This window comes from Manacus candei, unplaced genomic scaffold, assembly GCF_025592945.1.
Source record: "Manacus candei isolate 608988 ecotype Guabito, Panama unplaced genomic scaffold, ASM2559294v1 h1tg000088l, whole genome shotgun sequence".
In the NCBI taxonomy this organism is placed as follows: domain Eukaryota; kingdom Metazoa; phylum Chordata; class Aves; order Passeriformes; family Pipridae; genus Manacus; species Manacus candei.
In genome coordinates, this window is record NW_026138136.1 from 5,665,255 (window position 1) to 5,737,343 (window position 72,089).

General features: G+C 36.4%; 1 long non-coding RNA gene across 2 annotated transcripts; it reads left to right on the plus strand.

The window, feature by feature from the left end:
• The first annotated feature begins 7,007 nt into the window (after nt 1-7,007).
• LOC127482492 (uncharacterized) lies at nt 7,008-19,218 on the plus strand. 2 transcript variants are annotated; one of them, XR_007908633.1, is made up of 3 exons: nt 7,008-7,069; nt 13,766-13,863; nt 19,074-19,218. It is a non-coding gene; the product is annotated as an uncharacterized LOC127482492 (long non-coding RNA). The 2 variants fall into 2 exon arrangements; XR_007908632.1 differs by lacking the exon at nt 19,074-19,218 and adding an exon at nt 15,136-15,187.
• Nucleotides 19,219-72,089: the final 52,871 nt, after the last annotated feature.

The window sequence follows — 72,089 nt, forward strand, 5'->3', positions numbered from 1 at the left end:
CTTTCATTCCATCTCAGATAGAGAGAAATGTGGAAAGTTTAATGTCGAACTGTGAAAAGATTCAGTAAGTCACCACAAATCACTTCTACTAAGCCAAAACTGGGTAATTTACACAGCACTTTGTGATCTTCAAACAATTTGCAGTGTGCAATTATTCATGCCACAACATGGGGCCACAGCATCCAAGCTGCCTGTTTGTTCTACGGCTGAAGCAGAGGTGTTTGAAAACTGCAAGAGCCTACCAAAGGCCCAGAGATCATGGCTAATGTGACACCCCCAGGCCTAATCTTCTTAGAGCACCGGGATAAAATAAGTATCCATTACAAAATCAGCCTTCATCCTGCCCCCTTCTGTGCTCTGCCACTCTGATAGCCAACACGGAGACAATTGCATGATTCTGGGCTTAATCAGGTATTAGGAGCTAATGCAGTACGAGAAGAGGCTAATCTCCATATTTACTCCATCTGTACTTACGGACCTGACTTGCCTGCCCCTGATAGATCAAAAGGAATTGGCAAAAACCAGATTAGAGATGAAGAAAAGAGAGAGAGGTCCAAGAAGTGTAAGAGGCAAAATTCTCTGTTTTCCTCAGTTGTTTATATATGTATTAAAGCCATGTGGTCTAATCCCATGGAAACACTTTCCATTGTGTTTCTTTTTCTTGTCCTCCCTACCCCCACCCTCTGACTCCATCTTTAAAAATGGAAATTGCCATTGCAGTTAAAATTATTGGATAAGTGTACCATGCCATTTCTAAGGATCAACACTGACAAAATTAATTTTTTTTTTTTAATTTGGATTTCATAGAGTTCAGTTTATTATGGCCTTTTTTTATGACTGACACGTGTAGAACTCTATTCTGGGTCCATTTTGAAATCCAACGAAAAACCCATAGCTAGGCAGAACTCATTAATTCCAGGTCTTTGTAAGTTCTACATAGACAATGTACCCTTCTGTGACCTTAAGTTAAAATGAGTGTGAGAAAAGAAAAGAGAAGAAAAAAGTCTCTGTAGAATTACCTATTTTTCTTTTAGTTACTCAGAAATAACCGGTTATTATCTTTCTGTATCACCTACAATATCTTGGCATTCTCTTCTGAGGCTTTTGCTACATGCAGATACTTGTGATTCCAGAAACGTGGACAGATGGGTAAGGAAAAGAGAGCAAAGGAAATTCACACACTCACCACTGTTGGCAGTCACCTGCTGTTTGTAAACAGTGACATGTGGCCACCAATAATGACCTTCAAGCTAGGAAATGCATGTACTAAACTAATTCAAAGGCTCTGGTCACCTTGGGTTGGTGATGAAGAAGTTTTAGGAGGGTGGAATGCATTCCTTAACAAGGATGGAAGAAGCCTGTACTCAAAAGAGTGCTCAGAAAAGCTGAGGGTATTTCAAAGGGTGCAATGTCGTCGCTTTTGGAAAGCTGACAGACCTACTATTTTTTTGACTCCTTACAAACCCCAAGTGGTGCCAGAAGAGAGCTGTGTTGCTGCCGATTTTTGGCAATAGAGCTTACCTCATTAGAGTGGATTAAGTCATGATGCTGAGAAGGATAAAAGGTGAAAAGCAAAAACAGTGGATGGCGAACACAGAAAGCTCAGAGTGTCATTTGTATGCTGACGCTATTATTGACTAGAGCCCATGTGGTTCACACTTTTCAATTACCGTCTGCTAGAAAGGTGGCCCATAATTGCAAAGGCTGATGCCAGTGCACCAAATGTCAAGGGAGCCTCCCTAACCCTCATCACCTTTTCTTGATGCTTGACTTGAGGATGTTCAAAGGCAAAAAGCCACAGCCTGCAGATCTCCCTGAGGAAGAAAAAGATGCCATTTAAAAAAAAAAAAAAAAAGATAAAACCTGAACAACTCAATCTCCCTCATTTAAAAACCTAGAGTTAAATTCATTATCCTGTGACCTTATCCTTTACCCTCTGTACAGCTAGGACATCCACCGGCATTAGTGGGAATTTTACAGTGAAGATCCAGGGCAGGACTGTGTTTTTTAGTGTTGCTGAAGTTGCCCAGGTGCTGAACAGCACCGAACTAATGTTGGTGCTGACAGTGATTGCCAGAGATGCTCTTTTTTAAAAGATTTTTAAAAGGTGGAAAATGGACAAACTTAGTTTTTGCTCTAAACTCCAATAGATGTTCTCACTAACAACACAGTGTCACACCTACTGAGATGCATTACTTTAGCTGGTATTGTGCCATCCCTGCAGGTCCTAGAATAGCCTGTGTGCTTTTGCCCCCATTTATTTAAAAGCTCAAATGCACTTTTTTGTACATCTTTATTTCATTATACATGATTTTTTTTATAGTTACAACTAAAGTAGCTATTGAATAAAAAAAAGAACAGTAACTAAAATATTTGATTCAAACATTTTCAGCAAATTCAGAGCAGATCCAAAAATTTAAGGGTTTCTTTTGCTATCGTTAACAATCCAGTGAATTTTACTGATGAGTATCACATTTTTTTGGTTATTTGAAACACTATTTTGATAATTAAATTTATCAGCAATAAATGCCAGAAAATTTTGTTTACTCTATTAGGAAATTTATATAACACTTGTAAGGTCAATTTTTAGCAAAAGTTAGCTTCTCTGTTTATAAAAAAATGCTTTTCCTGTGCTTGAGAAATACTATGCTTCTGTTTCAAATTCTTCAAAATACAATTTTAATATATGTATCTTTTATATTGAGACTTTTTATCATAGGCACCTTTTTTTTAAAACAATCACTGCAGTAATTGGGCCAAATCCCTGAATCAGAAGAGAATTTAAGAGTTTAACTTGTGAGTACTAACACCTGATTTTTGAAAAATGAGGATACATTGCCTTTGTCATGAAAGAAAACACATCTTTGCCCTCTTTATGAGAATGCCACATTGGTAATTATTAGGTTGATTCAGTCCTGAGTCATTAATCCTAAATTATCTTCCCATTTTTTTTCCAAATTCGTCAGTAAAAATCTGCTGGAAGAATACTTCTATTGACTTAGTGTCATACTGAGTTTTCTTAGATCCAGATTTCAAATCCCAAGTCATTCTTCATTTCCAGTGAGAGAGAAAAAAACTTGATCCAGATCTTACCTGATGAAGTTTTAAGTAGCTAAAATTACAGAGATTTGTTGAATTGAAATTAAGGCTAAATTGCATGAAAATTGTACGACCAGCTAGAATTTTAATGTATTTGCTGTTTGTAAATTAAAGATAGTTTATGATACTCTTTAAGAGCATAATTTTATCACTATCAGAAAAGAAAGTAGACAAAATTTTCCCACCGAACTTTGTGTAACCTATGTGACTGTCCCCTTTTGTCATGTGACTTTTTTTTAGCTTTAAAACAAATTTAGGTTTGTTCAAATGAAGAGGATTTACTTAAGCACAGTATTGGTATTGCTTTTTACTTTGCAATACCAGCTGTAACTTCTATGCAAATTCACAAATTATTTTTATCATCAGAAAAATCTAAATCTTTTCATCCAGCCTTGAAGACTTTCATTTTACAGTGAGTTTACTTGACAATACTTTGCTTTAATTTCCTTTAAAAAGGGAAAAATAATTTTAAACATAAAACTTCACTGAAGAACTTTCTATAAGTCAGGAAATCAGAGTATCCTAGAGTCAAACTACTTGCCTGACTTTCTCAGACTTTGATCCCTACTATCAAGTCAGTTCATGTCAAAGTTAACAACTACTTTTTTCTCTCTGAATAAAAATTTTGATCCTCCAGTCTCCTCTCCTTGCTTCTTTAAAATAAGATCTTTGCAAATATGATAGAAATATGAAATGGTTCAACTTCTCTTATTTATGAGGAAGTTATGAACCAATGTCTTATAATATGCATCATACTGGTACTTTAAATTCACCAGTGGAGATGCTGTGATCAAACAGTAGGCTGAGTCACTTTTCAGAGAAGAAAAGTTCTAGGTAAGACAAGGGAAAAAAACCATGAGAAATTTTGTGTTCTCCCTTGGATATTTAGTGGAAGATACTAAAAAATACATACAAGTTAAATGTACGCTGTGAAGTGGAACTCAGACGCAAGGTAGAAGCTGAGAAGTGTCTTACTCTACTCTTACGTCTCACAGAATAGCAGATGCAGCAGCTCCATGTGCTAGGAAGTTTCCATAAGAAACAGTCCAGGGGGGACACTTAAAACTCAGGCAAGTATTCAAAATTGGGAAAGCATTCAAAACTATGAGCCTTGTCATCAACATTTTACCTGTCTTCCCTAGGAAGGAAAATAATTTGGATACCAGCTCAGAATCTGGGTGTTCAGCTAATGGTAAAACATTATTTTGATTTATATTTTATGTTTTCAGTCTACATATTAAAATCCTATAACTGTTGTCTCATTTCCATCTTTGAAGTCTATCCCACCTCAAATAAATACATATCTACTTTAATAATAGATATTTTTCTTGATAAGGAAACAAATGGAAAACATTCCAAGAAAGAATAAAAAACAAATGGGTTTTATTTATTTATTTTTCCAACAAGAATATTTATTGTTTAAAATTTGTCTTAGAACATTTTTAGTGATTAACTCTTGTCCTGCCTGTGACAAATGAAACCAAATGTCACTCTGAAGTTATGCTTTGTTGGACATTTATATTATATTTATATGATCATTCTTAAATGGATGAGTATAGTCCCTGGGCACCATATTGGTTTTTTCATATGCAGATTAAAAAAATATTCCTAATCTAGGGTTGAAAACTGTCATTGCTCGGAGTACAAATACCAGTGAATGACTGTCAAGACACATAAGACCAACAGTGAAAGTTCAACTTAGCTTAAAAGAACTCATCAAATGTGAGTTCAGTTGCTTTTTTTTCAAGCAAACTTTCCTAGACTTTTTTTAACCACTTTTTTTTTCCAGCTTTACACAACCAACTAACCTAATACTTTGCTCTTTCACTCCTCTGTAAAGTCTAGATTTTAGGTGCCATGACATTTGATACTGAATCCAAGTTACCAAACGGTTTTGACTGTAGGAGATGCTGGCTGCATTAAATGGCTACTGAATACCAAGAGACAAATATGAATTCAGAATTTGTAAGAGTCTGGCAGTGTTCAGATGTTGCATGGAGTTGTGTCCCCCTGTAGTCTCGAAAGATGCGTATGCCTTTATGCTTCAAAGAAGTAACCTCTGGTCTGCATAACTTTGTGAATAAACAGTGATGACAAAATTTTACAGAAAAATTCCAGTGAACAGGAAAGGACTCTAGATTTTCTTGAAAATCTGAAACATTTTCATTTGATTGCCCCAAAAGTGAAAAGGGAGTAAAATTTGTGCTGTAAGTGTTTTTATTTAAAATTCACTGGTGGAAGAGATATTCTAAATTTCTTATTCGGGCCAATAGTATGGTTCTGAGAGTCTTAAAAAAGTTTTTTTATATGCAGTTTTTAATGAGGAAGTCATTAGAACTGAAAAATAACCAAATTTCACTTTCCTTTTTCCCAAGTCTCAGTGTATCTGTTTTGAATAATTACAGCTTCTTTTACTTTGAGATAGCTGCACTGATACTATGTGGATATGGAAAGGACATTTTCAAAGGCAGGTCACTGACAGTAAAAAGGTTTACTATTCCTTGTATTTCCCCCTAATATTTTCCCTTTTAGTTACTAGCAGCAGTGTCATATTAAATGACTTCCCCCTTTAAACTGTTAAGTGGTGCTAGTTCAGTTTTAGCGGTAAGTCGCCAGCAGACTCCGGGGAGAAGTGCTATCTCCTATGGCCCTGAAAATTGATATTGAACATGGAAGGAAAAATCTCACAAGCTGATAGCAATTAGCTAAAAAGGATTTGCGACTCCATGATTCATCACACTAGGGGATCAAAGTCATTTACAGAAAGTGTTTCTACAGTCCCTGCCTGCCGCTCTAAAGATATACCTCTGTTTATCTCTCACACTGCGGTGTGACATTTCCTTTTTTAAGAGCCCATTTTCTTAGAAACGTAGCACTGGGCTGCTGCAGCACAGGCAGTCTTTGATTCTCCACTGACAGCCTAAATGACACGATGGCTCTAATGGCACAGCTTTAGCAGGAGCTTGCAAAGGGAATTGGACTTATTATTTACATAAGTGGACTAACAGGTCAGGTCTGGTACTTGCTTGTAAAAATGAGGACAAGGTCTTCTTGTGGCAAACAATGTAAGGCAGGTCTCTGGTTCTGGAGCTCTGTGGAGCTTTTATGATTTTTTTTTTTACACCGGGAACACTAACTTTCACAATTAAACATCACTTTCTATACAAGTTTTTAGAACTATCTTATAACAGAATCCTATATAATTTTGTCAGAGGATTAAAAGAGACCTACCTCAACAGCAAAGACTGGTTTTTGAAAAATTTTAATTTTTTTTGAGAAGATCTATATTCCTCTATGCTTCCAAAACTCACTCTAACACTTTGAAAACAGCCTCATTTTTCAAAATGTAATTTTACTTTTATAATAGTATGATATGAAAGGAAAAAAAAGAAAAAAAAAAACCCACTACATTTTGCCACTTCCAGGACCAAAGTTTCCCTGTTATCTCAATAGTAGGAATTAGATTTGTTTCTCAGAGGCACAACCTGAAATCATGGAAATCTTATAATTTCTAAAGATATTTTGTTCACTAAGGTTGGAAACTCTGAACTCCATAGTGGAAGGCAAAATGGAGTTTGTTCAGTGATAATTTTGTTATAGGGTTCCTCAGGTTTATTTTGGTCAGAGTTTTACAAAAGGGTGACATTTTCAGTAGCCTGATCCTAACTGCTGGTTGTATCACTCCTTTGATAGTGAGTACTAATTATGTATGAAAAGTTCACAGTGATGTGGCTGTATTTACTCTTAAGTGGTAGCTTCTAATTAGTACCAATTACTTTGCTGTGAATCCAGCCCTAGAAACAACAAAGCACGCAAGACTTGACGGGGGAGGGGGATAACATCAGGCTTGTCTGTGACAAAATGTGGGATGACACACCAAGGTTCCAGGGATGGTGTGCTAGCGAAGGATCTCAGCCTGTTGCTCTGAGACATGCTGTGTACACTGCAGAACACTTGAAGTCTTACAGAGGTGAGTCAGGGGCTCCTGAGGCAATAGGAGACAGCAGAGAAACACCAATGAAATACCTTAAAGATGTGCTTCTTTAAGAAGGTGACAGAAAATGCAGATGACAGGAAGATAGATCTTGCAGTTGGCTTGCCCTGAAGGATGAGATGTCATCTAGAAGTCAAACTCAAAAAGTAGGCCCAAAGACCAATTGCCAGGTGCTACTCCTGGATCAGGGCAATCTCAGCATCAATGCAGGCTGGGGGATGGACAGATCAAGAGTAGCCCTGCCAAGAAGGACTTTGGGGTGCTGATGGATGAAAGGCTGGACATGAGCCGACAATGTGGACTCACAGTCCAGAAAACCAGTTGTGTCCTGGGCTGCATCAAAAACAACGTGGCCAGCAGGTCGAGGGAGGTGATTCTGCTGTCTTGGTGATTCTGCTATCCTGCTTTCTTGAGACCCCACCAGGAGTGCTGTGTCCAGCTCTGGGGTCCTCAGCATTGAAAGGACATGGACCTGTGGAAGGGAGTCCAGAGGAGGGCCCAAAAATACTTCTCCTACAAAGACAGGCTGAGAGGGCTGGGGTTATTCAGCCTGGAGAAGAGAAGTGTCCAGGGAGACTTCATTGCAGCCTTTCAGTGCTTAAAGGGGGCTTATAAGAAAGATGAGAAAAAACTTTTTAGGAGGACCTATTACAATGGGACAAGAGGATATGATTTGAGACTGAAAGTGGATAGATTTAGATTGGACATAATAAGGAATTCTTGACAATGAGTGTGGTGAAACACTGGAACAGACTGGCCAGAGAGGTGGCAGATGCCCCATCCCTGGAAATATTCAGAACCAGATTGGACAGGGCTCTGAGTAACTTGATCTAGTGGAACATCTAGTACAGGGGGAGTTGGACTAGCTGACCTTTAAAGGTCCGTTCCAAGAGAAACCCTTCTATGGTTCTATGATAGAATCATAGAATCAGACAGGTTAGAAAAGACCTCTGAGATCATCAAGTCCAACCCTTGATTCACTACCACCACTAGACCATGGTGCTAAGTGCCACATCCAGTTTCATCTTAAAAACCTCCAGGGATGGAGGATCCACCACTTCCCTGGGTAGCCCATTCCAGTGTCTGATTACCCTCTCTGTAAAGAATTTCTTCCTAATATCTAACTTAAACCTCCCTTGGCAGAGCTTAAGACCATGCCCTCTTGTCTTACTGATAATTGCCTAGGAGAATATGATAATATGACCTACAAAATACAGAAAACCTAGAAAGACCTTTCTTGGGTTGTTGAACTATTTTTATTTTATGTAGTCATCTGCAGCTCCTAGAAGTGGGTGGGATTTATATACAAGGGTGTAAATTTATTTACTCAGTTTTCTATTAATTCGGTAATTTAAACTATGCCTATCCCAATGTTTACCAGAATGTTTTGGTATTTTGGAATTAATTCTTATTAATTCTTCACATACTTTCATATGACATGAACAAGACTACTACAGTTCTTCTAGTTATCTTTGTTTTATTTTTTTTTCCCATTAACACTCTTCTGCCCCCCTTTCCAGAAGGTAGCTTTATAAGTCCATCCAAATATCTGTAGGAACATTACATAATGCTTGCACATGAAGGATCATGAATATGTAGCTGGTAGGACAAAGACTGCAAGCAGAACATAATTTCAGAGCTTGAGATTTGTATTTAAGTTTCAGTGCCAATATCTGTTCCTGTGATTATTCTTTGTGTAGGGTGCCTCTGGTAGCTTCCTGCTTTGACTTATTGTCCAAGTAACACCTGGGAAGTGGTTTATTACAGCATCTTGTGTGCTAAAAAAAATCTGCCTCAGGAGTTATCTCTTCTTATAGGAAATAAATGTTCCTTTGGATTCAGTGCTGTAGCTTGCAGGTATATCTTACACAGTGTAACCTGAAAACCCCAAAAGTTTTTGGTACATACCTTGGAACCCAGTAGATTTGGAAAATAAACATTCAGGACACTGATTTGTGTGCTCAAACAAGGCACAAGGCCAATAAACTCCTAACGCCTATTTCTTGTAGTACAAAGACAGAAACGGATCCCTCATCAGCAAGGGAAATGCGGTCCTATAAGAAGTGGTCATGTCCAGTCTCAGTCTGTTATCACATATGCTAAAACCAGTAGCAAGATGTTAATGTTGCTCCTCTTTAGAGCAGCAGCAGAGTGCTCTTGACAGTGCTCCCCCAGAGTCACCCTACCCTGCAACTGCCAGATGGTGCTCACATCAAGTGCACAGCTGGCACTAACCTGCTCTTCCCCAACCTATGCGAATCCCTTGAAATGGGAGGCAGAGGTTTTCCTTTGTGTCCTGCACAGAGGAAAGGAAGAGAATTTCTCTTCTTGGTGGCTTCCAAGTAATTCCTGCCGCAGAAATGGTTGTTCAAAGAGAGTGAAAACTGTTACTTAAAACCTGTTTATCCTGACAAGTTAAATTAGGAGGGAGCAGTGATTTTGGGGAATATTGAGCACCATTCTTGTACACCAAGTATGTACAGCCTTAGAGAGTCTAATGGACTAACGAGGTGGTGAAATCACATATTAAAAAGATCCAAGGCCTGAAAGAGGTTAAAATACATAAAATAGAATTAAAATTCTCTGCTTCTGATGCACAGTGAAGGGTATAACTATACAAGGGGTGTGAGTTGTGGTGAACTCTTATTTCTAGAAAGAAATAAGTATTCAGAAGTAATTTTTTCAAAAATTGATGGATTTCAAAAGATATGAAGAGAAATCTCAGTAAAGCTCAAAATACTGACCTGATGCATTTCTGTTAAAAAATAATTACTGATTTCACTTTTGCAGAAGGAAGAATTAATTTCCATTTTTTTAGGATAATTTTTGCCACGTAGAAGCAGTTTTAGAAAAAGGTATTTCAAACTTTTAATATTCCCAAATATTATTTAACATAATCTGGTGTTCATGAGTTTTACCATTGGACTGGACCCTAGTAGACTGTAACATGTTTTACCTGACTTTACGCAAATATTTACTACTGCAATAAGCTAACGGTAAATTAAAATAATTTATTTCTAATGGATTAACAGTCTTGAGTGTACTGTAATGAAAACAAACAAACAAACAAACAAATAAAAACAAACTAGAAAGTCTTCTGTGTCAGTACTACTGCCTGGGAGAAATAAGTTAATTCTCTTGAGCATCTAAACACCTAGAATCACAGAATTTTTATTTTGAATCTATCTATATGAGGCAGAAACGTCAAAATAATGGAGAGCAAAGCATCATATAACTATCAAACTGCACTTATTTACCTCAACTAAAAACCTGGCCTAGTAGTGTATATGAATGACTGTATGAACTACTGAATGATGTTACCTATATTGACAGTTCTGGTCCTGTCCACAATGTTTTCCATTCATTCACAAAATAAAGTGCATTTCTGCATGTAACCAAAGCTCATAACATGTTTATAAACATGTCATTTTTGGCTCCAGTCTTTTCAAATGAACATTTAGTAGACCAAAAAGTTCCTCAAATAAAAAAGCAGGAAAGCAAATAAGAAAGAGACCAAATGCACTTAATGTAAATGTTTGTCATTACTTACCCACATATGCCTAAAGCACCTCTTTTTGCTTAGACTGCACATATGCAAAGTGAAAATGTACATATTTCCCACTCTTTATTTCTGGGCTTTTTGCACGTTAGAAATGTTTTAACTCTGAGACAAATTTAAAAATTTGTTTGTAAATTATTTCTAGTTGCTCCTTCAATTATAATTAATTTTTATCTGTAAAATGCATTCCTCCAACTATCTGCTGTTTTTTCCTCTCCCTCCAGCATAAGGAGGTCCTATTTCCTTTAACATTTTGTCATTTTTTCGCATCCTTGTACTACTGGTTTTCCTTCTCCTGCTGGATCAGTAGTGCCAACATGACTGCTTATGGGACTGCTACATAAATCAGGAAATAGCCAGCTTTGTCACCTAAGGAAATGTAGCATCTAATTGCATCCAATCTGTTTTCCTTTCATGCATGCACATGCATGAATCTACTGAAGTAACAGAGAGATAGGAATCCTATGAAATTATTTTTCATCACTGCCCTCATGTTTCCTCTGTAAGTAGTACAATGGTTGCAATTCTTCAGTCTTCTTTTGCATTAGATTTGTTTTTTCAATATTGTACTGTGACACAATGTCAAGGAAAGAAAATTAATAAAGTTAGTGATGTTTAAATCAAAATCCCTATTGAGAAAGAAAGTTTCTACATGAAACTTGTGCTTTATTCTGCCTTTTCCTAATTTTGACATAGATTTCACAATATTTTTATTCAGAAATTTTTAAATAATAAAAATCAAGTTCAAAATGTTATATATTCAAATTATCTCAATTGTTTTTGAAAGAAAATTGGGTTCTGTGTTTGGTATGTGGCAGGTATTATTTTTTTGTATAAAAATCTTTCCTGTCTTTCCTGCTGGTTGATGTTCCAATGTCCAGGTATAGCATATTATTTGACCACGTTTTAAACGCACAGTTAGTATGAGTCACTTCAGAGCATGTTATTAGAGCTATTTCTTGCCTCTGGCTGATGTCCCAGAAGAAGATGATAAATCATTTGCTCATGCTAGAGAAGGGAAAAAAATAAAAATCAATGTTTAAAACTTCCATGGTCAGCTTTACTCAGGACAACTAAACTCTACAGTGACAAAATACTGATGATGTCATCAATAAAGTAAATTAATGCTGCGAACAACTAAGAATTGTGAACTGCCTTGCAGCATGTTGTAGAATATGAAGAAAAGTTTTTGAGAATTAAAGTTGCAAACTCTAGTGGTTTTTGAACTCTGAGAGCACGGTGAGATTCATCTTTAAAAGCCAGTGTCTGGCTCAGAACATCTGAGTAGGCAGCAACAGGATCAAGTCCTGGAATTTTGACTCTTCTACAGCCTACCGGTAAAGAGAAAAGGTTACTGCACTCAGCCACTACAAAAGCAATAATTAGACATAGTTATGTGTATGTGTTAGTTTGAATTCATAGAGCATTTCACATACTTATTAATTTCTAGAACTGGATTTCAGCAAACAAACAAAGACAGACAGATATTTAATTACCACAGCTGTGCTAGTTTCACATTCACATATAGTATGTAGGGTCTTTAGAAGAAAACAAGATCACATACTACCCATTAGAGTGACCCATTTTGTAAGTAGCTCCCATGTCAATGGGCAGGGAATGATGCCCTGGACTGATTTCATCTAAATATCCCATCTGCTTTAATACTTGTACCAGGAGTCTGGTCAGCTGTTACTGAAAGCGAAAGGATCTCATATCTTGACATGTCTACAAAACTTCTACAGTCCAAGTTAGTCCTGGAGCTGGCTGGGAAGTGTACTAGTTTTGAGGGAATCCCAGTTCTAGCAGCACACGAGCAAGGCAGTCGCAGCCAGTGAACATTACTTATTGAAGTGCACTTCATCAGCTGCAAAATTGCAGTGTCAGCAACTAATCAGATCAATTTCTTGTCCTTAATTATGTTTGCAGATTCAATGTAGAGGAAAAAAGTATTGTTTTTAATAAAAACTCCAAACTGTAATATCATTACTTGGGGAAATAAAGACAAGGTATAAACTCCAAGGTGAGATTGTTATTTAAAGTAAGATGAACAACCATTATCTGACATACAGCTGGGAACAACTGTATCCTGCTAGGGGAGAGTAACTCAGTGGCATCTTTCTTAACTCTAGATTTTACAGTGACATTAGCACTCAGCCCACTAATCAAAATTAAATATCCCTGGTAAGTTATTAATATCGAATAGAGCAATTAATCACATATATGTTTATTTCACACAGTAACTGAAAAGCTTTGAATTACTTACTCTATAGAAAAACACATAAAAATTGCGTTGAACAAGCAGCTGATGTGTTAAGTATCAAGCATGAGGAAAGTTACCCCCCAAAGCAGTTTTTAACCCGTGAGGAACATGTGTCTTTGACTCAGGTGAAGGGCTGAAAGTACATCAGGAAATGACAAAGCCAAGATCAAAATCTACTATGGATAAAGTGAAAACACAGACAGAGGTTAGAGGAGAGAGAATGTGATTTTTGTAATCTGCTGCTTAGTTTTAAATGAGAGATATTTTTTTGTTCAGAGTACAGAGTGCATCAGCAGAAGAGGATCACCGTTACATCCTATCCTGGCATTAATCTGACGGATATTGGGAATTTGAGTAGCAAGAGAAGCATGGGTTGCTCTGGCAAAATTCTGACTGCACATGAAAGGAGGGGAGTAAAATGTCTGAAATCAGGAAGCTAAGGGTCTTGATAAAGCTGTGCTAAACTGCTAGTTGTCAGGTTGTGAGCTTTCCAGGTAAAATAGACATCAGAATGATATTCTTGATGTTAAAAAAATTTTACTTCTGAACTAATTTAATTTATTGGAAAGGACGTGAACTATTCAATTCTTTCAAGATTTAATACGAACAGAGGGAAAAAGAGAACTTTTGCGCCTAGTTGTTAGACTCTGTCCCAGTCCAACACCAGATTTGAGGTGATAGGACATATATCAATAAATTAATAAATACAGTCTCTAGAATTTAATTATTGTTCCTCCCTAGATGTCAGGCATATCCTTACAATGGCCCTCACATTTTGGATGCTGAAACATAACCTTCCAATAACTTCCAGAGACATCTCTGAAAAATTTTTCCTTTCCTTGCATGTTTGCAGCCCTTGAGTTTCTCATAGAATATCCTGATGATCTTTTGGAAGGAGCAAGAGTTCACAAATGGAACTATGATGAGAAGATAAAATATTATTTTTCAAAGGTGAGCTGAATAGGAATCAAAAGAACTGAAAAAGATTATTATAGTTAGGACATTTACCAGAATATAGGTAAATGTATAATATCGATATCTGGGGGTATGTGTGTCTAAATTCTGGATATGGCAAAGACATAATTTTTGTCAAGGCTAGATTAGGAGAATTGCTGTTCAAAAGAGTGGGAAAAATCTGGTTTAGTTTCAGTACTGAAGAAGTTTTTAGCAAATTCTTTTAGGAGTTTAAATCTGTGTTTTCCTCTTCCTTTTTCTCAGTATATTAGACACCAAAATAGGCCTTTCTGCTCTACTGTAACTAGGGTCAGTTCTTATGAAGGTAGTTGAGTAATTTGCAAACTCATTTTCTCTGTTTTTAATAGAAATTACATTATTTTGTCAGTTTTACAGTTGTTTAAATGTTATTTGAACTCCAGAGTGGATGATGTCCTGTCCCACTGAATTATTCTGATTTGGTTTGTTCTTCTACATCTCCTTGTTGAGAGTGCTTCAGTTTTGGTTTGGGCAGGTATTTGCCCGGTATGCTCCATAAGAAAGCTTCTTCCAAATGAGTAGTTATAGTCTAAACTGCCCTGTTCAGGTTAGAGGACTTATTTATTTTCTTGCTTATGTATTTCTATGGGCTCAGAAAGCTTCACATGGTAAAGTTTTTTTGTTTGCAAGATAGTAAACACATATCTCACCCTTGGTTTACATCTAGACTCTGTAGGTAAACTTTCATTGTTAAGTACCTGGTTTTCTTGGGGTATTCTGTAGTCAAGCATGGGATTTCTGGTTGTATGACAGCACTACCAAAAGCACTCATTTTGTTCAACCTAGTAGAGATCTGGAAATCCTGCACCAATACACAAAAATTGCAGACAGTATTTCTTTGCTGGAAAAGTGAAAGATATGTGAGCCCTATTGAATGAGCTATTCATAATCCCTCATAAGAGGAAGTGAACGCTTCTCTGCTCCCCCAAATTAATCTCAATCCCCAAGTATTCCAAAGACCCACTCTTCAGAACTGAGACCAAGAAAAGAGACATAACCCTCCAAAGCAGATGCGGTAGAGCTCTTTGAGCTGCTACTGATTTCAGCATTGGGGAAATATTGAAAGCCTCATCTGCATAGATTGCATTATATGCTGACACTAAAAATATTGCAAAGACTGTTTGGCTTTACCTGACTGAAAGAGTTTTAATATGGTAGCAAGAGGCAGAGAAATGAAGACAGAGTTTTTCTTTTTTGGAGACTCCCTCTTCTTCCTTGTCTTTTTTTCAGGATGCTGAGGAATTCTGGGAATGAGACTCCCACTCCTTGGTGTTTGGTGTCCTGCCACTGGGGTGGGTTTCCTGTGATGTGCTACAGTGATTTTTTCCCTAGAAAGGGACAGGGGAAAATTGGGAACCAGTCATGCGCATACTGAATATCAGAGAAGCCTGGTAATTGAGGGAGAGCTATTTCTGGGGCGAGGGGGAAGTCCACTGTATTCTACAGGTGAAGTTTTTTCCCCACTCCCTTAGTTTTTCCCAGTAGCCTTGACTCTTCATCACTTGCACTAAACCTTTTTAATTCACCCCTCTGTGAACAAACACATCTAGTATTAAATCTGGGCATAGAGCTCACATGAACGAGAGAAGGAGTTGAGTAGAAAAAGATGCAGAGTGATTACAAGTGTGTTTAAAATCTAGCTAAATCTGGGGGTCTTTTTCCCCTTAACTTTATAATCCATATCATGATGTTTTTGAAAGAAAGATGTTGCAGGAGGAAGGGGTGGTGTAGCTTCCTTTATGGTATACTGGGACCCAAGCTGTGCTGAGAAGCACTTCTTTTCAACACACTAGCACAGAAGAAAGTAATTTGATGGCTTTGCAAATATATGAACTTTAATTGTTTCTTACTAGTCAGTTGAATCCCAATTTGCAGTTGCTGAGATGTACCTGTATAGTGACTACGTAAATTCACTTTGTCAACAGTAAGAAAGATGGCGCATAGATAAATAATTATATATCAACAAAAGAGATTCTGACTGAATTGAAAAAAAAAAATAAATCCGGGTTGGGGTTCTGTATTTGAGGGATTACCTTTTTCCCCTTACTAAATAAAATACTTAATGTCTTTCTATTTTTTTGTGTGCTTTGTTTTGTTGTAAATTCAATAATTGATTCATAGGTGATGCTGGTATGAGGCTTTCTTTTTGATGGGTTCTTTCACTGGAAGATTTTTAGTTGTCTGAAGATTTTACAAAAGTTATTACATTATGTAATGAATAAGTGGAATGAGAAAATCTTGGCTTTATGTAATTTACAGAATGAAGTTTGAGTACTGAAGACAACATCTATCAAATTTAAGTCTCCTATATGAAGACAACTCCAGTCTAGCCACATTTATCCTTTTGGTTCATGACTTAAATATAGTTTCAGGAAAAAGAATTAGAATAAATTGAAGTCATAATATTTATTCTTCATTGCAGGGCAAACAAAAAATAAACCAAATAAAACAACTATTTTAGTAAGTTACCTTGCTGTTATGAACAAAGTATGTAGCCATGGCTCCAAGACAAAAATAACGAAATATTTTCTGTTAAGGATGTGATTTTTCTCAACAACCGTTTGAAAGAGAATTGCAAAATGAAAGCAACTGAACTTTCCACTTGTGTGGATTATATGGTATGCTAAAATGCATATTTTCATTGGTGTTAATGGCAAATTAGAAGATCTGGGTTATATCAAAAGTAGTTAATTGAAATAATTAGTTAACATGAGGTCTTACCAGGTGGTAAGCCCTCAAGCATATTGTAGTAGATCGCATTGCTTGAAACTGTTGGGAGAAATAGAAAGAGACTGGAAGCCCATTTTGTTGTAAATGATGCATGAGATCATATAATAACACCCCTGAGAAACAGTAATAATATTGATAAGAGATTTTATCTTTTTGCAAAGAATGTGTAAAAATTAACGAAGTGGGGACTGGGCCATCAGGAATAGGTGCTGCGCTGTTCTGTTCTGTTCCTGCTTTGTTGGATGTCATTCATAACCAGACTTCCAGAAAATTCAGAGTAACTTTTTATGAAGTAATGGTAGTGCTGTGTAACCTGGACTGGTGCTGAGTATTTGTCTTGCCCAATCTGTTTTGTCCTTTCTTAAGTGGTGTGATTTGGTTAATGTTTGAGTAACGGGGGAGAAGGGAGAAGAATCTACTTTGGTGCTAATGGCCTTCAAAACAGATATAAAGCAGAAAAATATCCTGAATTCCCATAATTTTAATTTCATAGATCCATACTTGAGCTACTTAAGACTACCAGAACATGTCCTGGCAAAACCCTTGTATTTTTCTACTATAAACTAAGCATAAATTCAGTGGTAGATGACAGATTACTTCATATACCATGCAAGCAAGCCTAGACAATAGCTTTAGCCATGACTGATTGCCTTGCTGTAACCCACTTTATGTTAAATGTATTCTTGCTGTTCAATTCCACGACTGTAATTTTGTTCTTCTGCACCGCTCAGCCCTCTGTGGACTAACCAGGTTCCTTCAGTAATGATTTCTTTTCTATTGTATTGTTTTCTGCATAATCAAGTTGGTAGGTAGGGGTTTAGGTGACACAGCCATCTGTCAAGTTCATTTGCTCTGAAAATGCAAGAAATAATGGCCTCTACAACTTGGGGCTATCTGTTATAAAGGAAGAATATCAGCTTTTACTCTGCACCATCTTCTCATCTCTTCAAATTATCATTTTTTCTACTTTTTATATAAAATACATAAGGTTCTCTTGACATGACTGATTGGTGAAAAAGAAAGCTATCACATGTCCACCTTGTATTGCAATTTATGCAAGCAATCCAATTAAGGAGAAGCAGCTAACATCCAAACTAATGTGCCTGTCGTGAAACTAAAGAGACTGCTGCAGACTGCTCTGCTCAAGTGTTATCATTGCTGGTTCTCTGACATACTAACTGCTTTCTCCTTGAAGTTTGCATAATGTGTAAATGTAAGGAAGTTTGCATGCCACAAAGGAAAGGGAAAACAGTTATTCATTTTCCCTCCTCTAAAATAAAATTCTCATAATAATTCTTATAAGGAGCCTTTATCAAATTGTATCTGTTTGCTGAAATGACATACACTTGGTAGGAAAAGACATAAAAAGCTGCCTTTGCATTTTTAACCTTTTTCAGGCATAGTGGAAGCCAGCTGGAATAATCCAGGAATGATCCCAGTTTTCTATGTATATGTGTGAGGAGGATAGAGTTGCTTATACAGCAGAAAAACCTTTATCCATCATGATACCAGTAGGGCTAGGACCACCCTGGTTGCTCTAGGTCAGAGGCATCTTTACATTAGACCCATCCGCTATTGCCCCTACTAAAATGCAGAATGACAATTGCTTATACTCAGCACAGATCTCAAATGGCCTGGTTAGAAAGAAAACCACTTCCAGATGCCATTATATGGTACAAGTGAAACATGAAATTTTCTACTTCAATGAAAACATAATTATTAAGTGGAATGTCAGACTTTTATCGCACTTTTACTAAACCAATTCCCCTATCATCTGCCTCTTAGGGCCATTGACGTGTGATAAGACTCTCTGTTGGATGAGAGATTCCCTGACAAGGGAACAACTGCTGTTGTTCACAACAAGTCAAATAATGAACCTGAACAGCAGGTGTAAAAATTGATAAACCCATTAATGAAATAAGTTAGCATTTTTAGCCACCTACTGAGTATTTCCAAAATATCAAATCAAAAAAATTGCAAAGGAACTATTCAACATTATATTTCTGCCCCATGGTGCTGAATTTGATGTACATTGTATCAGTGTTGTGTAACGCATTTAATGCAAAATTGAAAATAGTTCTTCAGTCTTGTCCCTGGAACTCTATAAACTGTGCTCTGATTGTCATTGTCACAGAAGTTAGGCATGAAAAGTCATGCTGATCCCACAAAAAATTAATTGTTCTACCCAAGCTTGCCTCTGCTGCAAATTTCACATGCTTTTTCATCAAAGAATAATATTTTTCTGGTCCAGATAACTATACAGTTTCTCTTTGGGGTTGTATTTTAAGCATTTCAGAGCTTCATGAATCTTGAACTGCACACACTGCGTAGTATATTTATAATCAATTGCAGATGTGATTTTGAAAGCAGAGTTTAATGTGATTGACTTAATCTGTTGAAATCTGGCCTAGATACATGTTGCTATTTTGAATTTTCAGGAAAATGCCTTTTACACCTGAGACCAGCCACGGTGCATCAGATATGTTGGTGTTTTTCTAGAAATGATTACCACCGGCTAAGCAAAAAGACAGGTACCTGACTTAGTGCCATGCATTGTTACTGAGTTCTGGATTTTCAGGTATAATCTCAGAGAATATGAGGGAGTCACAAGTTAGTTCACAGGTGGAAGTGAATGTTCTCTATTTCAGTGTTAAATGAATGGGAATCAAAAAGTATCAGCACCACAAGACAAGTATGTGTGTCTCAAATCTCCCATGAGCTCTTTTTGTATGCCACATACATGTAAAATTTTAAAGGTGGTTGCTTACACTATTTATAGAGTGGATAATATCACATTATTCCCATTGATCAGAATTTCTAGTTGAAGATGTGTTCTCAAAATTTACAATTTATGCTTCATATATTTTGAGAAAAACAACATGTGAGTGATTTGACACATCTAAAATTAAAATTATAATTATATGAAAAATATTATCCTCATCTTTATTTAGTGCACCGTGAAACACACACATACACACATACACACAGAAACACACACACAGTTTCCATCTAATAGGGTTATACTCAGTCTAATTCAAACTAGCAATAAACAGGTGCACCTCCTGTCAGAATTTCTTTTGTCTTGGTTATTAAAAGAATCTTAAAAATAGAGGAAATAGACCTGGACTTAAGAAGGCGTGAACTAGATTTGGGCTAAAACTGGTAAAGAAAAATTAAATCAAATGTTAAAATACTGCAAAGAAGCTTGCAATGGCTGCAGAACAAATACCATTTACATAGACAATGTGCTGTGCTGCTCACACTAAATTGACTGGTAGATAAGTTTGCGGAGGGGATTTTTAAGAAGCATGAACAGCTAGTTGAAAGAGCAATAATTGAAAGACAATGTCTAATTCTGGATTAGTTATCTGGGAATTATTTATTTAGGAATACTTGGTAGAGTTCTATGCTGCAGAAAACATGATGCCCAAGAATCAGCAAGCAGCTGAGGATCAGTATTCACACCATCATCACCTTGCCTTCAGTTGCTCTGGTAGCTATACTGGCAGGGTCAGGTGAAAGGAGTGGAAATAGGACCAGCAATTTCGAGTGGTGTTGTGAAACAATAGGGAGGCAGACCTACACACATGGATGCAGACTGTCCAGAAACACTGGATACTTTTCACTCTCTGTGAAGACAATCCTTTCCTTTAGCTCAGTGAACACAAAGCTTGGCTGGCCTGTTCGGGTTATTTGTTTTTTTTACAGGCAAAATTGCACACTTAATCTCAGACTTTTACGTTTTAGAGTGTTAGGTGAACTTTGCTGAAAATCATAGATGTGGGCTTTGGCTTTTTACGTTAAGTTATTCTGAAACCTTTTCTCCCTGTTAAATGCAGAATTCAATTTAGTCATACATATGATAAAAGTATAGGATATGCCTTTAGACTGAGGAACCACACTGCAGGAAAAACAGCATTCAGAATTTTATGACGTAAAATTGTTTATTCTGCTATTAATACTTCATTTGGATTTCAGTACACCACCATTTTCTGAGTATTAATTGAGATAAATGATTGAGATAACTAGTTTATTGCATGTTAGCAAAAGATTTTACTGTGATAGGTACCCCAAAACTGAGGAACAGAAAATTCACAAAATGTAAGGCATTTTAAAGGTATGGGATTTCTGAGAAAGTGCCGAGATTCTACCTGAAAACACAGATTTTCCTGTGCTTTTTAGTTGAGCATGTGCAGTCACTTATTCCTTCTGATACTACTGGTTGTATAATGTATTTATCTGCAAACCCCAGATTGAATCTACACAGTTATTAAAATTATATATTGTATATATCCCTAGTACATAGAACAGATCCCCAAATTCAAGTTCTGATAATTAGGACTTCAATTCTAGAGAAGTTTTAACCTAGGCAGAATTCAAAAGGCTATGATAACTACATTCGGTAGCCACCATCTGCTATCAGATTTAAGGTTCCTAACATCTATTTTCTTTTTAGATCGAATACGTGCCTTTTTCTTGCCAATTTCTAAGAACTTTCAACAAATGTAACTTGAAATATTTAATACAAACCTGACATCTAAAGTGTATGCTGACCAGTGCATACAAATATTTTCCTGGGACCTCAGAAAGTAATTATGAATGTTGTAAGAATTCATCCCATTTATACCAGTATGATTGGCATACCTATAGCTGTTTTATTATATTTTCTGTTAGCAAATATAAATCTAATCTTTGGTAATCACATACTTTCAGTGGTATAATTATCACATATCATTTTGATGTCCTATTAGAATTTTTTAAGTGAATGGAATCACCCAAGATACACTGTGCTGAGCAACTCTGACCAAATAAAATTAAATTCAGTTAAACCCAAATCCAATGCGGTAAATAAAGAAAAACCTTATTGTTGCTCTTCCTTCATAACACATCTGTTCTTAGAGGAGTGCTTAGGGCTTGTAGGACAAAAAATATAACTGGGTGAGAACTGGATCTTGTGTTTCAGAGAAATGTTTATTTTTCTCTGTTTTGGTTTTGGTTTGGTTTTTTTTTTTTTTTTTTTTTGTTTTTTTTGGTTTTTTTTCTGTAATGAAATAAAATGAAAACATATTGTCAAATATTTTCTCTTAAAATGACTGAAATATTTTGCTTCAGACTTATTTTTATAATAATATGATATGACATAAAATAAAGGTAATGAAATTAAAATAACTTAAAAATGGCAAAATTCACTTTCAGAATAACGTATTTCAAAGTCTGTTTTAATTTATCTTTTTTTTTAAATGCAGTATGTCATGAAGAAAAATATTTCCATGAAACACAATCTTTTGATGAATTTGTAAATAGAAGTTGCTGAGTTTGCTTTTCAGAGTTTTAAATTTTAATTAAAATCTCAAAAGGGAAAAGTTTGACATTTTTTATACCTTAGTACAAGAAAGTTCTTTCTAACTATATGTTGTGGGAAAGAATAATTTTGACCAGTTTTATTTGAAACTTAGGACCTTCTGACCCTCCACCCTGCCTCTGTCCCTTGTGCAAAAGGAATTTCTAGTGATGGTAAGCTGTGTTTTTCTATGTGTGACCCACCTTCTAAGAAGAATTTTCTCTGTAGGTTTTAGAACTAGGTTCTGAACAGCAGGTGTGTGGGCAAATTTGAACATCTCAAGGGTAATATTCATAGAATGGTTTGTCTTGGAAGGGATGCTAAATGTCGTCTGGTTCCAACACCACTGCCATGGGCAGAGATACCTTCCATGAAATGAGGGTGCTCAAAGCCCCAGCCAAGCTGACCCTGAACACTCACAGGTATGGGGCATCCACAACTTCTCTGGACAATTTGTTCCAGTGTTCCACTGCCTTTTTCTAAATAAGAGATTCAATATATTGGCAGACACTGAATACAGTTCAGCATGCCCTTCTGCTTGAGAGAGAAGATACTATTGGTCACTGAGTAGGTGACGTATTTGCTTCTGTGCAAGACAGCAGCTCCTGGTTCTATTGACTTCAATATTCAGTGAGGACCAGGAAATGGGACCTGCTGCCATTCTCAGGAAGTTGTTGCTTCCTGCTCAATTGTGTTCAAGAGAATATCTATCTGTGGGAGGTTTCTGGGTCTGGTTGTGGATATAGAACCTCAGCTTCAGTTTTGCAGCACCTCAGTTTGGAAAAGCAGAATCTGAGATTCATCATGTTAGCTGCTGAAAATCTATTCCCAGGGATGTTATAAAGTCTCTCAGATTTATAAAATGGACAACTGTATCTCACCTGGCTCCCAATGTGGAAGTATTCCAGTATTTCCAATAACAAAACTAAATTGCAGTGAACTTGTATCAGTCAACAGAAACACAAACTGACAGCTAGGAGTGACCTACTGGCTTCCCTCGTAATAACTTTACTTTCAAGCCAAACGTTACTCCCCAAATCTCTAGGACAGTTGTCTTCTGTGTTGTAAACTGGGTGTAGAGATAAAGCATGCTTAGTGAAATTGGTATTTAGAATATAATTAACACAGAATGAAGGCTGGAAATTTAAGCAACAGTCCTCTAGAAACCAAATGAACATACTTTCTTCATGTCAAGAAGTGGGTAATTTTGAAGATAGCAAGAGACACTTCTCCGGCTACTGTTTATTTCAAGCTCTGTCACTCTACCTTAAATCTATAAAAGAAACAGGTACTAAAAAAATAAATAACTGAAATACTTTTGGGGAATGGTTGTAAACTTTTCATTGAGCCTTTCTAAGAAAATTCAGCTAATGAAGAATAGGCACTGTGAAAAATAATACTTACATTCAACACCATCAAAAAATTGAAGCAATAGTGTGTTAAGGAATTTTGCTGACTTCATTGCCAGTTCTGCATATATATACATGACAGCTTGGATCCTGTAAGTAAAAATCAACAGGGTTTAAACATTTATGGTAACTTTAATATAAATTTTCCCTTCCCTTCTGTCCTAATTTTTTATACCACTGTTTTTTTAAATTGTACCAGCTTCATGTTTTTCTTCACTATTTTATTTTCCAAAACAATCCTTAACTTCCTTTCTACAAAAAGGTTAAGTGCAAGAAGTGTTTTATAAATTACAAATTTAAAAAAGAAATAAGCAATAGTGAGAAAGGGAGATAAATTCCATAAATTTCTGCATAAAAATAACTAACACTTATTAAAGATCCTGGTTCAAAACCCTATCTGTGATAATCTGATATCCTAAGGTAAGGCGGTTTCTTATTTTCCTGTGTGTTTTATTTGTGAGATACTTGTTTTCTATTGCTTGACAGTTAAAATGTAATATTATTTTGGTGTCACTATTTAAAATTTTCCTGGTCAATGCTGGAAAAAAAACACATTATACAAGAGACTGCTTGGAAAGTTTCACTCCACCAACACCATCAAGAAAAAATAATGCAGTTCATTCCCAGTATTCCCGTTCAGAAAAAATTTCCCTTTCTTTAAAGAACAATACAACAAGCAAGGTTGATCGGCTGACATTCCTTTCCAAAATACAGCTTTTGATTCCTTTTAATTTAGACACAACTTCTTTGCTCTGAAGTTTTCCATATCATGTGCCTGATTTTTACCTGATTTCTTTTTTTTCAACTAAGTTTGACAGAGTTTTTTTGGTCACTGTTGAAAATCACCAAGATCCTTCCTTTCAGTTGTTCTAGCAGTTCTGTGTTTTGGAAAATGACTGGACAGCAAATTCAGTTTGAATTAGTTGAATTTAGATAAGATATCCTAAATAGCATCACATTTTAAATTTTGAACAAGTTACATTTTGCATATGCTGAATGCATACCTATTCAGGTTGATGACATCTCATTTAGTCAAATAATATTCTTCCTCCCCACAGCTTGGTGTGCTGAACACACTGTGCTATTTCCACAGAATAACCCTATGTAAGGTAAATATATGCAGATATTCTTTCCAAGAATGTCAAGGCAGTGGAAGGATTAAAAAAAAAAAGCTTTATTTCCGATGCAAGGACCACTTCTTTACCATGTTGCATGCATGGGGCCTCCAAGGGCAAAAAGCAATGCCCTGCCTCCTTCAAGGCTTTTTGTGTCTTCTCTCTCTCCTCCCCCACCCTCTCTGGCCCAAGGAGGCCTTGTACATGTCTGCAAACATATCTCTCTGCATACTAGAGAGCAAGGCTGAGAACTTCTCTTGTTGTGTGTGTGGTGTGCGTGTGTGGTGTGTGTGTGGGGGGGAACACGGGAGGAAAACATTGAAACTGCCTTTGAGAAAGAAGTACCATTTAGGCAGAAAGCCTTTTTAGCAAAAACTGAGTTCTAACTTTCTGTTAAAAATTCTTCCTACACCCTATAATTTTGCTGCTGGTGTCTATGGGTTGAAGTGCTCTTGGGAAACAGAACTGAGTTGAGGGAATCTGCTCACTTGTTCTTTCAGTGCTAAAGATTTACCATAGTAAATCTGACAGAGAGGAGAATGAGAAGAAGTTGGCACACCTGGGAAGAGAAGAAAAATTTGACTAGTGTTGGAATGGAAATTGTTCAGAGAAATAAGAGGAAACATTGAGGGAAGAATTATGCTGAGAGTGGAAATCTGCCAGACCCAGGACATAAAGGGAATAGAGCAGGCAGACTGGAATTAGAAATAGAAAGGGAAATGAAATGCAAGTCACTTAGTAGAGAACACCAAGATCTCATAGCTAGGGGGAAGAGATGATGACTGCTTGCTTAAAGTGAGTAATATGAGAAGGCATGAAGATGGTGGTAGTAAAGTTTATAAGGAATTGATTGCAGGTAGCTACAATTAGAAAATCTGAAGAGCAGAAGAAACAGCACATCCAGAAGAGAACAAAGAGCTAAGGTAGATAAGATGTAAGTAGTAGTGATGAATCCTAAAAGTAAAGTATAGGAGAGAGGAACAGAGGAAGCTACTACTCTTCCTTGAAACCTTGAAAAAACATACTTGTCTTTATCATATACCTGGAAACCATACAAGTGTGTGTGTGTGTTGTTCATAAAGTTTATTCATATATAAAATTTCAAAGTGTCACCATTAGTTAACCTATTAACCCAAGACACTGCAGTCTGTGCTGTGAATATAAACCTTTCTGCTAGCAGACCACTTTAAGGCTTTTGCTGTTTTAAATCTGGGAAATTGCAGAACTTATGCATAAAGAATACATAGATAGTTCTGATACTCCCTAGTCTTGGGTTGTTAGCTTGAAATGAACACAATAGAAATGGTGTGTGGGCTTGTCTGCATGTAGCAACTGTAGATACTTCATAATAAATTTCAAGGCTTTTGTGTACTATTGATTATGGAATTTTGCCAAAATGTGTTATCATAGATCTCTCTTTACATCCTTCATTATCTACTGTTCATGCAGCCTACAATGTATACTGTTTTTCCAAGACAAGGTTCAAATTAATTTTTCTTTTCTAAAAACTCAGGCCTACAAAATATGTAAGCTAGCTCCTAGAATGAGAGAACAACCATGTATGGCTCATTTTTCCTTTTTCTATTAATTATTTAATAAGGAAGCAATTTAAATGGAAAGTTTTCGTGATTCACATAGTTTTGTGTTCATGGAAAATATGAAAAATATGAAAACTACTTTGTGACAGAGCTTTTTGTGAATGTTTTCATAATAATGGTGCCAAAGGAATCTAATCTAAGCCTAGAAAAGATCTAATAGATCACAACGAATGTTTGTGGGAGAGAAATGTTTGCTGTGAACACATTGACAGATTTTTACTTTTTTATAGAACAGAAGGAAAACACAATTCTGATTGTATGGCCCCTGAGAATATCTATTTTTGTTCACTGAGAAAAATCAATAACTTTTTTTTTGAAGGATTGAGACATACAATATCATCATTTTTTGTACAGTAGTGTTGTTATACCATGAAAACATGCCAAAAAGTCTTGGGGAGAGAGGCAGAATCTATTAGGAAAAGCATTCATTTCTCTTTATTATTGGCATAACTTCCATAGCAAAAGATGCAAAATTGTCAAATTACTTTATTTTCCTCACAAATTTACTGGAAGTTGGGTCATACCCAAGTAACCTGGTAATCTCCCACCTGTAGAGCATTAATATAGTATATGAAACAGCAGATTTATGACTTGTTCCAAAGACAAGCATGAAACTATATCTTTTCCTTTTACCAAGAGGGCCTCTGCATGAGATGAACTAATACATTATTGTATCCTAACATACTTGTTAGCTTTTTTCCCTTCCTGAATTAAAAAATTGAATTATATACACTCAGTCTAGTTACTGAACCTGTAAAGTTTATTAAAGTTTATCGACCATGTGTATACACTTCAGGATTTAGGTTCAATTGCTTCTTTCAAGCTGGAACATTGAATTAAGATGCAGTGCCTTGCTGTGGCTCTCATGGACTCCAACTGAGCTACAGGTAGCAAAAGTCTCCTTCAATTAGACATAATCATCACTCACAGTCAATAATTGTGCTAAAGGCTGCTTTCAAATCTGTGAGGGATTCGCATTTAATGTACTGATTCAGCTTGTCTGAGCCAAATTCACTGTGTACTGAAACCAAAGCAATTTAGTTCTTGCCTACGGCCCTTTTGGCAGTTCATCTAGTACTGAGCACTGTAAGGACTGTGAGATACAATTTAATCTGAGACATCTGTGCACAGACAGGACCTTTTCTGTAACAGAGAAAGACTAAGTAATGGCTAAGCTGTAGTTTTATGTGAAGAACCAAGTCTTATCTGTCCTCTGAAAAATAAAGCATTTAAGATATAGCAGAAAGTCAAATGAAAAACGGGAAGAAAAAAAAAAAAGAAAGAAAAAAGGAATAAAAAAATCCTTGGATTTATGAAATGCACACTGAGTCTACTAACAGCTTTCCTTGCTCCTAACCTCATAAAGCACTTGAGCTGTGATCCTTGGATTAACCATTTAAAGATATTATACTTATCGTCAGCTGCAGCTGACTGGAAAGACCTTTATTAAATATGAAAGAAAGAGGGCTCACTGCTTGTGATTTTTGTACAAATATCAAAATTTCCTTTGTACGTGTTTTTTTTTCTTTCTGGTTCATGATATTATTGGGGAATGTTCTGTAATATTTATCTCTTGTATCATCCTGACTCTTTGAGGCTTGATATTTCCAGGAAAGGCTTAAAAGTCCTGTAGTTACCACATATAATACTGCATAGGAAGTTTTAATGATAATGAACCAAGAGCTAATAGTGTCTGCCAAGTTTCACTGACTTGCACTCAACTATTCTGTGATCTCTGCTTGTCATTTTTCTTCAATAATGGAAAAGCTTGTTATGATGAAAGAACCATTCCAGGTATTTCTTCAAAACCAGTATCGAAACAGTTTTGTTTATATGAAAGCAAGTGAGGGAGCAAGCTGGAAAGGTGAAGACAGATCTATATAGTCCACTAGTCATCAAAATACTGTCTTTTGTTAAGGGCCCTGCTTGTATGAAACAAGAGTCAACACAACAATCTTCCTCAGCCAACACCTGTTTGGCAAAAATATTACTAAGAAATTTAAGTGCCTTCAGAGAAAATAGTGAGAGCATAGAGTATAAAAGCTTAGCTTGTCAAGTATAATTATGGTAGAAGCTCTGAATAATTAGAGTGGCTGTGAAACACATCCACAACTTCTTTAAGTGAGGTCATATATATAAAACCTTCAAATCTGTGGCAAAATATTATTAGAAATTTGCATTTTTGGTCAAGACTTTCAGTGGAATGGGAAGTAATCAGAATTTCCTTTGTTGATCTCCTGCAACAACCAGAACAGTCCATTGGCTTCTTTGCATGTTATTTTGGGGTATCTAATAAGTTATGAGTCATACAGTGTGGAGACTACAGTACTTGGGCAACTAAATTAGGTTTCTGAATATAGTTAACTGCAAGGATAGCATCTGTGACATCTGGGATTGCATCTCTATGCCTAATAACATGAACAATTAAATTCAGCAAAATGTTCGTAGAAGCTGATTGCCATATGCAAATGACAGCCGCAGCCCAGAATGTGGATCCAGAACACCTCTTTTAAAGATTTAGTTATCAGCCTTTAGAATTAGGCTTGTTTTATTCCTTGCCTCCATCTGTCTCTGAATTTTGCACTGCTGGCAGCTTGGATGCCCAGTTGAAGAGAAGAACATTCTGCCATCCTGCAGTTGGTTTCTGCCTTGAGAAGTAAGTCCTGGAAGATCCCAGCATGTGTGGCTGTGGATGGACATTTTACATGTAGGTGTCCTTATCACAAGAATAAGGAATTCTTTTGCACTTACCAGGAAGAAGAAAACCCACACTCCACAGCTACACAAAATTATGTTTATGTCCCTTGTTGGGCCTGAAATTTAGTGCCTTGTGGCAGGCAGTGACTTTTTGTTCTTTATGCTAGCTGATGGTCAGACAATGGATAGCTTATTCACGGATAGACCTGCTACATATTAAATACATATACTGTTCTTGCTACTTGTTTTGATTACATTACAGATTTCCTAGAAGGAGAACATGAAAGAATAAAAAAGCTTAGTTGTTTCCCTTGATACAATAAAGGCTGGAAAAGATTATATTGCTCTCTGTGTTTTCATTGTCCTTGTTTATTCATCAGGACAGAAATAAATCAGGGACAGAAGAGAGCTTTTTAAGCTAAACAATGAACACTTAGCTCATGAATAAATTGCCCTAAGAAAATGCAGGTTGAAATTATAAGAAAGACCATCAAGATTAAGAGATTCTAGGTCAGTCTTTCTAAAGGTATAAGAAAATGACCCCAAACCCCACCTTGGAATCCTCTTAACCTGACATTTGAAAGTTGATATAAACGCACAACATGAATGTCTCATCTTATATTAGAAAAAGACTGTTTCTCACCCGACGATCCATTCCAATCCTGTGTTCCCAGAAGTAAGTTCCACAAGTGCTGCCTTGCAAACATGAAGTACCAGAAGATTACTTACAATTAATGCAACATTTTAAATGTACAGTAGGAGTTTCTGCCTAGTTTTTGTTGCAGAGCTATTTAATGTCTCCTTGTAAAGGAGAATGGTTGAATGGTATTGTATGCAAAAGATATTTCATTGTCCATTATCAACTTATTTTTTTCTTAATATGCTTTTTTTAAAATTTAACAGTAATCTGAAGCCTTTAGGTGACTCACAGGGCAGTTAATGACCAGATGGACAGACTGAGTCCTTGAAGTAAGAGTAGTAGCTCTTTATTTTTCAGACAGTCAAAGACTTTAAACTGTACATATTAATGAACCATTTGTTAAAAAAAGGTCCCTCATGCCCAACAACATTCCCAATTATTTTTTATTTGCAATATTTTTTAGAAATTTCATAATACAGTCAAAGACCAAGTATATCAACCAACTGTGGGAGTGGTATCTGCCATATCAGTCCATCTTCTGGGCATATGAAATTTTCTGTTGCAGGTAGCTCATATAGACTTTCATTTTTGTCATCTTCTTATATTTTGAGTCTGTTATTATGACTGTTATAATTTCTAATGGCTAGGTTCTAAATGGTTTGGCTTGGAATTGGATGACAGCAATGAGTAAAATGCAGTCCACATTCACCTCCACGTTTTTTGAATGATAAAGTTTCAGTACAAGAAAGGAATTCTCAGATTCACTTCACCAGTCAGTCATTCTGTCTTCAGATGTGAAAACTATGAATTATTCTATACTATTGTAAAAAAGAAAGTATAAAAGTGGGAAAATTATAGGGAAAATATTCATTGAAAAGTTTATTTAAATAACATACATTTTTGTGGAGTAAGATGTTGGATGAATAGTATTATACACATAATAAAACTAGTAAAATACTCAGAATAAAAGTAATTGAAAAATTTATTCAATGAAAAATGACAAAATTCACTGAATAATATATTCACTGAACAATACATAGCTCTAAGATTTTTTTTAAATATGTATAGAAATATTTCAATATGTTAAGGCTTTTTTTTTAATCCCACTTTACCCTGAAAGTCAACACAATTCTGAGTTTAATCAAACTCAAGTGTTAATGATAAGAAATCTTTCAAAGCAAGTGTTTCAAAGTTTGTTTTTTCTTTTTCATATATTTTCCAGAATTTTTAACAAAGTTTAGTCACCAAAAAAATCTGTAATCCCCCAGAATCCATCCTAAACTTTATGAAATGTTACATAATAATTTTCCTTTTAAAAACATAGTCCTGATATATATTTTTTAATAAAAAATTAACAAAACAATGTCTTTTCAGATGCTTATTCAACACAAATCTCGACATCCTGTTCATGCTGACAGTGCAAAAACAATCCTTGTATTCCAAACACAAAGGCAAATTTGAGTACAAAATTCAGGATGTACAAAGAATCCCATCGAGTACTAAACGTTAACCTCCCCCACTACCCCCAACTATTCTCGTCTCCAGCAAGAGAAAATGCAATGTCAGGCAAACATTTACAGCTAAAGAAAGGAGAGATAGACAGGACATGCCATGGGTCAATAACGGATGGTGTTATCAGACAAATAGGTCACAAACATTTGCTTGAAGATATTAAAGTAATTCTGTATAAGAAGTGACTAGTTCACTGATAATTAGCTACATTTTTATGATGCATATAATTTCTGTGATGCCACAACATCTGTGCTAACACTATCAAAAAGATGATAAAGATGAAAGTAGCTAACCTTCAGGTTAACTCTAATTGGAATACCCTTAAATTAGGGGAAGTGACATCTAACTTTAATGTGCGATAACACCCTTATAATTTCGGTCAGCTCCTGCTAATTTGTTTGTGTACTCTAAGTATCAGCCATTTTTAATTCTCCTGTGTGTTGCATGCCATACTCTTTAGCATTCGGATGAAATTCAATATCCAAACTTTATATTCTTAATGAGAAAATCTTAGTTTCATTCTTTGTTGTTTTATCTATGTCTGACTTTTTTTCATTGGCATCTCCAGCAAGTAACCCCATATTTTACCATGCATATTTTATCTATTTTAATAGGTACAACTATACAAGTTTTGCTGAAATTCAGTTTAACAAAGAAATGTGAAATAAGTTGACCAGTTTCTAGAGGAAAAGATAGATTCTAAAATAAGTTTCATTATCCAATGCTGCAGCTACCAGCAATGGAGAGAGAGTGGTGTATTTTGTTGTCTGCTCCCACTTCCCAGATGAAATCACTGGTGAGTCTTATTAGGATCAATTCATATAACAAAGAAATACACTCAGGAGTGGGATCCATCTCAGCTAACTTTAATTGTCCATAGATTAGAAGTCTGTTTTGTCTAGTTTGGTCTAAGCTTTCGTTATCACCAATTAAAAGACATAGGAAAGGTGCCCAGACGGCTAGGATAGACTTAGTGTTCAACTCTGTGTTCCTTGTTCTAAAATTATAGGAACTTGGTCTAAAAGTTCTGATTGTTGAACATCCATTTATTGCATAAGACTCTACTATACTCCACAGCTGGCACTGCTCAGTAACTTTCCTGTTACAATAGAGATCTGAGGAAGATAAGCCAAATTTGTTATCCTTTAAACCATAAAGCTGGGTGTTCTACCACACAAACTAAATATATTTTAAGCAAGGATGAAGAAAAGGACAAGGTACTTAATGTCATCGTTGCCTCAATCTTAACAGAAAGACCAGCTATCCTCAGGGAAACCAGCTCCCTCAGCTGGTATGCAGGGAGCAGAATAGATACCCTGCAATTCAGTTCTGGGCCCCTCACATCATAAAGACATTGAGACGCTGGAGTGTGTCCAGAGAAGGGCAACAAAGTTGGTGCAGAGTGCAGAGAGTAAGTCATAAGAGAAGCACCTGAGTGAGCTGGGGTTGTTTAGTCTAGACAAGAGAAGGCTCAGAGGAGACCTCATTGTGCTCTACAACCACCTGAAAGGAGGTTGTAGTAAGGTGGGATTCAGTCTATTCTCCCAGGCAACTAGTGACAGGACAAGAGGAAATGGCCTCTATGCTAGGGGAGGTTCAGGTTGGACATCAGGAAGAATTTTTTCACTGAAAGCTTGGTTAAACATTGGAACAGGTTGGCCAGGAAAGTGGTGGAGTTACCATCCCAGGAAGTGATCAAGAAACAGCTGAATATGGTTCTAAGTGCTATGGTTTAGTGGGTATGGTGGTGTTTAGTCAAAGGTTGAAAATCTTGGAGGCCTTTTCCAAGCTTAATATTTCTGTGATTCTATGAAATAGGGAATAATGTGTTCTATGCTGTCTCCTATGACAAAATATTAATTTTACCGTCATAATCTACCACCTTTTACTAGAGTGACATAGCTTCACGAAATGTTGAAATTTCTCATATTACTCTACTGCAAAGCGATTTACATTTTCATTTCATGACATGTTGTTGAAGAGAAGATAAATATTTTCCATGCAAATATATAAAAATCTCTCCCATTTCCACAGAAAAATTAGCAAGTTTAGGTCATCAGGAAGACTCAGCTGGAATGGGAGTCTACATTATTCAGGTGAAGTCTGATGGGTAAGTGATGCTGTCTGTTAGGAAAAATAGTCATGCCATGACACAACACCACTGAGATATCAGAGTTGTCATTTCAATTCACACTTCTTGAATATGTAAAGTGTGACTGTTAAGTAATGTAATATTATTCTGTTGTTTTGTCCTCCTGGGACAAAAGAAAGAAATCATTAACTTAGAGCTTTTTATGTATGGCTTTCCCTGTAAGGAACATCATTGTTTTGTGAATATTTATATCTATCCATATCTATATCTATGATTATATAAAATTGGTTTTGAATATATATACACACGTATATACGTATAAACGTATGTGTGTGTATACATACATAAATCTGAATTAAAAATATAAAGAAAACTGCTCTTTAGAAAGTTAAAAACAGTGCTTTCATATGTTGAGTCATTGAATGCTATTTCTGTAAGTACAGGCACAAATTGCATTTTGTTAGGGCAAAATCCCCATACAAATACTTAAGTTGAACCTTGTACTGCTAAGCCCAGATTTGGGTTTATATTTTTAATTCTAACTATAGCTAAGACTATGTAAAATTTTTTTGCTGTGGTTTTGGAAATTCTATCATAGTATCTGCCAATCACTTGTCAAATTCCATGTTGTCATTCTTGGAAATAAACATTTGAATAGCAGTCCTGCTGAAATGATAACTGCTTATGAATGTGTTTGAACATGTGGTGTAAACTGCGATCCTCTGCGTTTAAAGCTCCACAATGTTTGTCTAATCTGATGCTATTCTTCCCAAAAGGAGTGTATTGTAACATCCCATAGATACAGAAGAGATAAGATTCAAAAGACACAAGGGATTTTGTTGCACCTATACCATAGCTTACCGACTCCTTGGATTACAAACAAGTAATATGGGAACAAACCCATATTACACCATATTACAAGAAAAGGTCATCAGAACTTGGCATGCATTATAATGTTGGGAAACATTACTGACTTTATTTAACATCTAAAAATGTGTTGCAAAAAGAAGCACTTAATATTGAGCAATGAAAGAAAAATCACTGCTAGTATATATGTTCAATTTATATAAGCTGATAAATGCATATTGGGGCCTGTTTTCAAATTCAGAAATGAATATATTAAAAAAGCAAAGATGTATTAGATGTGTGCATTTGGTTGAGTTTATCAATGTATATCATCATATAAATGTTCAAACTTTTCTATGCAATAGAAACAATTTTCCAGCACATCTACCTGCAACATTACTTTTGAAATAAAGTACACTGGAAACTAAGTATTATGAATAAATGTTATCACTTGCTGAATTGTCAGTGCTTGCTCTTCGTAAATCAGCATGTTACTAAATCTGTCATAAAACATTGAATACAAAAGGCTGTACTGTATCACTAGCTAAATTACAATGTACTTATTAACGATGACTACTGTTTTCCAAGCATGAGATTTTGCAACTTCAACAGGATTTGGTTGTTCAGCCATTAACTAAGTACATTTGAAAATAAACTGCTGAAATCATTGGGGACCTTTGCTATGTAGCATGACTGGTTTAAGATCTGCGTTAGAGCTGCCTTCTTTTGTTCTGATGAAAGTATTTTTTTATAGAAATGATTATTACATAAGTTCTGAGATGATTTTCTGTAGTGAATGCAAATGAAACACATTGAAATTTTACCAGAGATTTTTGGCTGTCATTGATAAGTACATAAAGATGATAAATGTTGAACTGCATCTACCAAAATAGAAACTGTTATGAGCTATAGGTCTTGCTAATTTTTTCTGAAAATTAGGCATTCTTGTAATACTATCAAGTTTTGTAAGTAAAACACAGCCACAATATGCATTTTTTATGTGAACCATAACTCTAGTCAATAATTTAAAGGCTATTTGCAAAGAGTAGGGCTTATATTCAAAGAATCATTCATACTGTATGTGTACCTTTATACCACATTTTAGTAGTAGTTTTTGGTTCTGTAGCATCCTGATGCACCTTGTATATTCCATGCATGTATTTGCAAAGGTTCTGCTGAAAAACAAAGAATTCAATTGTAAAACAGAGTATATTACATATTTTAGGCTTCTTTTGAACCTTCTTAATCATCAGACAATATGAACATAAATGATGTCAGTACAAGTCATGCCTACCTTGCTATCAATCTATACCTAAATCAGTTTCATCATTGTCTTTAATAAAATCATGACTGATTAACTTTATTCATCAAAGATTTTTTTCCTTCCTTAATTGTACCTCTGTTTGATCATGCAATCACTCTAAAGTTTGAATAGTTCCTTAAAAAATGTAGCTTTACTAAAGAATTAAGCTTCTTTAAAGGGTAAAAAGTTTGTTATCTTTAATCTTATAACTGGAGGTTCAGTGAAAAGACCAGAGTTGTAGATATTCTCACTCTGTATGAAAAAATAGTCTTAAGACAGACATGCTTTTTGATTCTGAACTTTCCTCACTGTCCCTTAGTGTCTCTTGCAAAGCCAGAAGCTTGATTAGCTTGAGGTGACACTGGGAATACTGATGATATATTGTGCTTGCCTAGGGTATCACTTTTTGTATTCCCTAACATATCTGGAGATGTCTTGTTTGTCAGATGAGTTCTTAAAACATTCTTTGCTGTTAACTCAGCATGTGCATCTGAGTTAAGTTGATGATAGTAATGCTAAAGATCCAGAAAAAAACCTCAATTTCTTCTGAACCAAGATGCAATCAGAATTGAAAAATATGTCTGATAGGAAAAAGAAAACCTCACTATCACATCTAATTAATAAACCAACAATATTGACTTGTTGGTTCAATTATTCTTCTGCTTTGTTTTATTTTCTTTGTAGGATTGGCTTTGGAGAGTCATACGATAAACTAATAGAAGAATAAAGAAGTATAAGAAAAATATCCAGTACATTATTTACATGTTGTGTAAAAGTTAAGAGATGGAAATGTTCAAAGTCTTATATCTATCAGTACTAAAAAAGCATAATATATTAACAATTGTCACATCAGTGAAGAAACTGAAAGGTTATCGCTTTTACCTACAGTTAATATATCTGGTATTTATGACACACATTGCAGTTGCTTGAGTTTGAATCTGCAAAGTACTCCAATGTAGATATTAGTAATTTTATGTGCATTAACCACCATATAAATGAGTACTTTCTTGGTGTTTTGGAACAGGATCAAAACTTCATGCGCAAACCATTATTATTGCTCTCACTTTTTTTTACATTGTCTTATACTAATCCAGATCACAGCTTTAAGAGTATAATTTTCCTTCAGATATTTCATCTTTTAGATATGGGGCTATTCTGAAAAAGGTTTAGAACCTTAACTGCCAATTCAAGACATTTCAGGGTGTACATCGAATTATTCATGTTTAACTTTTGATTAAATCTCTGTGACAGATTTTAGCCAGTGTGTTGAATGACATTCAGTTGAATTTTATCATTGTCTCTTGCTTTATACAGTATATTTCATAGCTATAAATGCCATCATATTTATTTTGGCTTCCAAGGATTACCGAAAATATTTTTAGTCTAGTTTGGGCAGACTGGGCTGTATCAGATGGCTATAAATGTATTCAGAATTTCAGGAATCAACAAAAACAAGTATTATCATACATGAAATATAATAATAGCAATAATAATAATAAAGAATAAATCCAAATGTAATTTCCTTCAGACCTCCTTTTCATGATTAAATGTCCAGTAAATGTAGGGTCAGTCATACAAATCATAATTCTAGTAGTCCAATAAATAAGTTAGTATCATTCACTTCCTACTTTGTGATCATCCTAAGAAGCCACTAGCAGAAAAATGTCATAATTTCTCCTCATTTTGTCATACATATCCTAATTTCTTACTTATTCTAATAATGCCATACTTTTAGAAGATGATCCCTAGCATTTAGTTACTCTTTTTGTACCTGGTCTATTTTTTATTTAGCTCATAAAACCAAAAAAATATTATGAAGTCCAGCTATCACCCATTTAGGAAGGAATATGACTTCATACTGGGATTCATTCAACATAATAACAGACCTTTTATTAAAGGAACATCCTGGAACACTAAGTAAACAGCAATGTACAAAAATGCCAGAAGGTAAAGAATTCTCTGAAGGTTCCTCTGCAAGCAATTGAGTTGTGGAACTGGCTATCTTTATCCTTGAGACAACATTTATTGCTTTCTGAAACCCTCCAGGAATTGTCACTGGATGTTCACTAGGTATTCCTAACTTGTAAACATGGTCACTGTCCTCTGAAAGATTTTACTTCCATGCAAAAGCAAAAATTGGTTGAATATACCCAGACTTGATCAAATGTCTGTGTGAAAATATAGTTGCTGCTGTTCTGTGTAGAAAGTAATATACCAAGGTATCCTAATTAGCATAGTGGGGGCAGAAAAACCTGAAAAGTAAAAGTCAAAAGAATTCTTAATTTACTTACAGCTAGCTGTGATAGTCCCTAAAATAGAACTTTTCACAGTAAAAGATTACAAAATTCTTTTAAAGTTAGTCTTAACTTGCATAAAGCACTACAACCATTCAATTTCAACATCCATTTGTACCTATTCTCTTGGTAAGGATTTACAAGATGAATTTTTGCTTTTCTCTGCTTGTGAGGAGGTTTTTTTATAACCATGTAATCTGCATGTAAACTTTAATTACTAAAGGAATGTAAGACTATCGAATGAATAAGAATCTTAATCATAGAATCATAGAAGGCTTGGGTTGGAAGAGACCTTAAAGATCATTTAGTTCTAACACCTCTGCTATAGGCAGGGACACCTTTCACTAGACCAGGTTGCTCAAAGCCCCAACCAACCTGGTCTTGAACACTTTCAGGGATGGGACATCTGCAACTTCTCTGGGCAATCTGTTCCCGTGCCTCACCATCCTTACAAAAAGGATTTCTTCCTAATATCTAATCTAAACCTACTCTGTTTAAGTTTGAAGCTATTACCCCGAGTCCTGTCACCACATACCTTTGTAAAAAGTCTCTCTCCATCTTTCTTATGGGTTCCCTTCAGATACTGGAACGCTACAATTAGGTCACCCCAAAGACTTATCTTTTCCAGCCTGAACAATCCCAATTCTCTTAGCCTTGCCTCTTAGGAGATGTGCTCCATCCCTCTAATCGTCTTGGTGGCCCTCGTCTGGACTCACTTCAACGGGTTGATGTCCTTCCAGTGCTGGGGACCCCAGAGCTGGACCCAGTATTCCAAGTGTGGTCTCACCAGAGCAGAGCAGAGAGGCAGAATTGCCTCCCTCAACATGCTGGCCATGCTTTTGATGTAGCCCAGGACACAACTGGCTTTCTGGGCTGCAAGTGCACATTGCTGGGTCATGTCCAGCCTCCCATCCACCAGCACCTCCCTGTCCTTCTTGGCAGGGCTGCTCTCAACCTCTTCATCCCCCATCCCATATTGATTCTGGTGGTTACCCCAACAGAGATGCAGCACCTTGCACTTGGTCTTGTCAAACCTCATGAGATTCTCGTGTGCCCACCTCTTGAACTTGTTCAGGTCCCACTGGACACCATCCTGTCCTTCAGATGTGTCAACCCCATCACTCAGCTTGGTGTCATCTGCAAATTTGCTGAGGTTGCACTGGATCCCTTCATCTACATCATTAATGAAGATATCAAATAACAACTGCCCCGATATGGACTCCTGAGGGACATCACTTCTCGTCGATGTCCATAGTTAACCACTACCCTCTGGATGTGACTGCTCAATCAACTCCTTATCCATCTAACAGTCCACCCATGGAATCCACCTCTCTCCAGTTTAGAAAGAAGGGTGCTGTGGGGGGCCATGTCAAAGGCTTTACAGAAGTCCAGATAAATGACATCTGTAGCCCTTCCCTTGTCCACTGATGTAGTCACTCCATCATAGAAGGTTTGTCAGATAGGACTTGCCCTTGGTGAAGCCATTCCGGTTCTCTCAAATCACTTCCCTGTCCACTATGTGCCTTAGCATAGCTTCTAGGAGGATCTGTTCCATGATCTTCCCAGGCACAGAGGTGAGGCTGACAGGTTGGTAGTTCCCAGGGTCCTGCTTTCTACCCTTTATAAAGATGGGTACAATCTTTCCCTTTTTCCAATTACCTGGGTCTTTGCCTGACTGCGATGACTTTTCAAGTTGAAACTTATTACATATGAAGGATATCAGATCCTATTTCAGTATGGAAGTCATCACTAAACAATTTCATGAAAGGTAAGGATTTAGTTAAACTATGTTTGATCATCATTGTAACTGCTCTTTTCATACCTTATCTAAGATTACATGCAAACAGTAAAACTGCAGCATTGTCTTTGTTTTGTTTATGAGTGTTCTTAATTTGTTTAAAAGAACCAAAGTCTCTGGTGAAGCTATTGTCTATGATCAATGCTCTAGGTCTTACCTTGCTTCACTAAAATACACAAAGAGGTCCCTAAAACGAAACATACACTTGCCTTTGTTGAAGGGTTGTGGCATTGAAAGATGATGAAACAAGAATAAAGGAAAGGAAGAATTAAAGAACTTTTAGACTCATAAATTTCAGTCTTCTCTGCTGGAAATATTAAACTCCAAACATTTTGAATTCCACTTTGGAAAGATATTAATTTTTTAATTTGTCATCCTCTATTGGAAGATTGTTTCAGAAACTGATTTCTTTTATGACTATAAATCTAATTTCAGACAAAAATTTATGAGTCTTCATCTAAAGTCCAGCTTATCTCAACACTGTCTTATAGTTTAAGTCACTTTCTTCTCTTTTGGTTCTTTATATGCTCCTAGGTAACACTCATGCCAGCTAAGACTTTCATTAGCTTAAAAAACTTAGGAGAGTAAGTTTTACTTTCCTCCAAAAGATTTCCAATCATCCTACTAGACTTCTGCAGCAACTGCTGTTTAAGCTTCTCTATGATGGGCAGGACTATTAACCTTGTTAGACTTCAAAAAATTGTGTGTAAACTCTTCCCAAATACAGTCTTATCGGCTTTATTACAGTACTTTTAGATTCAGTTAGTCAATATGTTTCTTGCACTGGTAGTTTAGGATTTTCTGTTTTTCTGACTCATCTACAGGCGATTTGATCACAATTTTCCAGTGAAAAGAATAACCTTTTCACCAATTTTGTGAAATTTATGTGTTCTTATGGATATTGTTGCTTTATTTTTTTTTTCTCTCTATCCCTTGTTCCCCACATTTATGTTACTTCTCTTAGGTAACATTCTCTAACCCCAGGAGAGACCATTTGATTAGCTCCCATTTCTCATTCTATTTCTTTTTTCAATTATTCTTATGAGTCACAACAAGCCTGTCACCAGGAAAAACACGTACGTATCCATGGATGTTCTGAGTTAACCTCTCCATGTCTTCCTCACACCAACAGTCCTTGATTAATCTCTTACTCATCATCACCTCCAACCTTCTTGTTTAGAGAGTAGAAGCATGTCCTAGTTTCAGCCAGGATAAGGTTAATTTTTGCAGTAGCTGGGAAGGGGGGATGTAGCTGAGGGGGTTTGTGGTTCATTTTCCCCTAGGCTGCACCATTGTCTGAGAAATGGTCGTTAGGCCTCAACCTTGACAAACAGCACCCGGGTTGAGCTCCTCTTGAGTTTACTGGAAACAGTCTACTCCCAGGAACTAGTGCTGTCTAACAAGCCCCTGGTTTTTAACAAACAGCCTTGAAAACTTATTTTTTTCCTGAATAACAGCCCCAGTGGAATAATATTTTTGTTATCAAACTTTCAGAGAAAGTTGCCAACACAAATTGTAGCAAGCATGGAAAATTACTATGACTAAAGCCCACTCTCTTGCAACTCTATAAACAGCAGCCCAAAGTGAGATCCTTTGAGCTCTCCTGGACTGCAGAGGGTTGTGACCAGCACTCTCCCTCTGTGAGGGATGCCTGTCAGAGCCAGCAAACTCTCAAGTTTGCTATACTTGGAGGATCACCAAACAATGATGACAGGTCATGGGTTGACATCCCCACTCCTCAAGGATCAACTCTTTGCCCATTGAGAATATGCAAAAGCATCCCAAAGGAGCATTTCACTGAATTTGAGCTGAATTATTCACAGGTACCTTGTGCAGACTCTTTATGCCTGTGTGTGAGTGTGAATATGCTATATCAAAGGTACTAGGAATGCTGTTCTCCTAGTTACTTAAGTACTTTAGATGTGAAAGGAAGTAACTGTTGTGGTATAGTAAATTCTATATGAATCTTTTGCTAAATTGTTTGCCTTCAGTTATTGGTTAAGATAAGCTCAAATGCTGTTAAGCTTAAGTGCTGTTAAGTTTAAATGCTGTTAAGTTTAAGTTAAGTTAAACTAAGTCCTGCTGGGCCTTTAGGCTGTATTCCTTTTTATCCTTACCCGTTCCTATCCTTTTGTCTCCCCATGCACCCCATAGCTTCCACATAGATACTTTTGGGTTAATTTCAGTTTGGATTGAGTGACTCTAGACTTTCTTTGTTTACTTTTTCTTGGTGTGCTTTAACCATCTGGTAAGTGGTAGAGTGAACTTTGCCAATGGACTTTGTCATGCTGTTCTTTTATATTAAACCTGCTTTTTTACTGAAACCTTTGCTGGTGATTCTTTAAGTGAGTTTAAAACACTCATTTGTGACAGAACATGTGTCCAGGACCCAGATATTTTTCCATATCACCTCACATCATTGCCAGGAGTGGGGGAAAGGGTCTCTCTCTGATTTCTGATGGTTCCTTCTTTCCACCAGTTCCTTCTGGTGGGAGAAAACATGGTGGACGGAATGGTCTGATATTGTTTTATTTTATGTGTAAATTGTTTCTTTGTCTTATACTTTTTGGCACCACTAAAACACTTTCTCTATCTTGCTGTAGTATTCTTGCTGCACTGCGCGGGAAGTTTTACAGTGACACAACCAAAGCATGATCAGCAGCTTCTTTCCCACTGACTGTCGAATGCTTTTCAGCTTCAAGTGCAGAGCCTTTGCGATTTTTTGGTGTGAGAATATTTTTATTACCTCTCTGTCAGTTCTTTTAAATGAGAAGTTCCATTTTATGTGGTCATTCCTATTCTTCAAGTTAGTCCACAACCTCAATTCTCTCCCTCATGCACTGCTACCCATCTGTAGATCAATTTTGCTTCTCTTGTCCCGGTGACTACTCTGTGTACAAACCCTTTTCCAGTACTGGCCCTGGCTAATTCTAGCTTTTCTCTTCAGTGCTTAAGAAGAGAGCAGCTCTTTTTCAGTGCTGTTTTATCTTTCACCTTCAGTCTCTTTTTCTCCTCTTAATGCAGCATACTTGCTCTTTTACTCTATATTTGCTTTTCTACCATGCTTCTTCATAAAATCAGAGAAGTGCTGGTTAGAAGGGAGCTGTGGAGATCATCTAGTCCCAGTCAAGGGCTTACTACTGCCAACACTAGATCAAGTCACCAAGTTTCTGGCCAAGTTTTGAGGACTTTCAAGGATGGAGATTCTACTAGACCTTTGGGTACCATTCTGATGATCATTCTGTTTTAGTGTTACTCTACTGTCTTAGTGGAGAATTTTTTTTCTAATATCCAGTCTGAACATCCCAAACCATGACAGGTGGTCATTTCTCCCTGAGATATCATTTGCCACTGATGAGAAGCACCTGGCTCCATTATCCTCCTAAGTGTCCTTCTAACAGTTGTAGGCTGCTCACAGATTCCCACCCTTAGACTCCTTTATTCCAGATTAAGCTTTACTCAGTATCTCCTTGTAGACTGTATCATAGGCTTACAAATACTCTAGGCTCCTAACTGTCTTTATACCCTGCCGCTGGACCGTTGTCAGTTTTTCAACACCTCTTATGCACTAAGCTAGGCAAAACTAAACATCCATGTGGCATATATAATTTGTGAAGAGGGTGTGCAGTTAACTCCAATTTTAGTTTGATATCCATTTTGGCTTTTCAGCTGAAAGTTTCTTGGTTCTGAAATGGTACTGATGCCTACTTGATACAGGTGCATAATTTTGCTTACCTTCTCGTTGAATTTCAGGTTTCTGTTGACCTAAACTTTGAGTATCTCAGAATCACTTTGAACTAAAACTCTACAGCTCTACAGTTAATTCTTGTTATTGTCTCCATTTTAGTTTCATCTGTAAGTTTATCTTTGGTTTTATCATGCTGGGTTTTAGTCAAGGAACTGATAAAGATCAGCTCAATATTGCTTATTGCTTACTGCTTACTAGTTATGTATTCAGACACTGATTACTGTCCTTTGAGCCCTGAAGTGTGGCCATTTTTTGATTAGTCTCTTTTCAGACTTCTTTTACCTTGGTATTGTGATCATATGCTCCCAAAAAGCATGATCTTTAAAAGTAAAGATCAGAACCCATATGAAGTTTCTTATGAGTTCATATAACAATGTTTTGTTGAGTAACGCACAGCAAAATGAAATCTCATGTCAGCACTTTGAGGTAGCCCTCTTTCCCAGGAAGAAAAACAGAGGGAAAGAAAAGACTATGCCAGTGATCATGCAGCTCTTACTTTCTCTGCCAAGAAGATCACAACCATACAAAAGCAAAGGTTTTCTCTAACAAAAAGTGATGGGAGGCTGCTGAATATTTGCATGTTCCGTTGGGTATCAATGTGACCTGGAAGATGGAAAATAAAAACCTCCTCTCAAAGTATTGCTTCTGATGAATTCCTACAGTTAGAAAAGCCCAACATGTTCGTATGTCAAAACCAAATTACATACCAGACAAGTGAAATAATTTCTAAACATTTGTCTTTTCAATATTGTTTTCTCCCTCCCTCTCTGGCTTAACCACACACTCCAGTGCACAGACACTTACAGATGTCTGAGCCAACCTGCCAGCTGTAGTTTGGGAAAGAGTTCTGCATCAGGATGCTTTCATCTACCCCACCCTGCCCACAGGTACAGCTGCGTTAAAATAATTAAAATATCTGGCAAGCAAGTTGGGATTTCAGCAAACTAACTTCTGAAGCTAGACACATCATGAGGAGAGTTTGTGCCTTCTGCTTACAGATGCAAGTCCTCACATTTTCATCAGCCAAGCAATCAAAAGCTCAGAAGACAAAGCACTTATCCTTACCAGTAAGCAGTAAAGTTGGATTTAACAATAATGTTCTTAATTCCATTTCAGAATGTCTTTTAGCTCTTGGCAGCTATCTTGCTGTAGTTGTCAAAGTACAACCCCTACTGGACTGCTCCCTCCACAGAGAGCTTTTCTCAGAACTGGGTTTAGAGGTACAACATAGCCCTTATAGATTTTAAGTAAAAATATTTATGCATGTATTTATTTAAAACACATTTAAGTTTCCATTGAAATGGCAATTATAACTTCACAAAGGTTAATTTAAAAACTCTGGGTGTTAGGTAATTAATTGACTTTAAAATAGAACTGCTGTGTTTTTCTAGTGCCTCTGTGTTTTGAAATTACTGTGATGACATGAAGTCTCTCTGAATCACAATAAGACACTACTGAGCACTGTTGTCCACCCTAATTGCTCTGCTATTGGAATTCAAAGAAAAATAAAAGCAAGATGTTTCCATACACTCAGAACATATTCATGATGGTTTAAGAGCAGCTATTTGACATTTAAATCTCATTTTGATCTGGATTGATTTTGCATTTACTATATCTTGGTCCAATTACCTTCTGTATAAGTGTGATGGAAGCCAGATTGTTTGGTGAGGGCATTTTCTGAAAGTGTAAGTTGTGCTGAAAGCATGGGATTCCCCTCCCTTTAGCTTCTCATGGTCTGTATTCAGTGAATTCACATTTTTTTGTTGCCTGTGTTTTGATTTAATTTTGAAAGATGCCTTTCTCCTCTTGCACCCCTACCTTCCACACTCTTATTTATGTGCTATACACCCATTTGTTTGCATGTATTGCAATAAATTTCTTTCAGCTTGCCAAATTGATATTGTTATTAGATGAGTTTTGTTTTTTTTCAGTTGCTTATATATTTCTTATCTCTTGTGTCTGAACTTTTTTTTGTACGTTGTTTGTCAGTCTTGAGAAAGTGTTAGAAAAGTCTGTTCAAGTATTTATAAGTGAGGGCAGGTGAAAGCACATTTTTTTTATTACAAAATATTTTTTACATTCTTTCATAAACCCTCAACTAATATATAATTTTTAATGTTTTAATTTGCTTGTCCATATTTTAGATAGTACCTTTATGCACATGAGAAAGATGAGCTATAATAAAATTTTAAATGTTTACAGCTTAAATCCGCAAAGCACCACTTTTATTGGAATTTTTGATGTTGTATAAATGTAATAAGTTAGCATTGTAACTTAAGTATTTCTAATATATAATGATCATATCGATCTGGATTTTATGGTTGGAATAATATTTTTTTCTTTCTGAAGTCTTTATGATCATAAGGAGAGGATTCGTTTCTCCTGTGAGATTGTTGTACTTTGTAATAGTGAGATCGCAGTGAGAAAATGGAGAAGTTGTCAGCTACCCAAGCCCATAAGCTCTGAATTTTCTGTTTTATTTCATATAGAAAATCAGGACACAAAGACTTACATTACTGTAATGTAAAGCCTATACATTTAAAGTCTTGAAAGATAAGAAGCATGAAAGTTAAAATTGAAAATGAATCTTGATTCCTTCCCTGAAGTAAATGCTTAATTGTGTTTATTACTGCATAATTCTGTTGTAACAATTAGCCCACAGATTTTTTCACTCTTCAACAAAGGCCTCAATTCTGTAAATACTTATCAGCTACTGGATGTTTCCTGGGACCACACACAGAATGTAAACTTAACTACATACATAAATCTTTACATGGTTAGATAAGAACTAACTTCAAATAGAAAAATTTGGAAACCTAAAAAAAAAGAAAAAAATTGTCATCAGTTATGATTATATGATTACAAAATCAGTCTGTGTTAATACTAATGCATAGTTCCAGAAGTAATTTCATAAATCTTTCCATGGTGATGAATTTCTGTAATCTAGCTTTTACTTCAGTGGATTAGTTCTAGTGGCACATCCCTCAGAATGAGGCAACATCAGAATTGAAGGGAAATGGTACAGTGTGTGTAGTAAACACAGTGATTGTTTAATTCTAGGGTAGTGATGTTTTTTCAAGTGACACTTTGCAGCAGTGAACCAAGTCAAAATAGTTAGGTGACTGATTTACGTAAGCAGATATATGGAACAATACATGCATACTAAGATATATTTTTAAACAGGGAAAACATCTGTAATTCCCAAAACTCTGGCCTTTGAACTAATATATAACTTTATTCCATTTAGTTTTTTTATTTTTACCATACACTGCAATAGTGTTTACTTTAAAAATATTACAAGTCCTTCAAATTCCTGGTAGAATAGCAGGCATCTACAATACCTCAGCCCTGCTATTAGTTCCTAACAAAGAAATTAAGGCATTTAACATTTGCCCTGGGAAGCAGGCTGGAGTTAACATATCCTGATTTATTCATTTCAGCCATTAGTGGCAAAACCAAAATAATGTGGAAATGCTTTTGGTATCCTGTGGTTCCTCAATTTGTCTAGTTTCTGTCTTATAATTTATTTTTCCTAGATTCCATTGTCACCAGTCTCAGCGGCACCCTCCCAAATTCTGCAGTGACACTGGAGATAGGGAGGGCAGGCACAGCTTCCTCTTGGAGGCAGGAGGTCAGGCAGAGTGCTAGAAGGGCAGCTTGGGGTCACAATAATACAGTAAGAGTACAGAGAGTACAGTTAGGTTAGCATATTGTTCCGGGGCTGAGAGCCTTTTTCAAACTCTGATCCATCTTCATCCTTGTAATTAGGTGATCCGTGCTTTCAAAGAAAGTGTTGCTATGAAACACGTTGGCAAATGAAGGCAAATTTGAGGCCTGCTCATTTGAGTGTTGGGCTCATTGTTCCTGGTGGTGTAATTGGTGATCAAGAAGGCAGTAAAACGGCATGGCCATTAAACAGCCCGAGCTGAAATTGAAAGGAGAGCATTTATATGGTGCAAGCTGCTGTGCAGAGGCTGTAACTTTCACCCTTACATGAACCAGAGTTTACGGAAAGGCCTGATGACATGGCTCTTGTTTCACCTCCGGGAGGTGGGGAGAAAAAAAGGGAGGAAAAAAATTAAAACTAAATAGAATTAATGAGCCTTCACACATTGTCCTGTTTCTTTTGTTGTGAAAAAGCTGGGCGAAAATTAAGTTGGATAAGAGAGGGTGGCAAGGAAACACCATTAATATCAGGTTGTAAATTCTACAAAACATTAACTTCATTACATGGCAATTACTGTCTGTAATTGGCAGAACGAAAGATTCCACTTTCTCATCAGTTACTAGTTGTATAGGACTCAGCATTTTTTTTTCTTGGCAAAGGTCACACCACTGATATAAAGAATACCTTAACATGAACTAAAAGTATAACAGGTTCTTTTGTAAATAAGCAAGGATGTAACTACTACTTGCTGCTAAACGTCTCTCTCTGTTATTTCGTACACAAAATATGGCTCACAACTTAGAAAGATAGCAACATCAATGATGTAAACAGGAAAACTTTTATTATTTCATGACTACTTGGTCTTACTTCTTGAACAGAAGAAAAACATGATTTAGAAAAGGATAAGGTTAAGAAGAAACAGTAGTTGCTTTTGAAAATAGTTATCTCAAGAATTTCTTCAAAGTAATTGTCAAGAGTATGGGTGGTAAGAAATGATATGCTGTATGAAGAATTCTATTTTTTTTCAGTTTCTGTTAATATTACACCTTTGCATTGACCTTGTTTTTCATTTATCACTTACCTAGTGCATTTATGAAAATATTCCACACATGCTGTGAATTGAACTGTATCCTGCTTCAGATTTATGTATATAACTTCAGCTGAAGTTCACATCCTTAAGAAACATATTCAATGTCTAGTCGATTTTGTTAGTCAGCTGTAGAGAAAGACATTTAATCTAAATCAGTCTTGAAGTTTTCCAGACGAACTTTTTATTTCAAGAATTACATAACTAAGGAATATTATGAGGGAAGAGATTCCTATTTCACATAGGCATAAAAAAATAAAGTTGCTTTTTTTTTTTCAAAAATGGAAGCAAACAAGAGTCAAAAATCAGAATTTCTGTCACTGAGTTTCAACATTCATCATAAAACACCAAGAAACATAGAGTGAGGAACTCTGTCTAATTTTATTAAAGAAATATTGAACTATATAATGTTTATTTTTTATTAACAGAAAGCATTGAAACACTATAGAGTCAAAACATTTTCATTTCAGTTTTTTGGATAAAAAATGTTCCATCCCTCCTGCATTTCATGGTGAGGTAAAGCATTCTCTGGATTGTAGTTTAGAGCTTCCAGGTTCCCACTGCTTTCTCCCCATCAGGCTGTTTCTCTTTACATACCACATACCATTTCCATCATGGCAGAAGGATCCTACCAAGAAGCTTTGCCTCTGAGGGAAAGGAGCTTAAGGAGGTTGAGTGGTCAACATAACTTCTGTGAGATGCAGATATTCTATATCTGCATCAGGCAGATACAACGCTAATATGAAAACAAAACCAATTTGGTTTGCTCAATACATTGAAATGATAAAAAATTCATATTATACTAATTCATAATAAATTCTTTCATATCAGCAGAATTATATTCCCTGATTAAATATTCAATATTTGTAAGCAAAAGTTTTACATTGAAAGTCAATTTACTTTCCAAGTAAATTCTTTTTTTGATTGTTCTTACTTAGTTTTGCTCATTTTTTTTAATTTGGTGAAAGATTTTTCTAATGTTCTTCATCACATTGTTGTTGGACCATGTTGAAACTGGTTCAAGGAAAGGAAAGCATAAGATCTTCCTGAGTCTAATAGTCTACAGTTTGGAATAGGTGTAAAAAGCACAGATCTTTTTTTTTTTTCCCTAAGAAATATAAAACCCAGTGGTGAAGTGGAAAGATGGATGAGAAATGTCTCAGGAAACTGTCAAGCAAAAAACTGAGGAAAGTAAAATTATTCACTGCTTCAAACTGATACTGCCAATGAGCCTTTGGTTGTCATGTATACATAGGCCAGAATCTTGCCTGTGTTGAATTGCTTTTTAAATTGTGATTGATCAATCAAAAAAAAAGAGAATGGATTGATTCAGATATATTGAGACATCATAAGACTTTGTTGACTGATAAATGTAAGAATAAGCTAAATTGTAATTGGATCACAATGTTCGTTGCTACTACAGCTACACAATGCTTATAGAATTGTACAAGTAACTTTTCTTCATGGAAAACTTGCAAGAACAATATATCAGCCTGGTTTTGTCAATGGTAGTTTCCACAATGTATGTGAAGAAGTGTCTCTGACAGTAGGTCATCAGCTAATTTGATTTTACATCCAGTATCTGCCAAGTCCAGCTCAAGTCCTCAAGTCTTATGCCGTCATTTGAAAGAAGCATGATTCAGTGCAATGTGATGCTCTGACTGAGCTGAACTAGCCTGAGATCTGGAGGCAGTAAAGACAAGACACTGTCACACTCCTCGTGGACTAATTAGCACTGCCTAAAAAGGACACAAATGAATATTCTTCCATAGTGCTGCACTGTTCAGCAAAAATGTAACAGCTCTGCCCAGTGGAGTGATGACATTACCAGGCTCTCCTTAAGTCTGCCCCATCAGACAGTGCTACACCATAGGACCTTCGTGACAGAAGCCAGATCCACTCTCCTTAAAAGAGAATTACTGGAACAAACAGACAAGTACAAACAAGACTGAGAGCGCTTTCATCAGTATCAAAATAGGAACAAATTGATGTACTATAACTGAGAAATAAGTCATTTCCTAGTTACTTTTGGTGGCCATTTTTATGCAAAGGTTATGTTTGAAAGATGGAGTTAGAATACTTGTTGTAGTTGGGCTGTATTTTGTGCAGAGGAGAGGAAGTAAGACGAGGACAGAGATAATACATTTATAAATATTTTCCTCTCTTCTTTATGGTATTATTTCAGTGTAGAAATACATTTAATATGATCTTTTTATCTTGAATATACTCCATAAATGGTATTTCTGTTTTCAAGAAGAGGTAGGGAACAAAATTCAGGTTTTAATAACTTTTAAAATTACAGTAATGGAACAGGAAAAATTCTACACAACACTAATAGTCTCTTTTGTTACTGTTTGAAAAGTAGAACTGAAGGCAAATCCACTAGAAATTCTTTAAATAATTTCTGTCATAACAGAAGGCAAAGAGTTTTAAAAAAAGAGGAAGTTCTAAAATTATCTAAAATCTGGATGTTCACAATCTAGAAGATGTAAAGAAAGACAGGTTTATTAATATCTTGGTCTTCCATGTCACAGACTTTTCTTCCCAGCTGAATCAAGAGATCCATCCAGAAGTGCATGCCTGTATTTGGTGCAATTGCTCTTCACAACACGTATAGTTCCAGTGGAACTGTCAAAGGTGCTTGGCATACCTCAAGAATTAAGTGACTCTTTCATTTTTTGAGCATGATGATGCTGATTATCATCAGCAGTCTTAAACTACTTCAGTAGCCTGTACCCTGTCTACTTACATGGAAGAAAAAATCTGTCTGTTTTCAATCTTGTTCAGTCTTTGGCTTCTTTTCACCAGCTAAGTTCTGACAATCCCTAAGTGCCAAAGAGTAAACTCAAGTTACAACCTCAGTGTTGTCCTGTGCATCCCTATGCATTTTGAGAGATGGTGATTTTAATTTGAATTCTGTGACTGTACAGAAGCATAGTTGAAACTAGTATAGCTTTTCAGCTGTGAAGTGCAAAGGTTTTCTGTCTCTTAAGCATGTGAGATACTGTTTTTCACAAGGAACCCATACTTTGAATCAGAATTTCTTCAAGTAACTATGCAATGCATCTTTGTCATAATGACAAAGCTTTGTTGATAATTTGTCAAAATATATTTGTGAAGTATGGTGTAAATACAGAAAACCTAGACTTAAAAAATGCAGCACTACCTCATATTGAGAAGAAAATCACAGAATTATAAGCGTGTTTAAGGCTATCCAGTCAATTTAAGGGACACCACAGAGATGTGGGACATGTAGTTTCAGTGGACAGCTCAACTCAAAAGTAATATCTCAGCTACATTTTTTTTTTTTATGTGGGTACCACTAGTATTTTCTGATGAGGTTAGAATTGAGTGACACTTAAAAGAAATCAGTGATTGAAAAGGTTTGGGTTTCTCTTTAGAGTTCTGAAGAGTAATAAGATTCACGCCAGTCCTGCGAGTTGCATTTTTCTTTCTCTAGCTGGATGTGGGATTTATTCCAGGTAGAGAGGCCCAGGGAGTGATATGGCAATCCATCTTAGTATAATTATGTGAGCACTGCCACATGAGATCTGATGCCCTCAGGACAGAGCATGCTTCCAACTGCTTTGTAAAATTATCTTAAATACTTCATCAGGGCAGTTCACATACCAGTTCCATAAGTGCTCCTTTCTAAAGCTTCATGGGGATGTAGGCGGGGGAATTAGTCCCCACTAAGCTCATTTTTGGCACATTGAAATAGTTGTGTTCGTATGATACATCTCATAGGATATATTACATGATGAGACAGGAGTGTAAAGTATAGAGTTTTTGGAAGTGTCATAACTTTGCAGCAGATTAACCATTTCCTACTGTTCACACGGAAACATCTTTCCTTACTGAGTCCTACTGTATCCAGCATAGGCCTCCAATTTCCATCCCTTTCTGCTTTTCATCTCTTAAGCCTATTTACATTTTTCCTCTGAAGTCATATTAGCTGTATGTCACATTCATACATAAATAGCTGAATTGATTCTGCATTTGCACTCATGTTTTGAGCTCAGTCTGAGTTTGAGTACTGCTGTACCTGGAGTGTGCCTTTTTTCAAGGATTTTTTCTTTTAAGACACCCAAATAGAATATGTACTCATCATAAACACTAAAGGACTCTAGAGGAATTGACTTGCTTGAGACCATTTTAGAATTTTTTACAAATTTCATTTCAGTCAGTTGAGTGGGCACCAATGGAAAACTCATGGCTACTCAGTGAATGAGTGAAACTTGCATGTGCTTTGTCTGCATGGTTTATACCAATAAATATTATACATTCTAGACCTTCAGGGGTTTAATAATACATTTTTATAGATTTTTTTGCTAAAATTCATTACAACTTTGAATGAAAATGTAATATTAAGTATGTTTCCTTGAGAATTTTAAAAAATCATTCTGAAACATGGAATATTTTTCTGTTACATGATGTAGTGATTCCTGGAAGGAAAGATAATGGCAAGTCTGCCAATTAAAGGAGTGATATACCAGACTGATGATGCTCAGAGCGCTTCATCTGCACTAAGTTTCTTCCCTCTCTGCGCTTATTATGATCAGAGTGTATATTCCCATTGATTATTTTCTCATTCACAAACCATCTTGACCATTATCTAGATCTTTGCAATTACACCAACAGTGGCTCCAAAGCAAACACTTGCTAATTACTTCACTAGGTGGGAACCTAAAATCTGCTCAGTATTTCATAGCTTTCCTACTGGACTTCCACAGAATTTATGAGAGCATGGGATAACTCTCAGCTGGAATATGGAACTGGAGACAGAGAGAACCATAATTGTCAGAGCCACTGTAATTAATTCACCTGCCAAGAGAACAAGGAACAAAACCGTTCACAAGAGCTTTGAGAAAGACCAGGCTGCACCTCATCCACCACGTCAAACCTTTATTTAACAGAACATTCATGACATGTAGCCAAATGTTACCACAATTACCTGAACAATTACTCTCTGATAACCTGCCTGTCCCTGCATGTCTCAGTGTTGCAAATTCTCTTCTATTCATTGCAGGGTCCTCACTGAAGTTTGGTAGATCTTGTATTGAGCTTCTTTCATTATAGTCCTTATCATTCAACTGTTTCCATGCAGTCATTTCCTTTAACCACCTCCTTGCTTGACTACCAAGCTCATTTTCTAGGATTCCAAACTTTGGTCACACATAAGCTGTGCCATTCTCACTGCAAAACCCAAAATATAACAAAGAAAATGTTATTATTTATTAACTTGTCTCCAGTCATAAGCAACACCTTTGCTGGTGCCCTGTTTTACAGTTGTGCAACCATTTTGCAACCTCTTCCAGCAGAAGAGATCCAGCAGCTGAGACAGCTTTCCCTGCCGTTAAGGCTGAGGTTCAGGGCTACCGGAGGGCCGGATGTGCTGAGCTATTGTTTTATGCAAAATATATAACTGTTGAAAGCTGTTGGATTACTTCATTGACTTGAAAGCAACAAAGCTTCATTGTATATTTCTCAGTCTTTGCTTGCAAGTTTTCCCTTCTGCCTCAACACTAATGCTTCTTCTAGTCCCTCCAGCCTCTTCCTTAGTTCACAAGCCACAAACGTTCATAACCCTGCACTCCCTTCCCTCTTTTTCTCAAGGGCCTTTGTTCAAAAGTGAAACGTGATGAAAAAACAATACTAGCAAAGAGTTCCTCTCTTTGCATTTTAAAACATTGTTTCTTCTGACTTTTATTTATTTTTTTTTAAATAAGAATTTAAGGAAGAGAGAGGACGCATTTGTTTTGAGTCTTCTGAAATGGTAATACTTCTCAATTTTATGTTCTTTAGTAAATCTATGCTTCAATTCCTTGACTGGCTACAAAAGTAAGAAAAAGATGAGAATTTAAGATATAAAGACACTCAAATACTGTCAAGAAGGTCACCAATATCCTGAAATAGGATTTACAGTAAATAAGAAAACAAAATACTACCCTCCCCTTTATTTCTCCATCTTTCCTTATAAGTCAGTTTTCTAAATATTACTGTTACCTTTATTAAAGCCAGAATTTTCATACTAATCTCAAATATGTGTTTTAGAATATAATACTTTATGGTAACTGTTTATGATTTCCCTTGCAAAAATCTCTGGAAACACCATGTCTACTAATGAAAGCAGATGCTGATAAAAAGTTTGATTTTGATGAGTAAATAACAATGAAAATGAGGTCTTTGTCTTGATAATAAAAAAGTTGTGTTTGAGAAATCATTTACTCTAATCATAAATTTATGAGAATGATCTCTTTATTATTTCTTCTATTTGAAATCAATAAACTCCTTATCATTTGTTTTGTATCATCATTGGATAAACCTTCTAATTATACCATAGACAGAGAAAAATAAATCTCTGACTCTCTTACAGTTAAGTAAACAGGCATGAAGTAGTGTAGTCTATTTAACAAACTTGTTTTGAACCAGAGGGTCATCCATGTGTCTTTGTAATACATATCCAATCTAGCATAATTTCTTTTCTAGACTAAGTGGCCTAGATAGTAATGCATGTGATTAAAGTTCTTGTCATTTTAATGAGGAAAACATACTTCCTTTACTGTATAAGTCATAGGCCAGAAAGTTGCATGTTCATATTCCCACATTGTGAGTTCATATTACACAATATACTGACTGTCACAAATGAAGACGTGATAATTATGGTTTTAAGGAAGCATAAATCCACCCTTTCTGTAGCACAAACAAGTAATTAAAAACCTTGTAATTGGTTGTTGTATGAACAGATTTTACAATTATGACATTTACCAGCCATTTCATGTGCCTCTTTCAAAATCCAGATTTACTTTTTTGAGTTTACTCAGTCACTTGAAACCACATCAGTGAAATTTTCTGCTTTTACCACTCCACATCCTTACATATCTCTAAAGTTTTCAAATTTTTTTAAGAAAAAAATGGGGTTTTTTCCCTTATAAAGCATTGCACATACTAAAGCCGACATCCCCAGAAAGTGAGGTTTGAAAAATATATTTAAAATTAGTTTACCTCAAAAGGAAAAATATTGAAATACTTAATATAGGCATTTTTATAAAACACACAGTCAAAGTATGGTACTGCTATATTAAAAATTAAAGTGAGGAAACCCTATGAAATTTAAAAATACTCCATTTTCAGTGTGTATGGAGGAAAAATTGGTGTATGGTCTATCTCCCATGCACACAGGGAAAAAAATCTATCAAATGAATATGCTCAGGCTTTTTGATTACAAGACTCTGCATGTAAAAAGAGGAAAAATTTCATCACATCTCAAACATCAAATAACATTTTCTACTGAAACATCAAGTCAAGAAGAGAGTAGTAGTATCAAGTATTTTCTTCCTGTCAATAATATATTTTGATTAAAACAACAGCAAATATTTGGAGATATATTGGTACATTTGATATACCATAGTTTATTCTAATCTGATCAAAATATCACATAAAATAATTATATTTTACAATTTCTTTTGAAATATCTAGAAATATGATAGAAACTAGTAAATCTAAGAGAAGAACAAAACCATACATACCTGTATAAACTATGTATACCTATAGAAGTACACCATTTAAACCTATATAATAGAATGGTTGTCTTAGCTTTACCTGTGTCACTATTTTTTTTTGCGTATACACATTTCCTGCGGAATATAGATTATCATCCTGTGTTACTAAGCAGTTTTAATAATTTTCATAAAAACAAAGCAAGGTGGGCAAAGAAAAAACAAACAAACAACCCTCCTGCCCCCAAACAAAAGTAACCAGAATTTTTATTCCTGCCACAAAGTGGAGTTTACTCCCCAAAATTATCACGTCAGACAAATAATCCAAGAGCCTTGTCCACAGACAAAAACTTCCTCCCTTAGCTCAATGCTCCCTACCTCTGTTTCTTCGTAGTGTATTAGCAGGGAAGAGATGGCCTTTGCTTTGACTACAGTACCCCGTTAGTAGAGAAGCTGGTGTTTATCATCATATATTTTGAAGAAATTTATTCTGTTTCCATAAAAGATTTCCTTTACTGTATGAAAGCAGCATATCTGCTTGGTGACTGCTTAGACAGTAGTCTCATGGTCCTTAAAGGTGTCCAATAAACTGCGAAGTCTGCTGGATCTGCTGTGTTTTTAGGATAAAATCTATCTGATTGGCTGCAATTTCATATTTTTTCAGTAAAAAAAAAGACATTAAGATTAAATATAGGAAATTTTAAAATGCTGCAGTCCAACAGACTATGTAGTCCATTCTTGCTTTAGAGCACAATCGAGATTATGAAGAGATTATGAGTTGCCTAGGAAATGAAAGCCTAATGAAGTACTTCAGGAGACCCAGGAGGTATCTGGATGCAATATTTGTAAAAATTCATTGTACTTAAAATTTACTGGGAGGTATTTATGTTTTCTAAGCAAACTGTCCTAACAGGTTTAGGGATCCAGTGTTGTACATAGATTTTCGAACAGTAAAAGCTGTGAGAAGAAATGAAGGTGTTCTTTCATTTGCCAAATTACTTCAAGGTCAGAATGTAAAACAAAAATTAAAAGAGCCCTCTACAACTAAGGCATGTGTAAAGAGGAAACAGGACACTGGTAACACTAAGTATTGCTAATGGAAGAGGGGAATGCAATCTGTGAATACATTGCTCTATTCATACTAAGATGCTTTTATATGTTATTAACAGAAAAGTGATGAACCCACAAGTTCTTCAACAATATTTTGACACCCTGAGCTTGCACGCCAAAATCTTCTTACTCTCTGTAAGACAAAATTGCAAGACATATCTAGAAGACATTAGAAATGAGAATCTCACAGCCAGGACATGGTAGTGTTTCTTCACGCAGTCTTTCCCCCTGAGCTTGGGGTCAGGCCAGGCATTTTTCTGGGTTGCAAGGTGACCAAGATAGTGCAGCACTTACTGACCACTTTTGGCTTGAACACCTTACAATTGGTAGTTGAGTCCCTGAGCCAGTATGTGATGCATTCCCAGCACAACAGCTGCATTGGAACTGCTCAGATGATGCAAGTTGGCCAGTGCTGGCGTGCAGTAAGTGGGATAACCCAGAAAACACACTGTGAAGGCTAGCTCAAATACTATGTCTGTGTTGCTGCATTCCCTGCAGACAGTCACTTGTCTGGCAAAGAAACAAGGTTACAGATATAGAGAAGCCTCTCTAAGTGCTTAAGCTCCAGTTTATGTTATGAACAGCAGCGCCACGTAATTCAGAACTGTCCCTGACTGTGTCAAAATGTCACCAGTTTCCTAGCATATGAGGCCACAGTGCTGGCATTAGAAATAACATGTTTTTCTTTTGGCCTGAGGGGGAATTGAAATGCCTCTCTAAATAGACCTCACTTCTTGCCATAAACGCTATAGGACATGAGGATTAAAGGTTTTGACTGAAGGCAGCATTCTTTGTAGAATTAAAAAAGAGAAATAAAAAAAAAAGGAAAAAGAACAGCATTGATTTATAAGACCAGAGTTGTGTTCTGTGTTATCCATTGCAGAATGTTTAGCAGTTATGCAGGTTCAGCAGCACAGCAAATACCAATGAAGAAAAGAAAATTGTATATGTATTTAAAAATGTACATATGAAATGTATATATATATCTATAATATGTATATATACATACATGCTTATGTATGTGGGTATATACTTCCATGTCATTGACTAAAATACAGTGTGTCTATATATACATGTGCACACACATTTAGCCATCATTCTGCACTTTTTCTCTTGCTCATGAGTAACTTTATTATATAGTTTAGATATAGAAACAAAAGATTAATTAGAAAGTATCTCTTTTTAAAAATATTTTTATGAATTCCCTGATTTTATCCAAAGACAGGGTGAAATTGAGAACAAAAACACTTTTAAAAAAATCAAGAGTTTTTTTGTTATTACATACAGGGTGCCACAAAATGCTGTTGTTCAGAGAGCCAAGATTGAAATACTTATCCTGTTTGCATAAGCCAACAAGCCAACTTAATTTTTGAAGTATATTGTGCTTTTGCACTTGTAAGTACAAAATATTGAGCTACATGATACATTTATGAAAAGTTTATTCAGACATAATAGAGATATACCTTCCACGTAATGATCTGTTAACCTCCTTGGAGAACCACCCTCCCCAGTTCCACATTAACAGCCTAGCGATTTGCTTAGAGACGTCCTTACGCTGGTGAAGTACAAAAGGTTGACCAGTTACCTTTTCTGTTCTCAGCCTATGAAAAGACTAATAGTTTCAAGCAGAAGCAATATTTCATATCCCTGCTTCCCTGTTGCTCTTATTTAAGAAGAAGTCTGTGAACATTTTAAGTGATCCATCCTAGTACAGTGAACAGCATGTCCTAAATACTTAATGTTCCTTTAGAAACACAAGTAAGGATGATTGGTGGGCTGCAGGTTCCCTGCAGGCCAGGAGCCAGGACTTCTGGGGGCTTTCCCAGGTCCGTCAGGCCAGAGCTCACCTCTCCAGCTCAGATAGGAGCAGGGCAGCAGTTGGAGCATTGAAGCAGCCCCTGCCCCAGCCTTCAGCCACTTCCCTGGGAAAAATGGTTCCATTACTGCCTAGAGTTGCAGTGTTTGAAACACACAACAAAACCTTGCAGTTTTCTGGCATTCTTTTTTTTCTAGCCAGGCTGAAGCCACAAATACATTAACATACTTACAAAATTAATGATACTTTTTTGAACTTAGTTTGACTGAGGGTTAAACCATAGTTTAGATTGACTCCAGTAATTTCTGATTTGATGTCTTCATTTTTCATTAATGAAAGCAATATCAAACCTGTTCCTTTTAATTTACATCTACTCGTTTGTTAGGCAACATGACAACAGGAGTTTTGTAAACATGGACTTCATGTCAGTATCTCATTTAAAGGTGGTTTCACCTTTAAAATAGAAAGAGAAATTCTTCAGCTGTAGATAAATATTGTTCATTGCCCCCCAAAACCCATGACAACAATTCAAATGAATACAGTAAAAAAAAAAAAATGCCATGGCACTTGGACATGAGCATCAAGCATTTGTGAAGCTGATACTGGAAGTAAGGAGCATGAAGAAAGTAAGTCATGGGCTTTAGATCACTGATTTATCTTTTCCTGAGGCAAGACATTCAGAAAGAAAAAAAAAGTAAAAACAACTTAGACATCCAAATCTATCACTTACCTGTATGAATGTTGTGATTTCCAAAGTTCTGGTTATTCTCAGGTCCCGCTGACTTCACTGTCAATATGGACAAGTCAGAACCTTTGTAAAAAGGCAGGTCACATATTTAAGAACTAAAGAGTGATTGCAGACATTCAAGATTAAAAACACTTTCTTTAAGCATTGTTCTTCAGATTAGATATTTCTATAATACAGATGATAACACAAAGAGACAGTTGTGAGGGCTTTTTAAACTGTGCAAAAGTAAAGCATTAGGCATAAGAATGCTACTCATTATCGGGGAAAAGAAATTTAGAAAAAGAGAAGGGTTTGGAGTTTGGAAACTCTAATAACAGTCAATCTGCTGTGCCTAATACTACTTAACCACAAACTTGATAAAAATAGAAATATACAGTTGCTTTTAGAAAGCTAACAAATATTTCCTGATGTGCACACACTATGAGTCTTGTTAATCACATCCTGATCCATTGCATGCTGTTACATACAGTAACTGGATTATGCAAGGAAAAAAAGACAAAGTAAAAAATCCCATCCCACCCACTCTATCTTTCTACCTTTTTTTCTCCTTTTTTTTTTTTTTCCTCCCTGAGTGTTACATTGAAACAAACCATAAACAGCAGTGGGACATCTAACTGACACAAACTTTTATAACAATATTCTGTTTTATGTGTTTATGTTTACTGTTAATAAAATCAAAGCAGCTTCTTTATAATTGTTTGTTTTGCTTGTGCAATCAGTAAAAGGGGCCAAAAACGTAACTTCTTTCACATGTACTTTCCTGATGCTTTTTCTGAAATCATGTGTGGTATGATCGGGCTAAATCAAAGTAAATAGAAAACCTGCTTTAATTACTGTCTCTGAAATATAATTGGTACCCTTATCAGTGCCACAGAAGGTCTCTTCTGTTTGTGGTCTCTCAGTCCCCCACTTTAGTTAGAGAATAGCTAAACAGCATAGCTTCTTTTGCATTGCCATTATTTGCTGCACATGAGAAGCTTCTAACGAGCACCCCAGTTCACTTACAGGTAATTAGCTTATGTGAGGTAGCAGTAACTAATTAATAGAAATAGCCAAGAATTCTTCAAAATCAATAACAGATTCCCTAAATTTATGTAGGAAGTGAAGTATAACATAATTAGCAGTCTATTAGCACCCTCCTTATGCCTAAATCCAACTCTTAATTTCATGTTTACATTCAAAAATAAATATAATTTCTTAGAAGCAAATCAATCCATAGTAAAACAGATTTCCCATAAGCAGATATTCTGTAATGCATATCTCAGTGCAAGTCATTGACACCACTCACAGCTTGAAGGCCACAGAGTAGCACCGTTCACAATGTGTGTCAACCCTCTCACTTCACAGCTGTTCCGATTCCTGCTGCTGCCAGCACAGCTGGCTGGAATAAGGATTGGATTGTGGAAGTTACTTAAAGTTCTCTGCGCTGAACAGAAGCAGGAACAGGTGAGGCTTTACTTTGGGTATTTTAAAATGTAGTCTTCCTTAATCTGGACAAGTTAGCAAGGAATGTTCCTTTGGAGCTCTGGAGTTCTCACACCCTTGTGGCACCTGAAATATTCCCCCCCCAAGCAGCACCTATTTGCCTGTGCTATAGTGAGGGCAGCTTAAAGCTTTGAATTCCTAGGACCAAATTAGCAGTTTTTCAGCACTTTTTATAAGACAAATGCAACTTTTGCAGATTTTATTTAGCAAACACAATCATGTAATGATTGGGAAGAAAAAAGCACAGTCACTCTCAACAGAAAGGATTCCAGTGCATCTCAATTCACAGCTGTGCTTCTATTGATTTGCCATAGAAAAAGTGGAACTGTGTCCTGGAAAGCAACAATCCTGAACTAGAGCTAGGAGTTGCAGTGTAGATGTCACTCACTAGGAGTTTCAGTGTAGGTGTCACTCAATGTGGACTCCGATGTACTGTTGGGGAAAAAAGGGTTAATGTTGTTATAGGCCATGTGAAGGGGTTAAGAGCAAGTAGAATAAGAAATTGTTTGCATCTGACACTGCTTAAACTCCCTATTAAAATCCTGCATATAATACTGAAGTGGCTATTTTTAAAAAAGTGTTGAAATTAGATAAGACTCGGAAAATACTTTTAAAAATAATTTTATTGCTAATGAAAGAGAAGGTTGAGAGGTGACGATTACAATGAAGAGAAATGAAGAGAAACAAGGAACAGGTACAAATGAGCTCTTTATTCTGGTGGTGAAAAGCATAACAAAAATCAATGGCTTGCATGGAAACAAGACAAACTCTTTATCTTTGCAGGTCTTTGGGTCACTATGGAATGTCCTTTTATGAAGCAGCATGAACTATTGGTCTTGGCAAGGACTACAGGCTGTGCTCAAATGGTTGTTACAGGACTAAGCTAATAACTTCTCTCTTCTGAGAACTTAAGTGTAGCAAAACCTCTTACCATTTGGTTTGTAGTCTCCCTGACTCTCAGATATGAGACAAGTAAGTGGGTTATTCGTGAGATGTTTTGTCTGTAGTTAGTTCATAAAACCAAACCATCTGTCAGCACAAGGGGATTTGTGTATGTGACTATCCCTGTCAGAACTTCTGCTTCTTGAACAAAAGGATGTTGACAGAGAATAGCTTCATACAGGTACCACAATCACTACATTCTTGCAATAACAGAACTGTATTTTATTACTCTTCTTCGATAAGTTTGTAACAAATATAAGCCTTCATTGAATTTTTGCAAGATAGAGATTTCTGCACCTTGAAAGTACATTTTTTCTACTTCTAATTTTTCCTTTCTTTCTTCTCTTTTCTTCACCTGATTTCCTGCACTCACACATAGGTAGAGCAACCCTCCAGCTGTCATGGCCGATAAAATATTTCAGGAAACCAAATGAGGTTAGTGCTCTCTCTATGGAACAATGTGGTGATCAGACATGATCCTCAGTTTCTAAGCAGCTTCCTTCAGATTAACCACAAATGAGATAATTGTCTAGGTAACATGGAGAGACTGAGATGTCTGAAACTGTTGGTTTTTCTAATCTCTTCTCTGAAAAATATTTATAGGGAATTTTTCATCTGTTTGAAACTCATGGCTCCTGGATGTTATTTCTCCTTTTGGCCATGGATTCTTCTTAGCTGTCTTATTGAATTAATTTCCTTCTTGCAGGTGGAGAAACATGGACAACAGGGAAGTTGTGGAGATTTGCTTTAGAATTTCTGTGCAGCTCCAGGAATAAGGTTGTCTGAGAAACACAAGGGACTAAAGTGAGTGATTGTTGGAGAAAAACTCTTTGCGGAATCTGGTGTTAGTCAAGGCATCAGGTTGCAGGATGCTTGGAGTACAGACTTCTTGATTGTGAGTACAGAATCACAGAATTGAGAAATTAAGTAGGAAGGGACCTCTGGAGATCATCTGGTTCAACATTCTGCTCCAAGGCAGAGACAACATAGATCATGTTGCTCAGATGTTCACAGGAAAGGTCTAAGTGCATATGTAAACCTCCTTTTTAGAATAAGAGCTAAAGACTTTTTCCCTTCTGACTCTTTCATTACTCTATGGGCCACATAGTTCTTCAACTGTTAACTGGAAAGATTAGATTTGTCTTTAAGCTGCTGGAGCTCAGAAATTTACTGGATAGTTGTTATTGGAGCTACAATCTGTACCGGTGACCTCCTGATCTATAACAAGTCCTCATTCTTTGCACCCAGGCTGGAAATTCCCAGTAAATTGTCTCCTGCTATATCTTAGATTTAAATAACCAAAAAAGACTAGAACATACTGATGGATCTCAGAACATGGGCTTCCTTCACCCAGGTGAGAGTGGTTTTGGCTCATCACTAGGTACAAATTAACCGCCAGTGGGTGAATGGGCTTTTAAGAGTGTATGAACATGAGACTGGCAGCACCATGGGTACAGACAGAACAGTATTCTTTCTGCAAATGGTGGAGTGGGGGAAAGGAACAGGACATGCCTAGAGAGATCCTTCTCTTGGTATCCTCCATCTGACCTTATAATCAGATGGGTAAAGACTTTTTGAATCAGAGGTTTCATGCAGACTCTCAATTGCCACAGAGAGTGTATCATCTGTGAATTTGTGTCTTTGAACTTATTTTCACTTCAAGATGATTTGAGATGAGGTGTTTCACAGTTTTACTGTGATGAGTGTGCAAAATCAATTCTTACATTTGTCACTAGCTGTGGGATAATTTTTTTCACATGTTCTGTGCATTCTACATTGAAAGATAGTTCTTCTTATCCATTTTTCAGTCTTATATAGGTGTACATGTATCTTTCCAAACTGAAGAATCATAGTGTATTCAGGCTGTCAGGCTTTAGAAGCTACTTTATACCCTGGTCATTCCTGCTTCCCTGCTCTTTTACAAGCAGTCCCATCCTATGCTATTTCATCAGTTTGGATGTGGCCCATCATAACAGAATTTTGCCTGGCAATGATGGAAAATTTTTTGCAAATAAATCTTTGGTATAATGATGGTATTAGCTATGGAACTGATCTCCTTCCCCAATCTCGTTTCCTGTCTTCCTGTGAAGGAATCATGAGCGTGCTTAAAGCAATCAGAGAGAGACAGGTAGGAACTCCCTTTCTTATGCTAAATATGTGTTCTGTGTTCTCAGCTGCTAGCCTGGGTTGCTCTTACTTGTCAGTAAGTGCTTCCTTTCATGTCTTCATTTAATATTTTGGTGTCATTAACTTCAACTAGCAGGATGTCCCTGAGCCATGCTGCTTCCTAGTCTGTCTTAATAGGGAGAGAGGATTGCCCTGATTGCTAGCAAGGAGGGAGCAAGACAAGCATGAAGAAAAAGGTATTTGCTCTTGGGTTGATAGATAGGGGAACAATAGAGCTATAGGAGATTTATGAGACCAGAAAACAGATCAATTCGAAGGAATCAGAAACACATAATTGTGCTGGTGAACTAGCTCAAGCGAGAACGTAATGGTCCCCCAAATGCTAGAGGGGACCAAGTATCATGGGTCCCCCAAGAAAATGTTCCAGACTGAGTAGGGAAAAACCCTGCTGGCTATCAGGAAGACTGCCTAGACTCTACAGGGGAAGCACCTTGAGTCTCATCTACCCATCTGAGCCCTTTCACTGAGTGAAAGTGCTACCAGAAGAGTCATAACCTGTTTCTAGCTAATCCTTCCTCATTCCTTGATTTCGATGTGCTGACTCAGCCCATAGGATCCTCCTACTCCATTCTTTCGAATACCGAGGCTGATAATAAATAGTTGCTGACAAGGATCATACCAGCTATTCCTCTCTCAAGGAGCTCATTGTTATGGGATCCTGGGAATGCCAAAAAGCATTGCTAGGTTCAAAAAAGACAAATTCAGTGGAAAAAAAAAAAAGGCCAATCAATCAACCACAAACATCCCCCCCCCCAAAAAAAAAACAAACACCAAAAACCATCAGAAGAATGAGAGAGAAAAATATTACTTCTTATGATTTATTTCTAATACTTTTTTGACACCTAAGAATGAGTTACAGTCTGGAATCAAGCTCAGAATGATTTGAGAAGAAGCAGTCGCTATAACCTATTATAGATTTTATTATATGAAATATATTTATTATAATGAGCAGACAACAGTGAATAAGATCTTAAAATACAAAGATGGCCCCAGGAGAAAAAAAGGGGAGCTCATTTTTAAATACTTGGAATAGATAAAATAACTTTAATTTTGTAATGATGATGCTTTACAAACTTAATATTTCTTATTAGTAACACAACAGTAATACTACTGAAAAAAATAAAAGGCTAATCTAATTTTAAAAGGTATCTTTTCTCATACCTTTTTTGAAAGAAATAATTCAGGAAGAGTTTATTTAAATTCCTGGAATTCTCCAGAGTAATGCTTTTGCTCAGAATGATCTGTAGAAATTGAACAGTTAAAACAGAATACCTGCTCTGAGAAGTAAATTACCTTAAAATTATGTGAAAAGAAAGGGGAAATGGAAGAAAATTATTTATAATCAGAAAGAAGGAGAATGGAGTCCTACTAGGAAAAAATAGTATGTAAGGATGGAACTATACATTATGTCACAATGTATAAAAATAATAAGTGGATTTCTTTTATTTTTTCCTTGGAAACCTATTTCAGTACTTTTTTTTATGTTTAAAATTCTTTGACTGGTGTGTCTACTTTTTTTTTTCTATTTTTTTCCCAAGGCATCTACTCAACAGTCTCTAGGAGACACCAGTCAAATACCTAGCTAGGCTTTTGCATGGTAGTTAGTCTATTAACTTGACAGCAGATTCCAAAGCACCAAAGAAACAGACTTAAAACCTAGATATTTCAAGACATTCTAAGAGTGGATTTTATGATTTTGTTTCCACATGAAATTTGTTCATGAGTACTGCATACTGTATTTGCTAGCTTTCACGGGCATTACTGAAAATTATTAATTTCACGTCAGCTGTTTCAGCCTCGATTTTTCACAGATATTTTGCCACTTAACTACTGCCTATAATCCTCCCCTTTCCAGACAGAAATAAAGTAATTGCAGGCTAAGTTTCCCTCAGTGGGCTGCAGACATGAAACTCCCAATACATGTTCTGTGCTAACAGGAAAATTGCCCCCTTAGTACTGTGAATAATTTTAACTTTAATTTTGACATTGCTTCTTTATTTATCATAATATTTGCACATATTTTTAAAGTAAGCTTGAACATTTGATTCCATCTTTTCTTTTCTGAATAACAACAGAGCCTTTAGAAAAGTAACACTATATTGTAAGAAAAAGGATCAGTAAGAGTTCACAAGGGCTCCATTATCAGGAGACACTTGCACAAGCCATTTTCGTGAGGTGGAAATCTGAATGCATTTTGCCACCTGAGAATTGTGGGTTACTATGCATACACTTAGAGTATTTTCATTATTTTTATGAAAATAGCTGGTTTTAAGATTTTGAATGGGAATAACGAAAAAAAAGGAGCATTCTTGCTTAGAAGAAAATTTTATTTAACATGAAAACCACTGAAAATAAAATTAACTTGGTATGGTTAACCACTGGCTTGTCAGTGCATCTGTCATGAAGGCAGGTGTCCCGCACCTGAATCATGATACATAGGGAGTTCAGATTAGGTTTCCCAGCTCCTGTGCTACCTCTAGCTACTGGTTTGTCACAAAAGTTCCTCTGATAAACTAAGTCAGACCAAGGTATGGGATTGAGCACTGGCATGCCATCATCTGCGATGTTTACCTTTAAACTTGCTCTGGTATGAGTTTGACCAGGTCAGCTGATACTCTTCCAGATAGTCCCCAAGGCAGGGAGCAGCTTATGCTGAGGAGAGTTTTTATCAAGAAGCTGAGATGCAACCACCCCGTTTGCGGGACAGAAATGGTGTGTACAGCTCAGTGGAGGAAAGCTAGCCATGACACCTGGTTCCAAGACCTGAGGAGGCAGCCACAGGCTCCAGAGCTGGGCTGTCTCCTGACAGCCAGTGCCGATATCTCCTTCAAAGAGTCACCCACTAATTTTTTTTTTTTTAAATCTGTCTGAGGTGGCAGTTATCATTTTTAAACCATCGTGTTGTTTTGCTCATTGGTACTTATCCAGAACGCGGGAGATTTGGGTTCAATAACCTCATCAGCTCAGCCTCAGGGTATCCAAAACCAATAACTCTTTAATATAAAAATACAGAGGGTGTTCTTGAAGCAAGGAGTGGAATCCAGGCCTGCCCGCTCCCGGATGAGTGCTGTAGGCACTAGGCCACAGTGTCATGTTCCCTCTTGCACTCCCTCTTACATCTTCCTTGGATATATTGCATTCTTTCCTCTGCAGACATAAGGTTTCAACAACAGCAGCCTCCTCCTTTCTAAACTGTGTGGCTTGTGGTTAATTCAGTCTTCTGAGAGAGGGGAGCTGTGACTTTTGATCTTTTCAGATGGAGAATATTGACTGAGTCTCAAATGCTCCAGCGTCTAGGGAATTTGTAAGAAAGGAGGTAACGATAGAGCCATTACCCTTCTTTAAGAAGAGGGCATGTGCTATCACACTTTGCTTGGGACCCAGCAAAGTCACTGCACGCTTCCCTCCTGGCACAGACAACTGCTACTTTCTGAGTGTCTGTCAGATCATGGCTCCATGCACATGCCTCTTTCTCAGATGGGGCACTTTCTGGATGCTGCTCCCAGGGAACTTTCCAGTCAGGCAGAGAGACAGCCAGTTAGCATCACTGATGGCTGAAAGGTGGATATGAATTTCTGAGGTTAAGGTTTGGATCTGTGCCGCATCTGCCCAGACTTTGCCAGGAGACTTATGACCTTCTGGGGGATTATAGCCCTTCCTCTTTAGGACGTGGAGAAACACCTTCACATCCTGGCAAGTTATTCCTGTTGCGGTTGCTGACAGTTTTATAAATTTGCCTTTTTCTGCTTTTGATGTTTTTCCTGTCCTTAGGTTGTGTTCTCATTAAGTCTTTCTCTGTTTAACCAAAGAACCTTCTAATATCAGATATCCTCTCCTCATACGGATGTTTGTTAATTCTATTCTGAAGTCTGTTCTATTTAAACAGATTCTGATCTGTAAGTGTCTCACTGTAAGACATATTTCAAGGCCTGTGAATCCACCTCACAGTGATTTTAACACAGTCAGCTGTGTTAGATTGTGATTCCTTCTCAGATTTCTAGATTTGTTTTATACAGTCAGGAGACGGGGATGTCATAGTAGGAAATATCAGGCAAGCCTGGGATTTCTTTGTATTTATTCTGTGAAACAAAGCCTTTGGGATTTCAGATAAAAATTAACAGAATTCTGCTATCTGATGGGTTTTCAGGGCTTAACATGAAATTAGTAAGTAACAATTCAGTAGGTGAAGGGGACTAGAGAGAAAATGTTTTTCTCACAGAAAATATCATTTAATTGGTCACAGTTAGCTAAGTGCGCTGGCATTGAATGGGAACTGAAAGTGGATTGACCTCTTGCCCAACCAATTTTCCCTCTGGAGAACGACTTAAAGACAATGTTGATGAGGTGCAGAAAGATTACGCTTATGTTATCTGTGACAACAAGGTCTTTCAGTGTAGCTTGTCACAATACATTTGCAGTAGAAACCTATGTATTCTCAATAAACCCTAAAATTTCGAGACTTCCTTGTGTGTGCTAAAGTATGTAATTTAATACCTAACGTGAATTTTTAAATATATTCTGTATATATAATACCTTCTGAGTGTATATTTAAATAGGTTTTCCCACTTCAATTATTATACTTGAAAATGATAAATACTTTACATTAGTTTCTGTGTTTTATTTAGGAACAATTCATACATGAAAAAATATATTTCTGTCTTGAATTTCGGTATACTTTCTATGATGACATCAACCATCAGCCTGGTAATGATGATTTTGACCATGCTTATTGGAACACCAAGCCACATTCCAGTAAGAGACAGGAATATGACTCTGCTTTCTACTTTGGAAAAGCTTACCCTGAACATAGGGTCCCATCAAAAAGTTTTTTATTGTAAACCTTCCCATTACGGCCAAAAAAGACAATAGTAACAAGAGTGGTGTCAGAACTAAATGACTGTGTACTTATTTATGATGTCATCAACCTTCTTGGTTAGGCACCTTAGGTAATTTAACCCGTCCACTTTCTTTTATTCATTATGTGTTTAAAATATCTTGGAAATGAGTTTACTGGGGAGTTTGGGGTTTTTTTTGTGAAAATTAGTAAAGAAGAATTTGATACAGTTTTCTGAGAAATGGTTTCCTCACACTAAAGTTGACTACGTTATCGGATTTTCTTTTCTCTCTTTGTTTGCTCTGGCTAAATATTTTGTATTGTGCAGTCAAGAGAACTTCAGGAGTAGCAATATAATTTGTTCAAAATGTCAAGACATAAGATAAAATTCCTTACTAAAGCAATCTGGTTTTCAGTCCTTACTGTATACTTTTGAGAATCCTACCATGGAAATAACTGGAATGCGTGATATAGTTGCCATACTTCATCTTCCCCAGGAAATTCAGCTTTATTAAATATATCACACTCAGGATGAGGTTTTAAAGAGACCTCAATCCGAACTTGAATCTTCATCTGTGCTCTTAGGTAAGTCGCAAAAACTGTGAACACAATCCATGTAAGCAGCATGTGCAAACCTGATAGGTAGATGCTTCACTTCTTAGTTGGTTGCATAAACCTGTTTGTCTCAATAGGTCTAAATTCACATGTACACTCACTAAAGAGGAGTGTTTAAAAGCTTATTTTAAGACCATATGCCTAAAAGTGATAGCATATTTGTTTTACAACTACTGAGGTGCTAAAACATGATTATTTTTCTACAGTTGAAATTACTAAATATATACCAATAGTAGAAACATTTATTTCAACTGTAAAAATTGACTTAACTATTGGTCAAGGCCTGTCAATCAAACTGACTTATTATGCACTTGAAACTCATTAGCAGTAGAATACTGTAGTTGTGCATTTCAAATGACTGATGACTAGAACTGTGTGAAATTGCTGCTGAATTTGTCAATCACTGTATGAAATGTTCACTGCAAAGATAGATTTTTCACTCAAAAATCATCGCTTTAAAATAGTCTCTAACAGTCCAAGGTTACCTCTTGTGATCATGGTATGTTCCTCTTTTGCCCTTTCTTTCTGCTCCTTCTCTGAAGTCCCAATGGGACTTCTTTGTGTGGCAAGATGAAGGAATAAATTGATTTTCTGGGGACATTGTGGGACAGCAAAAATCAACTGCTTTTATATTTGGGGTTCTTGAAGGACTGACTGGACCAGTGGATCAATCCCACTGAACATTTTACTGATAAATGACCTCATATAGTAGAAATCAAAACTGTGAATACCACTAATGCAGAAAGAGCAGCTGCAGAAGAGCTTCTACCTTTGTTCTACAACAGCCTTCTGGTCCTTTCTGGTCAGGATGGGTGGAGCAGGATTTGAACTTTTTACTGAGCTAATGATTAATACAAATTCCAGTGTTTGCCATATTGCTCACTTCACAATTAATTAAATTCCCTTGGAGACAAATTAGAGAAACATTGTACATCTTGGCCACAGACGGTTTTGTGTGGCCAAAACAGTAACAGTTCCTGTAATTCGTCTATGATATAATGAAATTAAGTGATTTAAATAAATTAACAATGGATTGGATTCAGCTTTCAGTAATTACTAATCACTGCAGGACTGATACAGCAGAAAACAGCCTAGCTGTGGCTGCTGGCCCAAGCAAGCTCGATGGGACTTACATTTGTCAAGCAGGGATGAGCACTGGAGGCTGAGGAAGTTGTATTTCCTCTTGGGGAAGTTTTATTTCCTCTAGTGGGTATAACACTGTGGAAATTGGGGACACAGTAGTTATCTTCTGAGGAAATTAAATGTATTAAATGTATTTATCTGTACATAAAGGATGTACAGATATATTGGGAAATTTTCTCAGTAGATTCCCTTCCTTACATATAGCCAGTTACTTATTTCCCCACACCAAGATTCACGACTTGGGAAAACATTGTAAAGTAATTGCTTGAAGACAACTGTTTCCAGACAGTAGCTAAAAGAAGAATGGCCTCACTCCTTACAAATTATCTTCAGGCTTGAAGAAGAGGTGGAAACTGAGTGTACTAGAAATGTTTCAACATGCGGAATCCTCCTCCCCTACACACCCATCTGGTAGTCAAACAGCTCTAGTTTTCAAATACAGTCTTAGCATCCTACAGTATAAAATACTATGCTATAAAACTATAACTTGCTCTCAGATATTTTAGGGTGAGAACTAGTAATTTTCTGGCAGTGATTTTGTACTCTTATTCTGACTGTGAATTTTTTTGCCACAATACTGATCCTAAGGAAGCCAAAAGTATTAATAGATTTAAAAACAAGGATACATTTATTCCAGATAAACACACTGAAGGAGTTGTAAACATGCTGTTCATACACAGGTGTAACTCAGACAGTCCATTGCTTTGCAGAGAATGAGTGGTACCACAGATAGAAGTTATCTTGGATTTGCCTCGTTTCTTTTCCTGAGCATCCCCAAGCCATTGTCAGAGACATGATGATGCCAGAGTGACCACTCTATCAGACACAACATGTCAGTTCTGCTGACACCATGCTCATTGTTGTTTTCTTGTTAGTAGTTACAAAGGTGAACCATTTTACTACTATAACAATTATAATGATGTCGGTTGTAGTATGAGATAGTTATTACTTATTCTGTAGGATCATTCCAACATGAGTTTCTGTTTATACTAGTTGTCTAAGAATATTTTGTCTTCTGAAAAAAACCCCAAATCAACAAAAAACTACCCACAAAAATGAAATAAGTAGTTTGGTTTAGAATTGTTTCCAAGTAGGTCTCAAATCAACATCACATTTAATGTAGTGTAGCCACAGAATAATATTGAAATAGAGGAAGTGAAATTGTCATTGTCTGCTTTATTATTCTGATATTTCCCACTTTTTAATTGAATCTAATTTAATTAATATGTTTTAGTATCAAAATTCATCAGTGAATTCTCTGAGTTTAATATTTCATTATATGGTTTGTTTTTATCACATTTGTGGAAAGGGACAGAGAGATTCAGAAAGCTTGGTTGAGTTTTAGTTGGATACTGATGTCACACCAATTTTTAAGTGGCACACATGATGAAACCAAGCGAAATGTTGGCATGTACAACTCTGTTTACCTCAGCTATAGCAATACTACTCTGCAGTGGAAAGAGAAATCGTAGTGTTTCACAAGAGTCTCTATTAAACTCTGCAGTACAGCTATATTTTATATATATTACAACTGTATAAACCGGTGATACGCCCAAAGACTTAGCTGGTTGAAAATGTAAGCATTCAGGCTAATTTATTTTGGGATTATGGGCTTGACTTAAACCCATGCACTCCTGTGTTGATGAATCACAACGATATCCACTTCACTGACAGTAAACAGAACTGCTCAGAGTTTTATGGCAAGGAACAGAAGGAACTGAGCAAGTGGAAGCCAGCTCCAGCCCCAGGCACTGCAAAGATCTGGAGGTTTTGGGTGCTGTTGCTCTGTTGCCCTCTTTTACTGTGCCCTCAGTGATGGCACGCTAGGTGAATTGCCTCTGCACGAGCTGTGCTTGTTCCTGGGCAGGGCAACTCAGCATGCAGGAGGATTCTTCCTTCAGAAGGCAAGAGAAACACAGCAGCCATGC